This window comes from Sphaeramia orbicularis, chromosome 3 (assembly GCF_902148855.1).
Source record: "Sphaeramia orbicularis chromosome 3, fSphaOr1.1, whole genome shotgun sequence".
Taxonomy (NCBI): domain Eukaryota; kingdom Metazoa; phylum Chordata; class Actinopteri; order Kurtiformes; family Apogonidae; genus Sphaeramia; species Sphaeramia orbicularis.
The window spans coordinates 13087205-13137943 of record NC_043959.1 but is presented as its reverse complement, the minus strand read 5'-3'; the positions used below and the strand labels follow the sequence as shown (position 1 = coordinate 13137943).

At 36.4% G+C, this 50739-nt stretch overlaps 2 protein-coding genes across 3 annotated transcripts; one reads left to right on the top strand and one right to left on the bottom strand.

Annotated features, from left to right (window-relative positions):
• Positions 1–1999: 1999 nt before the first annotated feature.
• Positions 2000–25107, bottom strand: LOC115437274 (sodium/potassium/calcium exchanger 5-like). The gene is made up of 9 exons (XM_030160467.1): positions 24902–25107; positions 21721–21900; positions 16568–16651; positions 15253–15356; positions 13762–13862; positions 9944–10227; positions 9319–9525; positions 6185–6286; positions 2000–2539 (listed from the first exon to the last, which is right to left on the bottom strand). The coding sequence occupies exons 1-9, from the start codon at positions 25062–25064 to the stop codon at positions 2217–2219; spliced, it is 1548 nt and encodes a 515-aa protein (XP_030016327.1). The 5' UTR covers positions 25065–25107; the 3' UTR covers positions 2000–2216.
• Positions 25108–43623: 18516 nt separating this feature from the next.
• On the top strand, positions 43624–46761 carry rnf128a (ring finger protein 128a). Of its 2 annotated transcripts, XM_030131156.1 has the most exons (2): positions 43624–44935; positions 46362–46761. In XM_030131156.1, the coding sequence occupies exons 1-2, from the start codon at positions 44065–44067 to the stop codon at positions 46394–46396; spliced, it is 906 nt and encodes a 301-aa protein (XP_029987016.1). In that variant the 5' UTR covers positions 43624–44064; the 3' UTR covers positions 46397–46761. The 2 variants fall into 2 exon arrangements, with proteins under 2 accessions (XP_029987016.1, XP_029987015.1); XM_030131155.1 differs by lacking the exon at positions 46362–46761 and having other exon boundaries at positions 43626–45488.
• The last annotated feature ends 3978 nt before the right edge of the window (positions 46762–50739 follow it).

The following is a 50739-nucleotide window of genomic DNA, read 5'->3' as shown; positions in this document are numbered from 1 at the left end:
CTCAATTCAAGATTTTTGTGTGTGTGTGTAATTCAGAATTTTTTTTTAGCTTAATTCAAGATTTTTTTTTTGGCTTAATTCCAGATTTTTTTTTTTTTTGTTTAATTCAAGATTGTTTTTGCTCAATTCAACCCAAAAAATCTGCCAATGGAACAAGTGAAAATTATCTTGTTCAGATTTGTTGAAATCAGATTTTCCAGATCTATTGTCTATAAATCAGTTCTTAAATCTCACTGAAAAGTTCCTCTTTAGGTGATTCTGTCTGATTTTAAGTGTGTCAAGATAAAAATTCAAGATTTTTTTTTTTCTGGCTTAATTCACGATATTTTATTTTGCGTAATTCAAGATTTTTTTTGCTCAATTCAAGAGTTTTTTTTGATTCAAGATTTTTTTTTTGCATAATTCAAGATTTTTTTTTGCATAATACAAGATATTTTTGCTTATCATCCTCAGACCCAGCTATGGGTTTTCTGTCCATATTTGTGGACAAGAGTTTCACAACTATACAAAAAAAAAAAAAAAGAAAACTGTCCACCACAAGGGACATTCCATAAAAATTTTAAAAACTGTTGCATCATGATGTTTCTAGTATAGGCACTTGGTTAATAAAAAGCAAAAAAAGCTGGTACTTCGCTGACATTTCCTGGGTCTCAGGAGGTTTAAGATCAGTCGTTCCAGTTCAGTTTCCTTTTTTTTTTTTCAATGCACTGGCGTATTAAATATATTAATTCAGATCAAAGTAGAAATGGTTGCAAACAAAAGTATATAAATAGAAAACAAATGGAAAGTTTGGACTTGTACTATTTATGGTTGTTCTTCACACCTTCTTCCTTCTGGTCAATAAGGACCGGGTCATAAAACCTTATCAGTCACTTCAGATGTTGCGTATTTTCCTTCACTTATTGACCCACTTGAAAAGTAGAACAAGGCTACGCCAGTTCAGCCGACACTGAATTTATTGAGTTCAACTGGTCAGTTCCATGTTTATGTAAACGCTGTGGTGTTTCCTGTTACACAGGGCTCTCAAACCTGCGGCCCGGGGGCCAAATGCAGCCTGCCAGAGGTTCCAATCTGGCCCGTGGGATGAATTAGCAAAGTGCAAAAATTCCAGTCTTGAATTGAATTTAGAAAAAAATAAGTAGCTTGAATTAAGGGAAAAAATCTTGAATTAAGCAAAAAAATAACAATAAATTAAGTTAAAAAAAAAAATCTTGAATTGAGCCAAAAAAAAAAAACAACTTCAATTAAGTAAAAAAAAATCTTGAATTAATTGAAGATTTTTTTGGCTTAATTCAAGATTCTTTTACTTAATTGAAGATTTTTTTTTGTCTTAAGTAAATAAATCTAGAATTAAGCCAAAAAAATTTCAATTAAGTAAAAAAAATCTTGAATTAAGACAAAAAAATTCAATTTAAAAAAAAAAAAAAATCTTGAATTAAGCCCAAAAATCTCAAGTTTAGCAAAAAATCTTGAAATGAGCAAAAAATCTAGAATTAACAACTTCAAATTTTTGTCTTCGTTTTAGTGCAAAAAATAACATTAAATTATGAAAATATTTACATTTACAAACTATCCTGTAGCAATAAAATGTGAATAACCTGAACAAATATGAACAACCTGAAATGTCTAAAGAAAATTCAGCACAATTTCAACTATTTTCTGCCTGTTCCTCAGTGTTTAGTGTCTTTGTAGATCTGATCCATAATGCACATGGACAAATGATAAGATGAGGCAGAATATTGTTAAAATTGCACTGATTTTTCTAAAGATATTTAATTTTTTTTCCGATTATTCATGTCTTTTGTTTGGATAGTTTATAAAAGTAAGTATTTTCAGAATTTAATGGGGTTTTTTTTACACTAAAACAAAGCCATAAATGTGCAGTTGTCATTATTTCTAGGTTATTGTGTTATTATTTTACTGGTCCGGCCCACTGCAGATCATATTGGGCTGAATGTGGAACCTGAAAGAACATGAGTTTGAGAGCCCTGCTGTTACAGAATATATTCCATTTATGGACGATGAGTGAGAGCATGAATGCAGCTTTTACGTCCTGGTTCTGACCCCAGTACACATTTACACCTGTTAGTCACACATCTGTTAGAAAACAACTGGAAAGGAATCCCGTTTGTCCCTCCACTGGACATTTTGAGGTTTTACAGGTTGAACATTTGTGTGTTTTTGGGTTGGTGCGGTTGTCTTTGGAAGGTTCAAGCTCAGTCACTGCACAGTTTGATCGGATTATTTCCGATAATCCCCAGCTCGTACAGGATGGACAAAGTGGCAAAGACTACGTAGCAGATGAGCGACACCAGTCCCAGCTTCCAGTCCAGTTTCCAGCGGTTCGCGTGAACGGCGACGAACAGGAAGACGATGGAGAGGAGGAGCGTGGAGGAGATGAAGACCAGGCCGGTGCTGTTCACCTCCACGGGGTTCTGCGTGTCCACGAAGGCCGTCTTAATGAACCAGGGCAGACCCAGACACAGCATGTCGAACACATTAGAACCCACGATGTTCGACATGGCCATGTCTGCTTTACCTGAGGAGTGGAAAAGAAAAGGTGAGTGAAAAGACTCTAAATAAAACCTGCTCAGAGCCAGCTATGGGTTTTCTGTCCACATTTGTGGACTAGAGTTTCAGAACTTGATACAAAAAAAAAAAACTGTCCACCACAAAGGACATTCCATAAAAATTTTAAAAACAGCATCTGATAAAAATGTTGCATCATAATGTTTCCAGTATAGGCACTGATTCAACAAGAGTTCAGAAAACGCAAACCTCCGCCAAGCACCCCGAACAGTGTGCATGTGTGGATCGACTGTTTCTTTTAAATTCAACAGTTTCCAGGTTGTTCCATACAGCAGAAAAAGTTGAAGCTTGGTACCAGTCGTGTATGTCAAATTATATTCAATTCTAATCAATATTTGTTGAGTTCTAATGAAAAATGTGTGGTAAATGGGATTTTCAATGTTAAATTGAAATGTCCACAGAGTCCACATTCCACAGTGGATGTGGACAATTTTGTGCCAGATACAAGATATTGTTCTAAGCTACAGGTGGCTCAAATTGGAGGCTAATCGGAGTCGTTTTGAATTTTTTATAAATTTTGGAAAATTGCTCAATGATGACAGGAAAATTGTAGATTTTGTGACCTTGCTGTGACCTTGAACTTTGGCCTACTTAGCCCAAAATTTAATGGGTTGGTCCCAGGGCCTAGGCCTATCTGTGGGGTTGATTTGGTAAAGATGGTTGGAATAATTTTCCCCTAAAGTTGCTAACAAACACACAAAGCAAAGTGCTCACAGTACCTCCTGGTGGAGGGAATAAAAAACAAAAACAGCTGGTACTTTGCTGACGTTTCCTGGGTCTCAGGAGGTTCAAGGACAGAGTGGTGCAGTTTACAACGACACTAAACTGTTCACCTTAACTCAGGGGTCTCAAACATGCGGCCCCTCAAAGGTTCCAATCCGGCCCCTGGGATGAATTTTCAAAATGCGAAAATTCCACAGTCAAGGCTGTGGAACTCATTTTAGTTCAGGTTCAATATGATCTCAAGTAAAGGAATAATAATAACCTACAAAAAAGAATGACTCCACATTTTCTTCTCGGTTTGATGTGAAAAAACTAATCTTACATTATGCCAATAAATAATGACGACTTCAAATTTTTGTCTTTGTTTTCGTGTAAAAAAAATAACATTAAATGCTAAAAATATTTACATTTACAAACTATCCTGTAACAATAAAATGTGAATAACCTGAACAAATATGAACAACCTGAAATGTCTAAAGAAAATAAAGTGTAATTTTAACGTTATTCTGCCTGTTTCTAAAAGGTTTGTGTTTGTAGATCTGATCTGTGATGCACATGTTGAGGCATAATGTTAAAATTACACTTATTTTTCTCAAGACATTTCAGTTTTTTCTGTTAATTCACTTTTTTTTTGAAAGGATAGTTTGTTAATGTAAATATTTTCAGAATTTATAAGTTTTTTTTTTTTTTTTTTTTTGCACTAAAACAAAGGGAACATTTGTAGTTATCATTATTTATAGACTATTGTGTCCTGGTCCAGTCCACTGGAGGTGAATGTGGACCCTGAACTAGAAGAACTTTAACAGTCCTATTTTAATGGATCTGAGCCCCGTCCATTCACTCTGTCCAACAGTAGGGGGCAGTAATACACTAATGATAATTAACAGCAGACACTTCACAGAATAAAAGAACCAACAGTTTGTATCTATATCATGTTTAAACTCAGGTCTGACACCGACTCCATCAGATCTTTTATCTCAGTAAATATTTATTTTAAAATAGACCCAAAGTTCTTGCAAACCTGTTTCATAACATTCGTCTCCATCTGGTTTGAATGTTTAGCCCACAGGTGTCAAACATGCGGCCTGGGGGCCAAATCTGGCCCACCAAAGGGTCCAGTCCGGCCCTGGGGATGAAATTGTGAAATGCAAAAATTACACTGAAGATATGAACAATCCTTTCAGTTAGGGATGCACCGATACCAATACGAGTATCGGCATCGGCTCCGATACTCAGTGTGTGTACTGGCACTCGTACTCGTAAAAGATATCTGATACACTGCACTGATACCACTTACGGCTGTCTGACATTCCCAGTTCAGTACAGCAGGTACGAGGAGGAGGAATAATGTGTGTGGAGTGTGAAGAGTGTGGAGATTTAACCAAATAAATGACGGTGATAAAAGTAACACTGACTGACAGTAACGTTACAGACACAGACAGATACGGACGCAGCGTTCTGTCCGTCCTCTGCGTACATTCCATCTGTTTTCCAGGTGCTGGCGGATGCGTAGACAGAATGAGAATACCAGCGGGGGTACGGAGCAGTGCAGACCGCCGCCAGCAGAAGTGAAAACCAAACTTCTGGCTCATTTCTCTTTTCTCTTCCTGCTGAAGCTAAACTTTTAAACCTTACCAGAGAAAACGCTGCAATATTAGTATCACCCACTGTCGTTTCCATGTTTATTATTACTGACTTTCTTCTTCTTCTCAAAAAACTTTCCTCTTCTTCGTGGTATTTGTCCAGTATGGTTAATTCAGAGCTGGTGGATTAATTCAGAAACGCTCATTCCAACACATTAAATGTCAGCAGCAGCACTTTGTTCCAGTCAGACTAATGACAACGACAATAAAGCACATTTACAAAAGGAACTAACAACTGGAATGGGATTGTTAAGGACTAGTATCGGTACTTGATATCGGCAAGTACTCAAATGTAAGTACTCGTACTCGGTCTGGAAAAAAGTGGTATCAGTGCATCCCTACTTTTAGTTCAGTTTCCACATTCAGACCAATTCAATCTCAAGTGGGTCAAACCAGTCAAATACTTTCATAATAATCTATAAACACTCACAACTCCAATTTTTTTCTCTTAGTAAATGTAAATATTTTCATGTATTTACACTAAAACAAAGTATAATTTCACAAAAACCGTGAATAACCTGAACAAATATGAACACCCTGAAATGTTTTAAGAGAAGTAAGTACAATTTTAACAATATTCTGCCTGATATTAAATGTTTTTGTGCATTTGTAGATACACTGTGATCTGTAAGTTATAATGAACATGTGGAAATGATAAACTAAAGCAGAACAGTGTTAAAATTACATTTTTTTTTTTCAGTTTGTTCATATTATTCACATTGTTTGAAAGGATAGTTTGTAGATGTAAACATCTTCATAATGTAATTTTACTTTTTTCACTATAAAACATAGAGGAAAGTTTGGAGTTGTCATTAATTATATATTATTATGTTACTATTTGACTGGTTTGGCCCACTGCAGATCAAATTTAGCTGAATTAAAATGAGTTTGACAGTCCTGGTTCAGCCCCTCTGTCCTGTTTTGGTACCAGTTTCAGACAAACACCCTGATGACTTTTCATCTGTACATTTGACTTCAAGGTCCATATCCGAGCTTGTATGTTTGGACTTTTACTTCAGGAAAAAACTCTATACTTCTGAGTGAAGACGGTGAGCACTTTTCCACCTCTGGTTGGCAGCACATCTGTCCAGTTTTTACCCTCGGATTGTCATCAGTTGGTCGTCCATCTGTCCGTCCGTCTGTAAACTTTGCCATGCACTGATAAGTCAGGCCACTGGGGGCAGTAGTGCACCCGATAAGATGTTCTGACAGTGTGGTTTTAATGTTACCTTCTCTGGCCACCATGACACTGGCTATGGTGTCTGGGATACTGGTTCCAGCAGCCAACAGGGTCAGTCCCATCACGGTATCAGGGATGCCCAGAGTCTCACCTACACGAATACAAGACAAAATCAGATTTAAACTCCAGTTAATAATGTTTAATCTACTGGGTCTGTGTTGGACTCACTGGTCCAGCTTTAATCTTGAAGTGAAAAAAAATAACATTACACTGTGAAAATATTAACATTTACAAAACTATTCGTTCACAATAACATGCAAATAAATACATAAATAAAAACAAAGATGAACAACCCAAAATGTGGAATTTGAATAATATTCTGCCTGTTACGAAATGTTTTGTGCATTTATGGATCCACTGTGATCTGGAGTTGTGTTAATAATAATAATAATAATAATAATAATAATAAGAATAAGAATAAGAATAAGAATAAGAATAAGAATAATAAGAATAATAATGATAATAATAAGAGATGGAATATTGTAGAAATTGTTCAAATTTTAGTTCCAAACTCCAAAATTTAACAATATTCTGCCTGTTACCAAATGTTTATGGAACACTGTGTGTAAATGTACATGTATAAATAAAAAGTCAAGGCATAATATTGTTAAAATTGCACTAATTTTTCAAATGAAATTTCAGTTTTTTTCAGGTTTTTCACATCTTTTTGTAAAATGTGAATATTTTCATAAATTAATTAGGGTTTTTTGTACTTAAACAAAATGAAAAACTTGGATTTGTCATTATTTACAGGTTATTAAGTCATTATTTTACTGGTCTGGCCCGCTGCAGATCAAATTGGGCTAAATATGGAACTGAACCAAAATGAGTTTGACAGCCCTGATCTACTGGGTCTGTGGAGGACTCCCTGGTCCAGCTTTAATCTACTGGGTCTGTGCAGGACTCCCTGGTCCAGCTTTAATCTACTGGGTCTGTGGAGGACTCCCTGGTCCAGCTTTAATCTACTGGGTCTGTGGAGGACTCCCTGGTCCAGCTTTAATCTACTGGGTCTGTGCAGGATTCGCTGGTCCAGCTTTAATCTGCTGGTTCTGTGGAGGACTCCCTGGTCCAGCTTTAATCTACTGGGTCTGTGGAGGACTCCCTGGTCCAGCTTTAATCTGCTGGGTCTGTGCAGGATTCGCTGGTCCAGTTTGAATCTACTGGTTCTGTGGAGGACTCACTGGTCCAGCTTTAATCTACTGGGTCTGTGGAGGACTCACTGGTCCAGCTTTAATCTACTGGGTCTGTGGAGGACTCCCTGGTCCACTTGGCGTCTGCTGGTCCAGATCTCCGTCCCTACAGGGAACACTCAGTCACATTGTGTATGTTGCAGTTGTACCTGCCACCCTTTCAGGCTGAATTCCTCGTCCATGTGAGTGTGTCAGACAAATACAGGATAATCATCCCATTATGCTTCAGCAGACCCTCCACCATCACATGAGGACGTTGGCCTTTCTGGCTGATCTGAGCTCAGTTTCACAGTTTCCGTCTCCTCAGCAGACGTTACTGTAAATCTGCTCTGGGACCTGAGCTGGTGTACGTACGCCACAGTTCACATGACTGCGTCTGCTTCAGGGGGAAGTGGAGCTGTAATCCTGCAGAGGCTGGGCAGGCACATGGCCCACTGGGGCTACAGTAACCCCCACCCCCACCCCACCCCAAGCTTTCAAGGACAATGGCATCTGAGGAATGAGCCAGCAGACCAACATGTGATTCTACTCTGGAAATCCAACATTTTTCTCACCAGTTTGAAAAGCTTGTGATGTATAAAAGCTGTGTAGTAACCATAGTAACCAGTGGGTGACGGCATGAGCTGCACCTGCACACACAGGGGTAAATCTGAGGGGACGGGGGGGGGGTGTTAACTTAGGTGGCACATGTAGAATAAAATAGATTTGGACCAAACCAATCAGAGCAGTGTCACTGATATCTGATCCAGTTCTGTGGGCCTCCATCAGACTGATGAGGTCCAGTGACATTTCTACTGTAAACTAAGGCTAAAAATGCCTGAAAACTCCACAGAACTGAGGAAAACCAGTGTCAGGTGCTCCGCTGTTCCCAGCAGATGCACCACAGACCCCAGTTTAATATGGAGCTCCACTGTTCATACAAAAACTACTCATTACTAAACAAAGAAATCACCAAAAATCTAAAAATATCTACATCAGGGTTATATTATGTCAGATTTATTAGTTAAAACAGCTTTAATTATTATGAGTATAATTATTATTATTACTTACATATATATATACTTTTGTTGTTATGACTTTATGATAATTTTTATTCTGTGATTATTAAACTACAGGGTGGGGAAGCAAAATTTACAATATTTTGAGGCAGGGATTGAAAGACAGTGTATGACCAATTAGTTTATTGAAAGTCATGAGAATTTATTTGCCACAAGAAAATTGACATAATAGAAAATGTTTTTATTCTATGTGTCCTCCTTCTTTCTCAATAACTGCCTTCACACGCTTCCTGAAACTTGCGCAAGTGTTCCTCAAATATTGGGGTGACAACTTCTCCCATTCTTCTTTAATAGTATCTTCCAGACTTTCTGGTAATAGTTTTGCTCATAGTCATTCTCTTCTTTCCATTATAAACAGTCTTTATGGACACTCCAACTATTTTTGAAATCTCCTTTGGTGTGACGAGTGCATTCAGCAAATCACACACTCTTTGACGTTTGCTTTCCTGATCACTCACATGGGCAAAAGTTTCTGAAAAGGTATGGATAATAGTGGTAGGTATGATTATGACATCAATATATGTTTGGTTTCAAAACAATTGACGTAGTGCCTGCTGAGAAAAAACAACTAAATGTTCATTGTAAATTTTGCTTCCCCACCTGTAAAAAAAATATATATATATATATATATATATGTATATACATACATATATATATATATACATACATATATATATATATCTATATATATATCTATATCTATATCTATATATATATGTATATATATATATGTATATATATATATATATATATATATATATATATATATATATATATATATATATATATATATATATTTATGTTACAGCTGTCAAAATTGGTGCGTTAACTCAGATTAATCTAATCTAAAGTGTGTTGTCATGTGATGCTCTTACCGACCACAGTGACCATCCACACCAGTACGTAGGTGAACCCAGAGATCCAAACAGCTGACATGAGGAAGGTTATCATGAACCAGTGCTTCCAGAACCTTCTCCTACAGTCTGGGACGGTCAGGAACAGAACCAGGATGATGGGCAGAGACAGAACCCACAGGATCCGTTTGAAGTCATTTTCAGGGACGGTAAACACGCTTTTTTGTTCTGAAAGAGCACAAATATCAGGTTATTGAACAGATGCAGTTTTCAGCGGTGGACAGTGACATCCACTTAAGAACACATTTAAGGTGTTTGACCTTTTTCCATTTATGCCACTTTATATTTCTTTGTTACAAGCCAAATATTACCATTTTTTCTTTTTATTTCATAGCTTTACTCAGTTTTATGAACAGGATTATACACATTGGACACTGGAAAAAAGGTTTGGCTCAATCCATTAATAGTCAGGAATAAAAAAAAAAAGATGTGATTTTACATATATATACAGTATCTATCTATCTATCTATCTATCTATCTATCTATCTATCTATCTATCTATCTATCGATCTATCGATCTATCGATCTATCTATCTATCGATCTATCTATCTATCTATCTATCATTTCCCTCTGATCTGCACCGACCTTCTGGAATCTCGTTGAGGCCGTGGAGGCTCAGAGACAGGTGTGAGTATCCAGAGTCGTCCTGGAAAATGCCACTGTCCGTCCTGGAGCGACTGTGGACCCTTAGGCCGGTGTCGTCGTTCCAGCCCATCAGAGGCTGGACCTCGCTCTTCTCCCCAGAGGCTTTACCCAGACAGCTGCAGCAGGGACTTAGCTTCCTCAGCACAAACTCACTGATGCGCAGGTCGAAGCACAGAACCACGATGTAGACGGCGTAGACCAGCAGCAGACAGGCGGCGTCGTACCTGCAAAATGCGCGAGTTCATGATGCTAATCTGGGACAAAAGTGTTCAAGAAAGCGATTTGTATAAATAATTGACTTTTAACCCTTTAACCCCTGAGTCCTGACTGCAGGTAAAGGTTCTGCTGTGAATCTGCGTCTGTTTCAGGTTCATTAAAGCTGCTGTGAGTTTGTGTTTGTGTTCCTTTTCTTCAGTGGTTTTGTTTTACTGTGTGTTTTAGGGTCAAAACAGGTGGAAGAACAGAAAAAGACAAAGAGAGGAATAGAAGTTTGACAGGTTTGGACTAAATAAGGCTCTAGAATGGACATCAGTAAGAGATTTAGGATGTTGAACATAAACTGTGGACTGGAACTCACTGAACAACAACAAGGATTTGTATTTGAAAAGCATAAAGCCTCCTGTATTTTTTCTGTCTCCTGTTGGTTTGAAGTTGTCACCTGTTTAATTGATGGTTTCTGTGGAATGTGTTGATCCAAAAGCTGGAAGTGTTACATGAGATGGATAATATTTTATCTGGAACGGTGTCTGAGTTTCAGTCACTGCAATTAACGTTATGACACAAGCAATGGAATCTTCCATAAAAACTAACATGAAATGAAAGTGCAGCGTTTACAGTGTGATATGGTGCAGTAGAAACCACCTTTATTGCAGCGTACTGTCCATGTCGTAAACGGCAGTGACTCAGCTGTTTGGATAACATCTATTTTTGTCCTGTTGTTTTGCAGTCACTAGATGCAATAAAACAGGTCAGGGCGTGTCTTAAAAAATGTTTGGATTTTTTTTATGGGCCACCCTCCGAAAAATGTTCCAAATGATGAAAAAACATGTATTAGAACGATAGATAGAACGAAAGATAGATTGGTTTTGGATCCATTATTCATTCTCTCTGGTGGTTTTACAGTACGTCTGTATGCACAGCTGCCCTGGGGCAGGCTGACAGAGGCCCCTCCCACCACCACCCAACATTCATACTTTCAACGGCACATGACTAGGACCTCCGAGGGATTTGAACCGCCAACCCTTCAGTTATTGGATGACCTGTTCTACCTCCTGAGCCTCATGTTTAGGTGGGCTTCTGTTGTGCCGTGGTGGGCTCCTGTGGGCCTCTGTAACCACTTCCTGTTCACTGAGGACAGGGCTGAAACCCTCCGTCAGCTTCACAGCTCTGTCTGCACAACCACCGACAACCGGGACATTCAGAACCATCCTGCTCCAAACACTGTGCATCAGACCGCTCTGTTGGACCCATGTCAAACAAAGCTGTAGGTGTGTTGTAGACCGTGAACAGATGAAGGCTGTTACTGTTGTAGTGAGAAAGGAACAAACGTCCACTGTGCACGCAAGTATACGCAGAACCAACATAACATCCAACTGTGGCACCGTTAAATACAGTGGAAATAGACTCACATTTTATCTAAGGATGCACCGATACCACTTTTTTCCATACCGAGTACAAGTACAAGTACTTACATTTGAGTAGCTGCTGATACAGAGTACTGATACTAGTCCTTAATAATCCCATTCCAGTTCTTAGTTCCTTTTTTAAATGTGCTTTATTGTCGTTGTCATTAGTCTGACTGGAACAAAGTGCTGCTACTGACACTTAATGTGTTGGAATGAGCGTTTCTGAATTAATCCACCAGGGGGCGCTGCTCTGAATTAACCATACTGGACAAATACCACGAAGAAGAGGAAAGTTTAATGAGAGGAAGACGAAGAAAGTCAGTAATAACAAACATGGAGACGACAGAGGTAACACTAATGTGATACTAATGCTGCAGCGTTTTCACTGGTAAGGTTTAACAGCTTAGCTTCAGCAGGAAGAGAAAAGAGAAATGAGCCAGAAGTTTGGGTTTCACTTCCGCTGGTGGCGGTCCGCACCGCTCTGTACACCCATAGTATTATCAGTAGGATGGAAACAGTGGTGGCTGCTCGTCTTTCAGACAGAGGAAGCTCATTGTCGGCTTACATTAAAAAAAAATTGTCAAGTTATTTAAACATACATTTGGCCCTCTGTTCCTTTTTAATACAATGCTCAGTGACCTTATCGTACCAAGTAGGCATCTTTTCCAGGGACTGGACCAGTGTCCTCTGAATGTCCAGCGGAGCTGGGCTGCTTAGATTGCCTTGGCCCATTGTGTTGTGGGTGTAAGACTTCAGCCTTTTTAAACTACAGATGCTCCTTTCACTCTGACCTAGCCGACAGTTTGATTGATTTAACTATCTACAAAACGATATTAAACTCGAACAAGAAATGATTAAATTATGTGACTGAAACAAGAAAACACTGAAATTATGTTAAATTGAAACAAGGAAGTACAATGAGTGTGTTTTATTTACAGTGCAAGAAATGAACGAGTAATTTCGTAGTAGTTTCTCTCTCTCTTTCACAGCAGAATGTGTGACGGTATTAAACTGAACTGTGTCAGTGAAGGAGGAGATCTGAAAATAGCTGTCAATCAAACAGGATTCAGCCTTTCGACTGATCCTCCAATCAGCACATGGGATTCTGGTGTCCCGCCCGGCCGAGCTCCGCCCACAGCTCCATTCTCCCCCAGAGATGCCCGGCATCCGGGGGCGGGGCAACATGGTGACATTTATCCAATTACCGTCCAGTTTTGAGGCAATGAAAAAAACTGTTCCACTCAGTCCCATTGAAGCCCAGAGATGCCAACAGTCTACGGACAAATGCACCGAGCAGAGATGGAGGAGAAAACAGCGACACGGATGAGATGTGAACAACATCGAGTCCGATGATTTGTGATAAAGCTGATTCTGAACGAACTCGTATGTGAGATGAACGTGTTCTAACACATTTGTAGTCAATGAAATGTCAACACAACCGAACAGATTTGACCATTTAATTTGAGTAATTTTAGGGGAAGCTGAGCTTCCCTTGCCATCTGTGAGAAATCACCTCTGGATGGAAACCGGCCCAGTCCTGGGTAGTTGTTCTAAATGTGTCAGTAGTTTTTCTCTAACTCCCACAGTGGCTCTTTGAACAGATCCTCTACCTCCACAGTTCTGCTGGTATTCTCCATCTGGGTACGCATCCATCAGTACCTGGAAAACGGATGGAATGTAAGCAGAGGACGGACAGGACACTGCGTCCGTATCCGTCTGTGTCTTTAACGTTACTTCCAGTCAGTGTTACTTTTATCACCGTCATTTATTTGGTTAAATCTCCACACTCTTCACACTCCACACACATTACTCCTCCTCCTCGTACCTGCTGCACTGAACTGGGAATGTCACACGCCCGTAAGTGGCATTTGTATCGGATTACTTTTATGAGTACAAGTACACACACTGAGTATTGGAGCTGATGCCCGATAATAGTATTGGAATCGGTGCATCCCTAGTTTTATCAAAAGGAACAGAGTTAGAGCCTGGCCCATCGAAAACAATAAATGTAATTTTTTTGGTACTTTTAAGACACGCCCTAAAACAGGTGTACTTTGGTTTTCTTAGTCTTACAAATGTATATTTCAGTCCTGCAGACCACGGGGTCATGTCAGCACAGACCCACACACTCACCAGTAAACCTTATTATCAGAGATGATGGCGATGACAGCAGACACACTGATACCGTACGCCAGGCAGTCTCTGAACAGAGGCCAACAGCTGAGACGGCCTGCCTACAAAGACACACACACACACACACACACACAGAGTTTAAAACAACACTTACACATATACATGTATTCTGTCACACTTTTAGAACAGACTCCGGTGGTAATAGATGATGTGTTTGTAGGGATGTAACGATATGAAAATTTCATATCACGGTTATCATCATTATCACGGTATTATTGAAATTGTGTTCAAAATGTTCAGAAAGTACTAATACACACAATGAAATAATTTAACCAAGTTGTATTTTAAATAAATAAATAAAATAATTGGTACAATGTACCTTCTGTTGCAGAAACATTCAAATATTAACCCTTAGTGGTCTGAGCCTATTTTGGCCATTTTTCAGTCCTTTTGATTTTGCCTTTATATACTATATAAACAAATGTTTACTATACCCATGTGTGGGATCTTTTTTTTTCAGCACAACTTCATCTACAGGGTGGGGAAGCAAAATTTACAATATTTTGAGGCAGGGATTGAAAGACAGTGTATGACCAATTAGTTTATTGAAAGTCATGAGAATTTATTTGCCACAAGAAAATTTCCATAATAGAAAATGTTTTTATTCTATGTGTCCTCCTTCTTCTCAATAACTGCCTTCACACGCTTCCTGAAACTTGTGCAAGTGTTCCTCAAATATTGGGGTGACAACTTCTCCCATTCTTCTTTAATAGTATCTTCCAGACTTTCTGGTAATAGTTTTGCTCATAGTCATTCTCTTCTTTCCATTATAACAGTCTTTATGGACACTCCAACTATTTTTGAAATCTCCTTTGGTGTGACGAGTGCATTCAGCAAATCACACACTCTTTGACGTTTGCTTTCCTGATTACTCATATGGGCAAAAGTTTCTGAAAAGGTATGGATAATAGTGTTAGGTATGATTATGACATCAATATATGTTTGGTTTCAAAACAATTGACGTAGTGCCTGCTGAGAAAAAACAACTAAATGTTCATTGTAAATTTTGCTTCCCCACCCTGTATATCATCTGTCTATTATTTTTTCTTTTTAACCTACTATAAAAAACATAAAAGGACAAAAAACACAAAAAAATATAAAATCTGATTTGAAAAATTCATATACTTTATGGCATAAATAACAGACAGATGCTTAACAAACCTTTTCAAAGACTTTAAAAGTGAATATTGGTTCCAAATATTAGGTATAGAAAATTAAAATTGTAATAAATTCAAACTATACTCAAATATTTGACATAAAAGCAGATCTTTACATAGGCGTTTTTTCCCCTAAAAGTGCGGTAATCAAACATGGTTATCATGATAATTAGAATTTAAATGGTAATACTAACAATTGGCAATTTTACCACGGTTTATCATTATACCAGTAATCGTTACATCCCTCTGTGTGTGTGTGTGTGTGTTTATGTACCATTGAGGCCAACAGTCCACATGCAGCACAGATTCCTAGGAGGTTGTAGACGGCTGAACCCACGATGGTACTGACACCGATGTCTCCCTTTGTCACAAACACACCTGAAATAGAAACACACTGCACTGACCCAACACTAGAGGTGTGCACTGGAGAGAATCTGACCATACGATACCATACAAATCACAATACTAGGTTCACCATACGATATATCACGATACATCATGATACTGTTAAAAAGACTATTTTTTGTTTGATTCTTTTTTTAAAAATGATTATTTCCTTGAAGAATTGAATTACACTAGAAATATGCATGAATACTAAACACATTTTTATTTGATCACAACAGGATTGAATGCGATATTATGGGAGCATATTGCATTCACGCAAAAAAATAAAATTCGGCTCTGTTTCTCTGAATTAACGAGGTAATTATCTTGTAAAAACAGAGCCAAATTTTATTTTTCAGAGAACAGTATCTTGTTAATTTGGAAAAAAAGAGCCAATTTTAAAAAACAAACAAACTTATTTTATACTGTTTCATGAAAAAAAAAAATCCAGCTCTGTTTTACGAGATAATTGTTTTTATTTGGTAGTGGTTTATTGTTCTTATTTATCTATTTATTTATTTTTGTTGTTTTTAATTGTATGGCTTTTAAATCTATTCATGTATTTTATTCTTTTATTTGAGTTTTATTTATTCTTCTGTACAGCACTTTTTTCTATTTTGTACAGTTTTCTATGTCTTTAAATCTATTCTGTATTTTATTCTTCTGTTTTGGTTTTATTTATTCTTTTGTACAGCACTTTGGTCCTCTGCAGTTGTTTTAAAGTGTTTTACAAATAAAGTTGGATTGGATTGGATAATTATCTCGTTAATTCAGAAAAACAGAGCTGAATTTTATTTTTTTGTGTGAATGCAATACGCTTTCGTACTATATCAGAAAATGTTCCTGTGTTCAAAGTTAAATTCTGTTTTACAGACATTACCGTTTCAGATCCTGTTCAAATGTTCATATTCTATTAGTTCACAACTAACATCAGAACAGTATTTTAGTTCAATTCCAACAAAGGAACGAACATTATTTAATAAAAGAGTATTAAATAATAATAATAAATAAGATATAAACAATAAAGAAAAACCAAAAATGAACCTCCACAATATCTGGAATTGAATAAATACCTAAAAATATCGATACAGTACTTTTTAATATGGATGAAATATTGTGATATATTGCAGAACTGATATTTTCTAACACTGTGTCCAACACACTCTCTCTCTCTCTCTCCCTCCGTTGCTGTTATGCATAATTACCCAGAAAGGCTGTGACTAATTCAGGTGCAGAACTCCCAGCCGCCATGAATGTCGCCCCGGCCACATCCTGAGACAGTCCCAAACCTGAGACACACACACACACACACACACACACACACACGTAAAACCACAACCATTAAGCAGTAACTGGGACGTACACTGGTTTATTCCAACTGGATCATATTTAAACCTATAGAAAAGTCAGAGATGAGGTGGATTTCCTCTGGTTCAGGGTCTAGTTTGCAGGTTCTGAGGTGATAGGAAGGTTCTAGAAGTAATGTTACATTCATTTCACATGGCCTAGGTTACCTCTACCATATTTGTTTATTAACCCTTTATCAGGCAAGTGACTATTTTTGGTTATTTCCGCATACATCACAAGACAGGGACAGAAACAGTTTCAGGTAGGACAGTGAGTCCACAATCTGAGGTCCAATGTGGTCTCCAGGGTCTGTAAGGTCCAATGTGGTCTCCAGGGTCTGTAAGGTCTAATGTGGTCTCCAGGGTCTGTAAGGTCTAATGTGGTCTCCAGGGTCTATAAGGTCCAATGTGGTCTCCAGGGTCTGTAAGGTCTAATGTGGTCTCCAGGGTCTGTAAGGTCTAATGTGGTCTCCAGGGTCTGTAAGGTCTAATGTGGTCTCCAGGGTCTGTAAGGTCTAATGTGGTATCCAGGGTCTGTAAGGTCTAATGTGGTCTCCAGGGTCTATAAGGTCCAATGTGAATTCAGTTTAATTAAAGCTGTGGGAGACTTTCGTGACCAATTTTTCCTCAGATCTGTCAAACCTCAGTCATATCCTCAGTTTCATGAATCTGTTAGTCTGTCTGTCATTACTAGGGATGTCCGATATCGGCTTTTTTGCCAAAAACCGATATGCCGATATTGTCCAACGCTTAATTTCCGATTCCGATATCTACCGATACCACTGCCGATATATGTGGGATATTAAACTAATTTTAGGTAACATCACATATCTCCTGTCATGGAATTAACACATCATGCCTAATTTTATTGTGATTCCCCATTGGATGCATTCTCAAATGCAACAAGGCTTTCAAAATGTAAACACTGTGCAAAGAATACATACTTCAACTTAAGTTGTGGAAAAAATACCATATTTATTTATTTCTCTCCCTCCCTCCATGAGTCTATTACAGTGTGGCAACTCTACTGTACAGTTTTGAAAACTGCACATTACTTTCAGCTACAAACAATGCTTCTTTTACGCGTCGGTAAATGCCGGTGAAATCAAGGCATTATTTGATCGGTTTTAATGATAGGCAAAAAAAATGATAACGATATTCACTGATATTAAATTTTTATGACAATATCGGTGGGCCGATAATATCGGACATGCCTAGTCATTCCTCACCTGAATCTCTTGCATCACAGTGAACTGTTTCTTAGTGCCATCCACCAGAAACAGTCCATGTGTTTACAAACAGAGCCGGGAGGGAACTCAAGCATCTTCGGAGTTTTGTCGCGACGTGCATTGTGGGAAACGCTGGTTTGCGCAGCTGCCTGACAGCAGCAGCTGCCTGACAGCAGCAGCTGCTAAAGACACGATGTGGAAACGACAGGAGCTCCCTTCCCTCTATGCATATTCCTCCAGCCGTTTCCGCATTTCAGCCGTTTCCGCGTGTTTGTTTCATCCATATCATATCATATGGTTGTGCTGCAGCTGTCAGGCAGCTGTGTGAACCTCTGTTTCCCACAACGCAGGTTGCAACAAAATTCCTCAGATGCCCGAGCTCCCTCCCAGCTCTGAATGTAAACACATGGTTTGTTTCTGGTGGATGGCACTAAGAAACTGTTCACTGTGAGGAAAGAGATTCAGGTGAGTAATGACAGACAGACTTACGGGTTCATGATACTAAGAATATGACTGAGGTTGGACAGATCTGATGAAAAATTGAGCACCTTTAAGTAAAAAACTCCTGTTCTGTCCTCTAATAGAGGGTCTGCATGTGACGTCACCGCTAGCGGAAGTCACCGCGGTTCCGTCCACTGAGTGGCAGAAAGAGGGAGATGAGTAGCAGCTTTGGTCTGAATACTGCGAAAACTTTAGAACAATCTAAAAAATGGGGCAGAGCTGTTGTGCCACTGATCGCACAAATAGGTTTAAAAAGCACTCGGAGCTATCGTTTTAGCGGCGACCTAAAGCCAAAGACAGAAGAAGCAGATGGATCGCTGCAATTCGTAGAAATAACTGGAATCCAGACAACGAAACCTGGATTCATGTCAGGTAACGTTAATTTATGCTGTGTTCTTGTGTAAAATCATACCTTAAATTACATATCGTTTTGGCTAACGTTACTTCTTAGTAAAGCTCTTAATGTTAGCATCTGTCATTTAGTTCTATATTTCATAACTGAAACGTTTTTGTCTTCAGTTGTGTGATTCTGAACCTTGTGCTCTACATAATTTGTAAACTAGCTTAAACTGAGGCTAACCTAGTTTTCCAAATAAGGGGGTACTCTGGCACAAAGCTGTTGTAGCTGTGTTGTATCAAGTATTTGATGTGAACTCTACTTAAATCTCCACAGTACCAGTAGATCATCCACTCACTTGGGTCAATACTAAGGGTTCAACTCCAGTAAATCAGTAGTGAACTGTGAGCACTACTGCTGGGCCTTTACCTTGGAAATCACCATCAAGAAAATACGTCTGCACTGACAGAAAACCTCCAAAACAATAGTATGTTGAATTAAAGCACTCACCAGCTGTAATCCTCTAATTAACGATGACGAGGATGTCAACAACTCGTTGGCTTTTGTGTGCTTTCAGCCTTTGCATTGGGGATTTTCCTGGTGTTGAAATCAGGTTCATATAAATGTAAGGATACGTGATTTCCGTCCACATATCAATGTTGGTAGACCACTTGTTGTTTGGTAGCTTGTATGGATCCATGTCCAGTCCAGTTGTCTTTAATTTCATGTTATATTCCACATTTTTCCCAGTCTCGCTGTAGTTACTGCTATGCTCCGCCATGTTGAGCCGGTTTGTTTTTGCCACTCAGTCTGACTTAGAGGGGCGTGGCCCAGGGGGGAAGTGACGAATGTGCATTCCCTCTATAACACACTAAGGTTGAAATCTTGAATTTCAGATTATTTCTATGAGTGAACTATAAAGGGTTAAAAAATAAGTTAAATAAATACAAAATCTGGCAACATTTACTGTTCTAACAGTCAAAAGCCTGTTCATGTTTACAGTATTTGGACAGGACTGGACTAGAATCACACATCAGAACAAAACACTGTTCAGTGGAAACACTTTGTCCAAACTGTTGAAGTATGGATTTTACTTTGCAGATAACAGTCATGGATACCCAGCTGCAGATCATGTGTTCACTGTTTCTATATGGACACAGTCATGAAGCCTGAGGCAGAACCGCCCTGGGCCCAACAGACAGATCTGACACAGATCTGAATGAACTCATGCTACTGGTGCTGTTGGGTTCTGTAGTCCACAACACTGTATGAGCCACACCAAGGTTCTAATGGTTTTGGATTTTTCATTCTAGTTAATTTTATTTAGTTTGGACTTTTTTTTCTCTAATTAAGTTCGTTTTAATTCATTTTTAGAGCAGGTTTGCTAGTTTTATTAGTTTTCATTTTTTCTAAATGCTTAGTTTTAGTTTAGTTTTAGTATTAATTTTAGTTTTTTCGTGTCTTTTCTCTTCTTCTCCGTTGTATTCAAATAAATCCCAGACAGGACTCTGCTGCTTTCTCCCAACTTTAGTCTCCATGTTTCCAGGTAGAGTGGGGACCAGAAGACGACTGGAAACCACAAGTGACGGACCGTCAAGTGTCGTATGGTGCCGCTAGCTAAAATTGCTAGAGTGAAATAAATCACTTTCATATCAATCCGACATTGACAAAGAAGAAAACGAAGGGAATTTTATCCATAATTTTTATCCATTTTAGTTTGTTTTGTAAGCACACAATACAGTTTCAGTTAGTTATTGTTTTTTGTTTTTTTCAATTCTAGTTTTTGTCATTTCATTAGTTTTCATTAACGATAATAACCTTGATCCACGCCCTGTCGTCCACACTCATACAGTTTATTATTAAAATGAACAGTGTTTTTACGGTGTTTTTTGTCCAATTTTCGCCGAAGTGAAGTGTTTTTAAATAGAACTGCACAAGTCCAACTAGGGATGCAACGATTACCGGTATAACGATATATCGTGGCAAAATTGCAGACTGTTAGTATTACCGTTTAAATTCTAATTATCATGATAACTGTGTTTGATTACTGTACTTTTCTGGAGAAAACACCTATGTAAAGATCTGCTTTTATGTCAAATATTTGAGTATAGTTTTAATTTATTACAATTTAGATTTTATATACCTAATATTCAGAACCAATATTCACTTTTAAAGTCTTTGAAAAGGTTCGTTAAGCATCTGTGTGTTATTTATGCAATAAAGTATATACATTTTTCAAATCGGATTTTATATATTTTTTGTGTTTTTTGTCCTTTTATATTTTTATAGTAGGTTAAAGTGAAAAAAATAATAGACAGATGATATAAATGAAGTTGTGCTGAAATAAAAGATCCCAAACATGGGTATAGTAAACATTTGTTTATATAGTATATAAAGGCAAAATCAAAAGGACTGAAAAACGGCCAAAATAGGCTCAGACCACTAAGGGTTAATATTTGAATGTTTCTGCAACAGAAGGTACATTGTAACAATTATTTTATTTTATTATTTTTTAAAAAATACAACTTGGTTAAATTACTTCAGTGTGTGTATTAGTACTTTTTGAACATTTTGAGCACAATTTCAATAATACCACAATAATAATGATAACTGTGATAATTTTGGTCACAATAACCGTGATATGAAATTTTCATATGGTCACATCCCTTGATATGACGTTACGTAAATACAATCTGATTGACTGATTGATTAAAGTTTTGCAGATGTGTCTTCTATCATGACACAGTCTGAAAACTGAACACATGAACCTACGGTCTTTAACAGGTCTGATGACGACACATCAGCTTCAGATGTCCTCCAGGTCATCCTCAAGTCCAGGTCAACATCTACACTTAACTGTTTCAGGGCACAGACAGACTGAGGAGGACCAGCCTTGTTAAAGAGATCACTATTCACACTAGTGTTTGGAATTACACATGACTTACGTTCACTGATGACTTCTAAGGATGGCAGAAAGTAATCGTCGCAAACGATAGCGACAGCCAGCAGCATGTAGAAGATGAGCATGAAATAAATGACCAGGCCTCCATCCTTCCGCTCCTGAACCGTGAAGAAACCTTCAGGAAACTCAGAGGACTGAGGTGAGATGCACTCAGTGTCATTATCTGAAACAACAGGAGGGAATCCAGCTCAGTAACACACACACACACACACACACACACACACACACACACACACACACACACACACACACACACATATGCTTATGCACACACACACTCACACACACACATATGCATATGCACACACTCACACACACTCACACACATATGCATATGCACACACTCACACACACTCACACACATATGCATATGCACACACACACATATGCATATGCACACACTCACACACACACACACACACGCATATGGATACACACACACATATGCACACACACACACATATGCATATGCACACGCACACACACTCACACACATATGCATATGGACACACACACACATATGAATATGCACACACACACACATGCACACACACATATGCATATGCACTCACACACATACATATGCACACACACACACATATGCATATGCACATATGCATATGCACACACACACACACACACATATGCATATGCACATTCACACACACATGCATGCGCACGTACACACAACACATACATATGCATGCGCATGTACACACACACACACACATATGCACACACGCACATGCACACACACACACACACACACAAACACAGTATGCATGCACACACATGCACACACACACGTCTGCACACACGTATGCACACACACATGCCCACACACACACACACACGCACACACACATGCATACACACAAACACACACACAAACTAAAGACAAGTTACACAGTTGTCATGGCAATTACACGCGAGGATGTGTAGAAAACACATTTAATGAATGCACATTGTCAATGTATACTGAAGCTGTGACGTCATCGTGGGAGGTGCACGCCTGCTTTAACCCAGAGTGGTGGAGAAAACAGAGTGACGACACTTCCATAGACTCCCACTGCAAAAAATAGTGATAGAATATGGACCTTATGGAGGCGGGGCCAATAGTTCCAAACATTGAATATGCGTCTGAACATGTTCATTTGTACTTGTGCTGATCTATCAACTCCAGCTCTAAGTTGATCAGATATGGTCATCTTTCCACTGGTCCAGTGTATTTCCTGTATCAGTGACATTTCTGTTGTAAATTCTGTTTTTTTTGGTCTGTGTTAGCGTTTGGATCCATTTCCTTCTGATCCAACTGTTGTGTTGGATTTTTAGCTGTAGTCCTATAGTTCCATAGTTGGACTGGTCCAGCTGTTCACATGGAACCACTAGAACTACAATGATGGAGGTTCTAAGGGAAGGTACCGTTAGTCCAAATGTGGTTCTGTGGGTTGGACTGGAGTTGTTCTGTTGAACCTGGTGGTGTTGGGTTCAGTTTGTCAGCTGAGGTCATGTGATCATTAGTGTCATTTACTGCAGGTACAAATATGGGCCCACTTTGACACGTATTTTATTCCATTTGTCATTTATTAATGTTTCATAATGGTTTCATGTGATGCCTGTCAGTGGTTTTATTTGTCCTGTGTTGGTTTGTTAAACCTATGACTAAATGTAAACCTGCTGACAGAACTAAAGACAGTCCTTTCAGTGGTTTCAACCCCTCGACTGAAAAACAAAACTAACACTAACACACATACAGTAGTGAAAAAAACAGTTGTAAATATCCTTGTGTGTGTTTTATTTGTATATTCACCTGCATTAACCCACTCACTGCCGTCTGTCCCATAGAAGAACATGACAGCACCATTTGTTTGGAACTATTGAGGCTTACATGAACCACGTGATCACTGTAGCGACAACATCAAAGTGTCGCAACTCTCTCTCTCTATGACTCTGCTTTAACCAATAAAAACCCAGTGCTAATTTTTTTGTCTATATTAAACCTTTCTTAAGTGTTTTATCACCATTTATGATAACCTCATCCTCTGTATTTTGCAGTTTTTCAGTGTAAATCATGTATTTTCTTATATTTAATTCACTGATCATGTAGATGTTCAAATATATCAGAAACAGAGAAAACTCAAGAAAAAGTGACTTTTTTAGTAAAGATTCCATTAACTTAACATAAAAACAAGCGTTTCCATCCACTGTTATTCTTTTTTTTTTTTTTTACTTTAGTATTTTTTTGTGCAAATTTTTTTTTTTACGTTATGTATTATTTTGTAAATATTTTATTTGTTTTTGTGCATTTTATTGATTATTTAGCATAACCCCAGTGTGTCCATCCACTGTCATTGATCCAACTCCATGGGTTTGACTGGGGAATCAATGTTGTAGAAGATGACGGTGTTTCCACGGTGACTACAGAGCCTCTGAATGTCCAACTGTGGTCATATCTGATGACCATGAAAAGATGAAGAACTGTATTTTACACCAATTATTGACATGTACTGAAAGGACTAGTGGATCAGCAGGAATTAAACAGTTTAGATCAGTAGTTTTGGTCACTGGTGGACGTTTGGGTCTGTAAGGGTTAATATCTTCTTTATGGCAGTTTGATGAATTTTATCACATTCATTTTATTTGTTTATTCTGTTTTTTTAATTTATTTTATGTATTTTTTGTCATCTTTTTCACTCTTCAGTCCAAGTTTTTTCATCTTTGTTTTAATTAATTCACGTGTTTCTTTCTACTGTTATTATCTTTGTTGCTGTATTTCTATATTTTTCATTTCCTTTCCATTTTTCTTCATGCTTTTTTTTTTTCAAGTAAAAGCATTATTCAGACTGGCATTAAAACCAAGAAAATACATGAATTACAATAAAATAAAGTCAAAATAAAAGATAAAAGAACAGCATTTTCATTAATAAATGGATAAAAACATGAAAATATTGAAATAAAAGTGAATACATTTTCAATAGAATTAAACAACATAAGATTAAAAAACTGATTATTGTCAAAAATGGAGTTAAGAAAGAGAAATAAGGTCAAATAAATGGAAATGTTATTTTCTATTTGTTTCTCTTTTTAATTTTCCTTCTATTTCATTCATTTAATTTCTAATTTTTCTTGTTAGTACATAAACACACACTTGTCCGTGGACTTACCCACAGCTCGACGCACCCTGGTCAAATGGGGTTCCTGAGCAGTTTGGGCTGTAAACGACACCAAGTGAACGGTGCAATATAAAAACACAACAAATCCCACAAAATAAGGTATAAAATCTGTTCTCTTCTTTTTTTGGAGAGGCGCAATCTTAATCATTGTCATTATGGTAAAAAGGATCCAATCAGGAGTTGTTCCGCTCACTCATATGTCCTTCAACCCTGCGTCTAACACTACACTAGGACTACAAGAGACGGATTAACGGGGAGAAAGCAGCTAAGAATGGGGTGGGGGGGGGTGGGGGGGTGTCATGAGTCACGAGTCATTCCAGTCGAGTTGAAAAGACTCCAGCCTAAAGCACATCATGATTAGAATAAAAAAACACACACACACACCTACACACACACACACACACACACACACACACACACACACACACACACACACACACACACACACCTACACACACACACACACACACACGCACACACACACACCTACACACACATACTTCACACACACCTCTTCTCATTCGGAAAATGGATCTAATTGACTCAAATCTACATGAGTATTTACTTATATTTTTATTCTCATTTTCATTATTAACCCCAAAATCTACAGCACTGTTACAAAAAAAAAAAAACCTAAAAAAACAGTAATATTCTGGCAGCTGGGGCACTGAAAAAATAATGTTAAATAATGGAAAATAACCATCTCATAAAAATATGGTAATTTTCCATAATTAAAATACAGTTTTTTGCCTTCGCTTTACATGAGATTTTGCATATTTTTTGACTTCTTAATGTTTATTAAAGACTATTTTCATGTATTAAAATAATCAAATTACCTATAAATATATATATAAATAAATTTCAATGAGACTAAGTTGTACAATCCACTGGTAAAAACTGTATTTGGACAGTTTATCAGTGCTTATACATTCACAAAAACACATTTATTCAACATTTTTGTTGTGAAACCTCCCATAATTACACAATTTGTCAATTAACAAACAAGTCTAGTTAAACTTATAGAACACATATTTCTTTTACAGTTAATTGTCAGTAATTTTATCTCATTTTATTATTATTTTTTTTTTTTAAAGTATTAAACTTTAAATTAACAGTTTAATCTCATGAATAGAAAAGAAATATTTGTGAAATTATGATACATTTGCAAATGTATTTTAACTGTATGTTTTTATTAATTAATTAATTTTAGCCCCTCCCAAAAATGTCTCTTGTTTTGAATGTCTGGGGTCGCCTGAAATTTCTAAGAGTTTATAAAAAAATTTTAAAATTAAAACTTACTAATAAAAATGTACATCATGTAGTCTAAATGTTGTCTTAAATTAACGTTTATTTGCAACATAGTATAGCAAACTATTAGATGACCAAAACAAATTAATTTTAGCCAAAAAAAAGTCTGTTTTGAATGTCTGGGGTTGCCTGAAATTTGTGATGTTAAAATGGGGTCATGAGCCAAAAAAGGTTGGGAAACACTGCAATAAATTGTCAAAGCTGGATGGCACTTTTGCAATAACTATGACATAACTCTAGGAAACACCACTAAAGTTTCTCTTCAGTATAATAATTTGAGACTGGTTTGGAGTCGCTGGGTCATATGACTAGGAAGCTATTGAAGAAAAAAAAAAAATTCATAAAAAATATGAATAATATTCATAAAAAAATATTAATATAGACTGGACAGCAATATTAAGTGGTGTTTCCTAAAGTTATGTCATAAATATTGCAAAACTGCCATTCAGCTTTGACATATTATTGGTTCTATGACATTTAAATGAGTGTAGTCTGAGTAAAGTTTTCTCCAGCGTTTAGAGCAGCAATTTATTGATAGTCTCTAAGGCCATGGCTTTTGAATGTCTGTCAAATATCCAAGCCACTGCTAACTTCACCTCAGTGGCTAACGATAGCAGTCCTGCTCAGCTGGTTTTACCGGACTGTGCCAGACCTGAGTTTGGTAAACAGTCCAGAGCCTTTAACTCTTTAAAACGCCTTTAAAACATAAAAACATAAAAAAACATAAAAAACTCTGAATATTTCCAGACTTAGTCGTGGCTTAAACCTGAGGACATTGTTGATGCATAGGACTCAAAGGCCCTGCGACAGATGCTGCTCCATTAAGGTAGGAAATTAATTAAATAATACAGGCAACTAGACTATGGGCCAGATCTAATAAGATTCCAATTTGCATGTGCAATCTAGAATTTTGCGTGTGGGGATTGAACCGCGGTTCGCAGGTGATTTACTCAGACTGCTTGCACAAATGTCAACAGGTGCAAAGTCTTGATGACCACCCTATTTAAATGATGCTTTTGTGTGTGGAACTGGAGACAATACACTGTAAAAACTGCTGTGGGATAAACCAGCACTAATGGGAACAGTGACTGGAATGATCCAGATGAAGGAAATGTAACGTTGGAGGAGTTTAGTCATAGAAGGTATTGCATGACTTTTTCATTCATTTCTTTTTCCTTTTAGAGGTAGAGGCTGTTGGATTGACTGTCAGTGCACATAATTCAGTCCCACGTTAGCCCTAATGTCAGTGCGTATTTTTAATCACTATCTTTAGATCAGGGGTCTCAAACATGCCAAATACGGCCAATCCGTATCCAAAGGTTCCAATCTGGCTCGTGGGATGAATTGGCAAAGTGCAAAGTTCCACAGTAAAGGCTGTAGAATTTATTTTAGTTCAGGTTCTACATACAGACCAATATGATCTACAGTCAAATAACAGCATAATAACCTACAGAGTGTAATGACTCCATATTTTCTTCTTGGTTTGATGTGGAAAAAAAAAAAAATTACATTATGCCTATAAATAATGACCACTTCAAATTTTAGTCTTTTTTTTGTGTGCAAAAAATAACATTAAATTATGAAAATATTTTCATTTACAACCTATCCTGTAACAATAAAACATGAATAACCTGAACACATATGAACCTGAAATGTCTAAAGAAAATTAAGCACAATTGTAACAATTTTCTGCCTGTTTCTCAGTGTTTAGTGTCTTTGTAGATCTGACCCATAATGCACATGGAGAAATGACAAGTTGAGGCAGAATATTGTTAAAATTGCACTGATTTTTCTTAAGAAATTTCAGTTTTTTCAGGTTATTCACATCTTTTTTGTTTGGATAATTTATAAAAGTAAGTATTTTCATAATTTAATGGGGGTTTTTTGCACTAAAACAAAGACAGCAATTTGCAGTTGTCATTATTTATAGGTTATTCTGTTATTATTTTACTGGTTCGGCCCACTGGAGATCAAATTGGGCTGAATGTGGAACCTGAAAGAAAATGAATTTTAGAGCCCTGTTTTAGATCCAGTGGAAAAGAGCCCCGTAAAGTGAGTGGGTATGTGTGGGGGGGGGGCGCATACGTCTCAATTACTTTTTCTTCTGCCATTCCAAAAATGTTCACAGGAGGGTGAAAAATCCGTTCTCTGCATTTCGTTTCATCATTTCAACCACTTCCATGTGTGCACAATTACGGATCCAAACTGTTTGCACCTCCTTTTGAGACGTGTTGAATATAGACTCACTTTCTATCAGTAACATTGCTTTCAGGTTTGATAAATCACTTTGCATGTGTTAAATTAATATATTTACGTTTTCTCCTCTCAGCACACGTACAACTGCATGTAAACGCCCAATATTTCATATTATGGTAAATGTTCTAACTGGATGCAGACATGCTACTTTGCACCTTTGAAAGATGCATCCCTTAGTGCTCACTGTTAGTCAATCAGTTTGCACAGTTTTATGCGTGTGCAATGAGTTTGCACACGTTTTTATACATGCAAACCTTTAGTAGATCTGGCCCTATGAGTATTAATCTGTGTAAAGAAGAAATGAATTATTCTGCTGTGCCATCCCAGTTTGACACCAGCAATTATATATATATATATATATATATATATATATATATATATATATATATATATATATATATATATATATATATATATATATATATATTTATACCATTTTTACCATTTATACCATTTTTATACCATGTTTAATGCAAATGATCTAAATTATTACAAAAATCAATACATGGAATTTGCAAATATGTGAAAAAAAAATGAAACAAACAACATTTTAATTGTAAACTATAATACACTTTATTTACAAATAGAACCTAGTGGTACTCCCCACCAATATATGGTACAGTGAAATCGACTGAAATTGACAATAGTTACTTAAGGTATGTAAGACTGAAAATGTAAAATTATGACAAATTATGGAATTATGGATCATTTGCATTAAACATGGTATAAAAATAACATTATAGCTGCAGGATTCCATTCTAGGCCGGCCTAGAATAGAATTCCATTCTGGGCCGGCCCGATTCTGAATCGGGCCAGATTCCGTTTTGGGCCTCGACATATATATATACATACACACATATATATATGTGTGCGTGTGTGTGTGTGTGTGTATATATATATATATATATATATATATATATATATATATATATATATATATATATATATATATATATACATATATATGTCTGTATGTATGTATAACGGAAACTCCTGTACAGGTGGTTTCCCTCTCTATGTGTACATAATGTGTGTACTCTATTCCTGCATTGTTGTCTGTATGTGATGGATGAGGATCTCAGGATGTGTGGTTTTTTTATTGTAGTTTTTTTGTCTGTTACGTTTCATCCTTATTTTTTATTTCTTTTTCTCATTAATGATGTTAATTGCCTGTTTTGGACAAAAGATGGCAATAAAGTAAAAAAAAAAATAGTAAAACAACTCACCATCACTATTAATTTCTGAGGTTTATAAATGATGGCTCAACTTTTCATGCAGGACATGTTATCAGAACTTTGCAGGACTGGACTCGTCACTTCCACATGAGACTCAACTTGTCTTTGATGCTCAAATGGTGTACTTAAAGCTGACTTGTTGCTTGCACATGTATGACTTACTCCCATCTGTGAATGGAACTAATTGGGTCTGTCTGGATGCTCTGTGTACAGCAGATACCACTGACTCAAATGGACGTAGATTTTGGTTGAACATTTTCAAGGGGTGCATTCAGTTTTGGTCTTGGTTCCTCTGAACACTTTATTTGCTGCATTCAAGTGAATTCATAAGCATCAAAATCAGGTGAGCAGAATTCTGGCACCAGGTAAAAATTCAGAAAATAATGGAGTGTCACAGTGTGAAGTTACAGGTTTTAAATATTTACTCAGTTGTCATTTATCCACATACATATAAGCCTCATTTACACCTCTGTCCTCCTTTGGGTCTTTGATGAAATAGACCTGTTTAACCCTTAAAGACCCAAACGTCCACCTTTAACCCTTAAAGACCCAAACGTCCACCTTTAACCCTTAAAGACCCAAACATCCACCTTTAACCTAAACCATGTACCAATCTAAACTGTTTAATACCTGTTGATCCATTAATCCTATCAATCCATGTCAATAATTGGTGTCAAATACAGTTCTTCATCTTTTCATGGTCATCAGATATGACCCATTTGGATGTTAAGAGGCTTCGTAGTTACCATGGAAACACCGTCATCTTCTACAACATTGATTCACCATTAAAACCCATGGAGTTGGGGGATGGACACACTGGGTTTATGTTCAGTTAAGGACAGATTGGACTGAAAAAGACACTTGTTTTCTCTGTTTTGACAGAATAACCTTTGAATTTACTGAGTTTTCATGAACATCTGCATGATTTTCAGTGAAAAATGCAAAATACAGAAGATAGTATTAGAATAAATGGTGACCTTAAGAAAGGTTAAATAGAGAAAAATTCATGTAGGAACTGACACAACAGTAGCACTGGGTCTTTAAGGGTTAAACACCAAACAGAACTTAATTTAAGTTATATTTTAGAAACCCTTGGGCTTTAATAGCTCGAGCATGTTTCAGCCACATTCCTGCTCAGGTACGTCTCTTCTGCGTTGTCAATTACATCTATGCCTGTGGTGACCCCTACAGGAAGACCTGTGACAGGACCAGGTGGACCGAGAGGTGGGACTTGGACCAGGTTTTCCCCAGATGCGCTGACCAACAGCAGCATGATCACATGACCGCAGTGGACAGTTTACACACATGGAGCTGCAGGAAGAATGGTGATGGGATATTTTCATTCTTTAATTTGTCTGTTTAAGATGTTCCTGTATGTGCTGTACATACAATTTATATATTATATTATATTATATTATATTATATTATATTATATTATATTATATTCACACAAGAAAATAGAAAAACAGTAACTATAAAAAACAGTGAAAAATTGCAATTGCACATTCGAAAGTACTAGTAAACTAGAAGCACTCGGAGAGCGCAGACCTCCGCCAAGGCTGATCAGTGGCCCCCCCCCCCCGTGGGCCCCCCGACGCCAAGGAGGTTATGTTTTTGCCAGGGTTTGTTTGTTTGTCTGTCTGTTTGTCTGTCCGTTAGTGTGCAACATAACTCAAAAAGTTATGGACAGATTTTGATGAAATTTTCAGGGTTTGTTGGAAATGGGCCCCCCCGTGGGCCCCCCCACCCCTGATCACCACCAAAATTTAATCATTTCTTCCTTATCCCATTTCCAACAAACCCTGAAAATTTCATCAAAATCTGTCCATAACTTTTTGAGTTATGTTGCACACTAACAGACAGACAAACAAACAAACAAACCCTGGCAAAAACATAACCTCCTTGGCGGAGGTAATCAAGTGACAAAATAGTAAATAATAATAAGTAACTTATGTTATAATATTATAGTATACACAATGTATAGTTTAATAATCACAGAATAAAAGACATAATAAAGTAACAGTAATAACAGTAATAGTAGTCATAACAATTGTATACAAGGAATTTAAGTATGTAGGTAATATAATATTATTATCAGCCTTATTATCAATACTACTACTACTAATAATAATGATAATAACTAAAAACACTTAACTGTTTTTTCTAAAATTTTCCAGTACAATTTCCGAGGGTTCAGATGCTTCTCATGTTGTGATGTTTGTTGTGAAGCTCATGTCAGATTAAACTAAACACTGAGTAAATGGCGCCTCCATGTGGTGTAATAATAATAATGCATCTGTGCAGGTCATTGTACACTTATGACACATTGTTGTTGTTTTTTTTTTTAATACTGAATAACTTTTTTGACTATCTACATTCCATGTCCAGCATCTAATTCTGAGTGAAACTTGATAAAATGTTCATCAAACACGTCAAACATATATTTTTTTACTGGAGTTTGATGACAGTGTGATACCATCCAGTCCATGTTTGAGCTGGAAGAAATATTCACTGAAATGTTCATCTGTCACTTAAATAAAAGTACTAATGTATTATGCGAAAATATTCCACTACAAATCAAAATCCTGCATTCATTACCTAAGTGAACTATTATTCCTCATAAGCACTAACGGTATGAAAAGTAATGTTTTTACAGTCATTTATTATATGTGATCATTTTTCAGTCTTGTGTCGTCTCCAAGTGCATGTTCCAGTTATCTGCTAAATCAGGACTGTCAAACTCATTTTAGTTCAGTTCCACATTCAGCCCAATGTGAGCTAAAGTGGGCCGGACCAGTAAAATAATAACTGTGAAAAAAGGACGATTCTATTCTGATCAGGTTTACATCTACAAAGTTTTCTTAAAAATCTGAATAGCATGAACAACTTGAATTGTCTTGAGAAAAATAAGTGCAATTTTAACAATATTCTGCCTCAGTTTATCAGTTTATCATTTACACATGTGCATAACAATCGCACAAAACATTTAGTAACAGGCAGAATATTGGTCAAATTGCATTTACTTCATTTCTGTTTGTCCATGTTTGTTCAGGTTATTCACATTTTTTGTAAAAGTATAGTTTGGTAATGTAAATATTTTCACGTAATTTTAGTTTTTTACACCAAAGAAACAAAGAGAAAATTTGGGGTTGTCATTATTTATTGGCTATTATGATATTTTACTGGTTCTGACCCATTTGAAATCTAATTGGACTGTATGTGTCTGTATGTGGAACCTGAATTAAAATGATTTTGACACCACTGATTGGTAATATCGTCAGTGTAATTTTTGCATTTCACAAATTCATCCCGTGGGTCAGATTGGAACTTTTGGCGGGCTGGATTTGGCCCCCGGGCCGCATGTTTGACACGTGTGTACTAAATGTTTAAGGCTCAGCTTATTTGAAATACTTCAGTGTTGGTAGATGAATCCACAGACATGAGTCATTTGTCCTGTGAGGACCATGTGGACATAAAAGGACAGGTTTTTATGTCCTCGAATGAAAGGTTGAAGTAACTGTAACAGTATGATACTTGATATTTATTCTGTTGGACGGTGGTTTTTATCCATCCCGTTTCATAAACACAACTTGAATTATTAATACAGGGTGACACAAAAAACGGGAACTTTTTAACAATCCAATAAAACCAAGAGTGATGGAAGAAAAATATTTTATTCATAGTAACTGAAACCTTAAACCATGCCATTTAAGAAACAATGATGGAATTTTCATTTTTTAAAAAATTACTTCCTGTAGATGGCGTCCTCCTGTACGAATGCATTCTTGAAATCTGCTGTTGAGATTCCTCATTGACCGCTGCAACATCTCAGCTGAGATACTGTGAATTTCATCCTGAATTCTCTGTTTTAACTCATCCAGAGTTCTTGGTCGAGTCGTTTACACTTTACTCTTAAGATAGCCCCACAAGAAAAAATCACAAACGGACAAATTTGGCGATCTAGGGGGCCAGGGAACGTTACCGCATCTTGAGATCACACGGTTACCGAACAATTCTCGCACAGCCACCAATGGTTACTAAAATGGGGGTGTGTTTACTTGCTCAAGGTCACTGTCTCGCAATGCTGCCACTTGCTCATGTCTGCCAATACGCACTTCAAAAATTCCCGTTTTTTTGGGTCACCCTGTAATTTAAAAAAAAATGAAAATTCCATCATTGTTTCTTAAATGGCATGTTTTAAGGTTTCAATTACTATGACTAAAATATTTTTCTTCCATCACTCTTGGTTTTATTGAATTGTTAAAAAGTTCCTGTTTTTTTTGTGTCACCCTGTACATGGAACTATCAGCATCTCATTCACAATGTAAAGCCATGTAGGAGCAGTATTTAGACCACAGGTGTCAAACATACGGCCCGGGGGCCAAAACTGGCCCGCCAAAAGTTCCAATCCCACCCACGGGATGAATTTGCAAAGTGCAAGTTAGGGCATCAAACTCAAAAATAATATGATAAAAACCTATAAATAATGACAACACCATTTTTTTCCTCTTTGATTTAGTGCAAAAAAACTTTAAATTATGAAAATGTTTACACTAACAAACTATCCTTTAACAATAAAATGTGAATAATCTGAACAAATATGAACAACCTGGAATGTCTGAAGAAAATTAAGCACAATTTTGACAATATTTTGCCTGTTATTAAATGTTTTTTGCCTCTATAGATCTGATCTGTGATGCATATGTATAAATGATAAGTCGAGGCATAATATTGATCAAATTCCACTTATATTTATTAACAAATTTCTTTTTTTTTCCAGGTTATTCACATCCATTTTGTTTGGATAGTTTTTAAATGTAAACATTGGCATAATTGAATGTTATTTTTAGCACTAAAACAATTTGGAGTTGTCATTATTTATTGGCTATCCTGCTATTATTTTACTGGTCCAGCCCACTTCAGATTAAATTGGGCTGAATGTGGCCCCTGAAAGAAAATGAGTTTGACACCCCTGATTTAGAATGATGGAGGAAGCTCAAAGTAATCCAAAACAGGTGAAAGGTTGAATGAACAGCATGTGTCCTGGTTCCAAATGAGGCTGAGGGGGGGATAACGGATCCATGTGGTGGGTTAAGGGTTCTACAAGACAGTCAATTTAAGGAACTGGAATAATTCTCTCTTTGGAAAAAAAAAGACAACAGTAAAATACTCTACTGTTATTTTATAAAAAAAAAAATTGAAAGAAATCACATTATGAACTAGAAGCACTCGGAGAAGCACCTCCGCCAAGGCTGATCAGTGGCCCCCCCCCATGGGCCCCTCCACCCCCGATCACCACCAAAATTTAATCATTTCTTCCTTATCCCATTTCCAACAAACCCTGAAAATTTCATCCAAATCTGTCCATAGCTTTTTGAGTTATGTTGCACACTAACGGACAGACAAACAAACAAACAAACAAACAAACAAACAGACAAACCCTGGCAAAAACATAACCTCCTTGGCGGAGGTAAATATAGGCATGTGCATTAAAGCTACTTTTGTATTTTTATATGTTATCTCAGTGTCCACAGTTTAGACAGACAACACCAAGAAAAACAGGAATCAGCACATATATGTATGTATGTATGTATGTATGTATGTATGTATGTATGTATGTATGTATGTATGTATGTTTTAGGGATGTAAGGATATGAAAGTTTCATATCACGATTATTGTGACCAAAATTATCACGGTTATCATTATTATCGTGGTATTATTGAAATTGTGTTCAAAATGTTCACAAAGTACTAATGCACACACTGAAATAATTTAACCAAGTTGTATTTTAAAAAAAAACAGTAAATAAATAAATAATTGGCACAATGTACCTGCTGTTGCAGAAACATTCAAATATTAACCCTTAGTGGTCTGAGCCTATTTTGGCCGTTTTTCAGTCCTTTTGTTTTGGCCTTTATATACTATGTACACAAATGTTTACTATACCCATGTTTGGGATCTGTTTTTTCAGCACTTCATCTATATCATCTGTCTATTATTTTTTTCACTTTAACCTACTATATCAACATAAAAGGCCAGAAAACACAAAAACATATATAGAATCTGATTCGAAAAATGCACATACTTTATTGCATAAATAACACACAGATGCTTAATGAACCTTTTCAAAGACTTTAAAAGTGAATATTGGTTCCAAATATTAGGTATATAAAATTTTAATTGTAATAAATTAAAACTATACTCAAATATTTAACATAAAAGCAGATCTTTAAATAGGGTTTTTTTCCCCTAAAAGTACGGTAATCAAACACGGTTATCATGATAATTAGAATTTAAACGGTAATACTAACCGTCTGCAATTTTACCCTGGTTTATCGTTATACCGGTAATTGTTGCATCCCTAGTATGTATGTGTATATAAACACTCTATTTTGACATAAAATTAGAACAGCAATTTATAATTTAATTCCATTTAATTTAACTCTAATCCATATAATTTGTATTTAATAGCTGCACTTTGCATATGAAATATTTGTTATTTTAATTAGAATATACCAGTTTGCCCTCCTTTGTCATATAACTTCCTTCACAAACAAATGTTGAACCCGTTCACATCCACCAGGTCACTCCTGACCTATTTTAGAGGGAGGGTTAAAGTTACGTACACGTGTGAACCGACACACTTTAGCTTGTTTATTCGTGTCGTTAAACACAGAAACTACGGAACGTTTCCTCTTAAATGAAGGCTAATACATACATGTTGATCTTACACTACTATTGATTTAAGGTTGATTGATCGAAGTGATTATTATTTTTACCAAAGCTTTTAACTCCTTTATTTTTTTTATTGAACAGTCAACAGATTAGACCTAAATATGGCACTTCTGTAACACTGGTCTACGAGTCAAATACTTCCAGAATAAAAGGAGTGAAATTTGACCACATGTGAGTCTCTGATCCAGACTAATCCAGTCCTAAATGTTGGTTGGTTGTAGTTTCACAGATACAGTCTGGGCTACAAATGTGAAATTCAAGAATTAACCAGAGAATGGGTTTAAGTCCAAAGGAATATTAGTGTCAGATCTACTTCAAACACTGTCTGTACATGACAGTACATGGACTGGACAGGTTCTGTCAGTGGAACATTTAGACATCTGGTGGATAAATGGGCACAAACCAACATATATGTGGAAGAACACACCATCATATAAATTAAAAACATGAGCTAAACAGCCCTTTGGTCATTTGTTTTCTGATTCATCTTATTAAAGTATGTCAGAATTAACACATTTAACCCTTAAAGACCCAAACAGCCACCGGTGACACAAACCATCTACTGATCTAAACTGTTTACACACCATCATATACCTGGAAAACAGCAGCAAACCAGCACTTTGGTCATTTCTTAAACAATTAATCTGATTAAAATACATAAAATTTAACACATTTAATGCCTGATGCAGATTATTTCTAAAAAAAAAAAGAAATAACTCGTAGACCAGTGTCAGTATTTATTTTCATAAGTGAAAGAGTATACTGTATGAGATACGACTGAAGTTCTTCATGTGTGTAAATAATATCTAATATTTTTGGCTTAAATATTGCATAGATAAAGCTATGACATGATCAGCATGTGCTCAGTTGTAAATAGTGTATAGAACTTTCTTGATTGTGTTTATCTGGATTTTGCACTACTTTGCTCTTGTGTGCTTGTACTTTGCTGCTGTAAATCTGAAATTTCCCCTCGTGGGACTAATCAATGGATATGGTAAATCAAGGGTGTCAAACTCATGTTAGTTCAGTTCCACATTCAGCTAAATTTGATCTGAAGTGGGCCGAATCAGTAAAATAGTAACATAATAATAAATATATAATGTCAACTCCAAACTTTTGTCTTTGTTTTAGTGTAAAAAAACCCATTAAATTACGAAAATGCTTACTTTTATACACTATTCAAAAAAAAAAAAAAAAAAACTTGTAAAAACTGAAATTTAAATAAAAAAAACGTAAGAAAATTTAGTGCAATTTTAACAATATTATTCCTCAACTTATCATTTCTACATGTGCATTCTGGATCAGATCTACAAAGACACTAAACACTGAGGAACGGGCATAAAAATTGTTAAAATTGTGCTTAATTTTCTTTAGACATTTCAGGTTCATATTTGTTCAGGTTGTTCACATTTTATTGTTTCAGGATAGTTTGTAAATGTAAATATTTTCATAGTTTAGTGTTATTCTTTGCACTAAAACAAAGGAAAAAAATTTAAGTTAATTCTAGATTTTTTTTGGGCTTAATTCAAGATTTTTTTTTACTTAATTGAAGATTTTTTTTTTTAGCTTAATTCAAGATTGTTTTTTAACGTAATTGAAGATTTTTTGGCTTAATTGAAGATTTTTTTTCTTAATTGAAGATTTTTTTTGGCTTAATTCAAGATTTTTTGCTAAATTTTAGATTTTTTTTTGGCGTAATTGAAGATTTTTTTTTTTACTTAATTGAAAAATTTTTTTTGGCTTAATTCAAGATTTTTTCCTCAATTCAAGCTAATTTTTTTTTTGCTTATTTCAATTCAAGACTGTGGAAGTTTTGCACTTGGCAAAAGCATCCCAGGGGCTGAACTGGACCCTTTGGCGGGCCACATTTGGCCCCTGGGCCACTTGTTTGACACCCCTGTTTTAGAGCAAAAAAAGTAAAATTACATTATGAACAGGTTTACATCTACAAGCTATACTTTCAAAAGATGTGAATAACATGAGCAAACTGAAAAAATATGTGTTATTTTAACAATATTCTGCCTCACTTTATAATTTACACATGTACATTATAACTTACAGATCACAGTGGCTCTACAAACACACAAAACATTTAGTACCAGACAGAATATTGTTAAAATTACACTTATCTTCAGAAATTTCAGGTTCATATTTGTTCAGGTGATTCACTTTTTTTGTGAAATTATACTTTGCTTTAGTGTAAATACATGGAAATATTTACATTTACAAAGAGAAACATTTGGAGTTGTCACTATTTATATGTTATTATGATCGTATTTTACTGGTCCTGTCCACTTGAGATTGAATTGGTCTGAATGTGGAACCTGAACTAAAAGGATTGTTAATATCTTAGTCCAATTTTTGCATTTCACAAATTCATCCTAAGGGCCGGACTGGACCCTTTGGCACCTTCGTCATAGATTCTCCTGATGTTCCCGGTGCTTGAGTGTTTAAAAACCAAATCAGACCTCTGAACCACCAGTAGGTGACAGTATTGGACGAAAAAGCCTTTAGGGACGTTTATGAAATTAAAGATATGCTTTTTCAGGTTTAACTAATGTTACTGAGTAAAACAACATTTAACAATGTACCTTGAATTTGTAGAGTATTAATCCTTTAAGCACCAAAGTCACAATATTGCGACAAACAAAAAAACTGAATCAAACAGACCGCTTTTTTGGAGGGAGGTTTGCAACGGCCTGAAGGAGGTTTTTGAAATGAACATCCCACAGAACTTCCCAGTAGCAGTTCTGGGAGTAATGCCTGAAGCTCTGGATAGAAAGGCAGATAAATACCTTTTGAATATATTATTCACCGCTGCCTTAAAGTCTGTAACCATCAGTTGGATGAAACCAGAACCTCCCTCATATAATACATGGATTCAAAAAGTTTGGGATATTTCCCAGATGGAGCAGATCACATACTTGCTCAGGCTTCAGAAAACCATATTTACTAAAAGATGGAAACCTATGTTACCTTTACGGCTGCAATAATATTTATTGGTGATGCAGTACTCCATGTTGTTTATCAAGGTGTTGTCATTCTGCCTCTGATGAAGATTTACATCTACAGCCTTATTTTTGGAAGTGAACATTGTCTGTTTGTTACCTTTGCCAGGAGGTATTGTGATCGCTTTGCTTTGTGTGTTTGCGTGTGTGTGTGTGTGTGCGTGTTTGTTTGTTTGCAAGATAACTCAAAAAGTTATGGACGGATTTTCATGAAATTGTCAGGAAATGTTGATACTGGCACAAGGAAGAAATTATAAAATTTTGGTGGTGATGTGTGTGTGGGTGGGTGGGTGTGGGGGGGCACTAATCTGCCTTGGTGGAGGTCTACGCTCTCCGAGTGCTTTTCTTGTTATAATTGTTATTGTTTTCTTTAATTTTCATCCTATGTTGCCTGTGGAGGTTTGTGAGAATACATTTGCAGCTGTGAAGGGGGAAAAGAAACTAAGTGAACTGTACTTGAATGTATACATTGTAGTAGGGCTGCTCGATTATAGGAAAAAAAAAAAATCACGATTATTTTAGCAATAATTGAAATCACGATTATTAAAAACGATTATTTGTTAACCTTAAAGTTGTTTATTTTTTTCCTGCAAAACAATGTAAAATATACTCTTTAAACATAAATAAAGCTTTTAACCACTAAAACAAAGTATGTTCACTTTTGTACGAAACAAAAAAAATCTTTGAATGCAAATAAGTGTACTGTAAATTCAAGTATGTTTCCTTTTGTAAACAAATAGTGCACTGGAATTAAACTGCTATAGACTTGCCATAGAACTGTAGCAATAAAAAAAAAAAAAACTCACGTAAAGTGCAAATTATAAATTCAAGTATGTTCAATGTAGTATGAAACAGTAAATTCAGTGGCGTGTCGTGAGGTTTCAGTTCAGGCCTTCTGTATACATCAGCCATCAAGAATACGCAATACGTTCAACTTTAGATGGTTAAAAAGGTTTGTTGTGTTAGCGGTCGGTGCGGACACAACTACAAAACACTTTTTGCACGTGATGTGTTTTTGCTCTTCGTCTTCTTCATCAAACCCAAAGTGATTCCATACAATTGAATTTGACTTGCCTTTTTTGTTTACCAAGCACTTCTGCTGTGATTCTCTTGCCGTTTTTCCAGGTCGCTAGGTACAACTTTCCTCTTGGGGTGGACCTGCCGGCTAGCAGGCAGCTGTAGCTTAGAGGGGGCGGGGCAGAGCAGCTCATGGGAGCTTGCGTGCACGTGAATTAAAACAACTCAAAATTAATAATCGTTTTTTCTCGATTACATAATTTTTGTAATCGTTGTGTGTAATAATCGAAATCGTAATCGAATTTCGATTAATTGCACAGCCCTACATTGTATTGTACTGAAAAAAGAGAAAATCTACTAAAAACTAAGTAAAAAAAAAACAAAAAACAGACCACTTTTTGAAATCTTGACATCAAAATTGAATTAAAAAACACCTAAAAATCTCCAGTTCCTAAAGGGTTAATAATGAGTTTCACAGTATTGTTTACTTCTGCCCTTTCTGAGTAAATACTTCAGGTTGAGGAAATTTCAGGTCCCGGGAACAATTGTTCGTGTTATCACAAAGTGCGAGTCCAGGCACCACAGAGAACACATTCCAGGCTCTTTTTTATTTGCAGAATATCGGCCCGACTGAGATAAATTATTTAACAGCACATTGTGCGGTGACGTGAGCGCTGCAGCTCGGTGTGTTTGTGTTTGGTTTACAGAAGTGAGGTTGAAATAGCTGTTTGGCAGGAATGCCCTCCTTCTCATTGTCACTGGAAGCCTCTGTGTGTGTCTGTGTCACCGTGGATGTGTGCTTTCACTTGTAAGACGATACAATGGAAACTTGACAATAGCCTGTTCCATCTCAGTTGTCACTGGTATGCTACCTCTGTGGATTCAAGCCCTTCATGTGCCTCTGGGGTAGACGGAATCAAACCCATGTTCCTGTGGTTCCCCTTGGATTAAACATACAGTACAGAGTAGCAGATAGGGCTGTGTACTGGCAAGAATCTGGCGTTGCGGTACAAATCACAATACTAGGATCATGATACGATATATCACGATATATCGCAATACTGTTAAAAAGGCAAATTTTTTGTTTGTAAGAAAAAAAGAAAAAGGAATTAAAAATACAATATAACTGCATTAATAAACTAAAGCGAAAACAATAAAAATGCAAATCACATTACAAATCATCAAATACAAATCAAATGATATGCAGCCTTACATTTTTTCATGAATTAAAATCCTTTTCAGATGCTTTTTAAACAATGATAAAGAAGATGTTGATTGAAGTTCAAGTCGTAGATTATTTCACAGATTCGGTCCACCATATTTTAGAGCAGGGGTGTCAAACTCATTTTTAGTTCAATTCCACATTCAGGCCAGTATGATCTCAAATGGGCCAGACCAGTAAAATAATAACAGTGACAAATGTGCAATTTCATTATGAAAATGTTTACATCCAAAGTTTCCTGAATAACACAAACATCCTGAAATGTCTTGAGTGCAGTTTTAACAGTATTATGCCTTAGTTTATAATTTACACATGTGCATTGCAACTTAAATTACAATTACAAATACACAAAACATTTAGTAACAGGCAGAATATTGGTAAAATTACACTTACTTTTCTTTAGACATTTCTGTTTGTTCATATTTGTTCAAGTTATTCACATTTTGTGTAAAAGCATAGTTTGTAAATGTGAATATTTTCATGTAGTTTTACTTTTTTTATATACACAAAAATAAAGAAAAAATGTGCAGTTTTCATTATTTGTAGGATATTATGGTAGTATTTTACTGGTCTGACCCATTTTTTGTAAAAGCATAGTTTGTAAATATGAATATTTTCATGTAATTTAACTTTTTTATACACAAAAATAAAGAGAGAATGTGCAGTTTTCATTATTTGTAGGATATTATGGTAGTATTCTACTGGTCTGACCCATTTTTCGATCATATTGTTCTGAATGTGGAATCTGAACTACAACGATTAACATCTTCAACATAATTTGTGTATTTTACAAATTCATCCCATGGGCAGATTGGACCCTTTGGCGGGCCGGTTTTGGCCCACGGGACGCATGTTTGACACCTGTGTTTTAGAGAATACTGACAGACAGAAGTTCGGCAGTATGGAAGATAAAATTTGCTTGAATATCGTGTAGGATAATTGTGAATAACAGAGGACAGCATAAAGAAATTCTGAAAAACTTTGGGAAAAGTAAGAGTTAAGGCACAGGTGTCAAACATGCGGCCCAGGGGCCAAAACCGGCCCACCAAACAGTCCAATCCGGCCCCTGGGATGAATTTGTCAAATGCAAAAATTACACTGAACATATTAACAATCAAGGATGTTCAAATCATTTTAGGTCAGTTCAATCTAAAGTGGATCAGACCAGTAAAATACTATCATATAACCTATAAATAATGAAAACTGCTGAAAACTTTGTTTTTGTTTAAAAAAAAAAAAGGTAAAATTACACCAAAATGTTTACATTTACAGACGAGCCTCTTACAAAAAATGTGAATAACCTGAACAAATATGAACAACCTGAAGTGTCTGACAAGAAGTATGTGGAATTGTACCAATATTCTGCCTGTTATTAAATGTTGTGTGCATTTTTAGTCCCACTGTGATCTGTAAGTTGGGATACATATGTATAAATGATAAACTAAGATGTAATACTCTTAAAATTGCACTTATTTTTCAAAATAATTTTCAGGTTGTTCATATTTGTTCATGTTATGTTCAATTACAGTTTGTAGATGTAAACATTTTCATCATGGAATGTTACTTTTTTCACTCAAAAACATAGAGAAAACTTTGGAGTTGATATTATTTATCAGTTCTTATCCTATTATTTATGTTATTTTCCTGTTCCGGCCCACTTAAGATCATGTTAGGGTGCATGTAGCCCCTGAACTAAAATGAGTTTGACACCTCTGAGTTAAGTGAACATATTTGTACATGAAGACAAGTATGACAAATTTTCTTACTCCCCTAGTAGCAGAGTGCACTGAGTGTGTGTTAGAGTGAATAAGTGTGGGTTAGTCGTACTAGTGCAGCTCAGTGTGTTTATCATGAGTGTCATCTGTGTCACAGAAATAGGGGAAGGAAACAGGCCAGGCTCGACAAACTGGTTTGGTTGCTTTGCTCATCATTACACAAGTGAAGGAAGCAGCTTTTGTTAGTTTCACTGTAACGCTCTGTTTTTTACAGACCTGCGCCAGTGGAATTATTACCCTTATCATTCACTTATCGACTTATCACCTCGTTGCATTATTAGTCCTCGGTGTTCCAAACTGCAGCGCTCTGTGTGTGTGTTCTGTGTACTTCAACTTGTTGAATACTCGCACCCTGCCCTCTGCGAGGAGCGCTCAGTGTTCAAGGTTCAGGAAGATAACGAGAGGTGAGTGGCTGACGCAGAGCTCGTGTTGTGTTACCAAAGACTCGTATCATATTACGTTGACAGAAGGTTGGGTGAAACTGTAGCTGCAGTTCAGATCGACTGTGGCTCTAGAAACCAGGAACTTGGACTTAACAAAAGGACTTTGAAGACGCTAAAGCCGCTGCTTCCTGTTGTTTTGAAACAGAACATTACCATGGATAAGACGACGCAACGCTGTCTGCTGCTGTTTTTGTGTCTGTCCGTGTTTGTTCAGCGCTCGGCAGCGTTAGTTTTTTGGACCGCCGTGGTGGAAGTAGTCTACATAAACAACAACAATGAGACTGTGAACAAATACTGCGAGTGTGGGATCTACGGTCGTAATTCTCCCCTGGAGGGGGTGATGGGTGTTGTTACACTTCCCAGAGGAGACCCCAGAGGCTGCGGCCCAGATCCTGTCTACAACCGCAACGGTAGCTCGCCACCGTGGATAGCCCTGATTAAAAGAGGCAACTGCACTTTCAGCGAGAAGATCAACGCTGCCAAGCATCAAGGAGCGTCCGGCGTGGTGGTGTACAACTATGACAGCACCGGCAACACCACCTCTCACATGTCCCACCCAGAGGCTCCTAATATAGTGGCCATCATGGTGGGCAACGTCCTGGGCATGGATGTGGTTAGGCTGGTGCAGAACGGAATGGAGGTGCAGATGGTTATCAAAATTGGCAGCCCTCACGGACCCTGGATGGATTCCTACTGGTTGTACTTTCTGTCCATCGCCTTCTTCATCGTGACGGCGGCTTCCATCGCCTACTTTGTGTTCATCTCTGCGAACCGCTTGTACAACCTGCGTGCACACAAACGCACGGAGAGGAAGCTGAAATCCGAGGCCAAGAAGGCGATCCAGCGCCTGGAAGTGCGCACGCTCAAAAGAGGCGACGAGGAAACCACGTCGGACTCTCTGATGTGTGCTGTGTGCATCGACTCGTACAAAGCGGGCGATGTGGTCACGGTGCTCACCTGCGACCACATCTTCCACAAAGCCTGCATCGAGCCCTGGCTTCTGGAGAGGAGGACCTGCCCTATGTGTAAGTGTGATATCTTGAAGGCCTTGGGGGTTGAGGAGGAAGATAAGGAGAATATTGCCGCCGAGTCATCGCCAGAGGTCACTGTTATCACGGTGGCGGGAGGGGAAGCTTTGTACGAAGTCCCGCTGACTGACCCTGCGAGCCCCGACCCGGAGAGACATCAGCATCGCTATGACAACAGGGCCTTTGAGGGAGACTCGGAGGGTGTGAGGGGATGAACAACAGCAACGGAAACAAAACACACAGACAGAGTTCCTCCCGTTTGAAATAGACATTTAATTCAGGGTGCAGTGAATCAGCGCGATGAAATCAAACCCTAATAGTCTTACAGGCATGACAAACAATATGTTTAATGATGTATATAATTCTAGAAGGGCCCTTGTGTATATACCTGTGACGCTGTCGTATTTTTCTTTGTGTCTTTCTTGCTCTAGGACAGGGGTGTCAAACTCATTTTAGTTCAGGGGCCAATTCCCCCCCAGTATGATCTGAAGTGGGCCGGACCAGTCAATTAATAACATAATAATATATAAATAATGCCGGCTCCAAACATTTCAATATGTTTTATAGTGAAAAAAGTCAAATTACATTATGGAAACGTTTACATCTATAAACTGTCCTTTTAAAAATGTGAATAACATGAACAACATGAAAAAACTTTATTAAGAATTTATTAAGAAAAATAAGTGCAATTTTAACTCTATTCTGCCTCTGCATTACAACTTACAGATCACAATGGATCTGCAAAATACACAAAATATTTTAGTAAATGGCAGAATATTAGTAAAACTGCATTTACTTCTCTTAAGACAATTCTAATTTTTCATATTTTTTTGTGAAAGGCTAGTTTGTAAATTTAAACATTTTCATGGAATTTCACTTTTTTTTTTTTTAACACTAAAACAAAGAGGAACAATTTGGAATTGTCAATATTTGTTTGTTTTTATGATAGTATTTTACTAATCTGACTCACTTGAGACAAAAGTAGGGCTTTATATGGCCCCTAAAGTAAAAGGATTGACTGTTTATATCTTGAGTATCATTTTTGCATTTTTACCAATTCATCCTACGAACCAGACTGGACCCTTTGGCGGGCTGGTTTTGGCCCCTGGGCTGTATGTTTGACACCTGTGCTCTAAGAGTTTAACTATCGGGTGTGTTCATGAAGATAGAGAGAGAAAATGGTGGTTGCTGTGGAGTGAGGCCAGTGTCAAATGTCTGTTTTGCATTGAACTACTGAACACACACGCAATACTGACAGGAAGTGCAGGGCATGTCCCAAAAAAAAAAAAAAAAAGCCACTCCGCTTTACATTGAAAGTCGCAAAACCTTTGATTATTTTTTGGGGGAAATTGAAGCCAAATTTAATGGCAGATAATCAACTTTGAGACTTTCCTGTAATACTGTCTTTCTGTTTCATTGTCAGGTTGTCAGGCTGGATTTGCAATCACACCCTTATGAACACACCCCTTGGCTGGAAATGCAGCATGACACATCACACTAGTGAATAATATGACCCCGAGGGGCAGGGACTCTTGTAAAAACATGAAGCAGCGTTATGAAATAACATTTGTTTGTGGCTGTTGATGGGTTTTTTAAGGTCCGCTCTGTTGCTACGTTTAATTAATAGTGAAGTCTCACGGTAACACGACCAAGTAACACCTGTGGAAATGACCTGTAGACGAGCAGAGACATGATCCTTCTGTATGGAAGTAAATCTCTGTCATCAGATTTTGAATGAAAAAAGCCATTGAATTTCTAGCACTGAGTTTTTTTTTTTGCACTGAAATTAAGTATCTGGATTTTTTGCATTGGAATTTTTGCACCTGAATGTTTGCATCTAAATTTATTGCATCTGAATTTTTTCAATTGAAAAATTATTTATGAACATAGTTGAATTCAGAGACAAACAATTCAGAAAGTTATTTTCAGTGCAAAAACAAATTCAGATACTTAATTTCAGTGCAAAAAAAAAAAATCCAGGCACTTAATTTTAGTGCCAAAAAAAAAAAAAAAAATCCAGATACTTAATTTCAGTGCAAAAAAATATTCAGATAATTTCAGTGCAAAAACAAATTCAGATACTTAATTTCAGTACAAAGAAAATTCAGATACTGAATTTCAGTGCAAAAAAAAAATCCAGTGCTACAAATTCAATGTCTTTTGTTATTCAAAATCTGATGAGATATATTTACTTCTATACTTCTGTCAGCTGTTTCTGTCATGACACACACCAGGGTATTGGAAAGTCTCTTTTGAATATAGCGGTAACATATAATCTGTGTGGTCCTTACTCTTTTTTTTTTCCTAATTAAACAAATAGTTCTCTGAGCAGGTCTTCCGGGTTTGTTTTCTAAATTATTGGTACTTTATCGCATCCCTAAGGTCTACCTCTAAACTTGCACAAATCTGATCAATCCTTGCAGTTCTAAAGGATCACGTGTGTGTGTGTGTCCCTCTGTGAATGACAACATTATAGAATAGTTTCATTATATATTTGCTGGTGGGGATGTGATGATTACTGTGCTTATATTTTTCTATATTGAATCATTTTCACTACTGTTTTTAAAGATTCAAGGAGTCTTAAACTGTTCTGTAAAAAATGAAGACACTTGCTGTATTAAATCACATTGATGCTTATTAGAATGCAATAAATTCCTCAAAATGAGGCCAACTTAAGGAGCAGCTGAGCGTGGTGTTTCCACACGTGTGTGTATATGTGGAGTGTGAATGTGTATTAGAGATGTAATGATTACCAGTATAATGATAAACCGCGGAAAAATTACCAACGGTTAGTATTACCGTTTAAATTCTAATTGTCATGATAACCATGTTTGATTACCGCACTTTTCTGGAGAAAACACCTATGTAAAGATCTGCTTTTATGTCAAATATCTGAGTATAGTTTTAATTTATTACAATTTCAATTTTCTATACCTAATATTTGGAACCAATATTCACTTTTAAAGTCTTTGAAATGGTTCATTAAGCATCTAAGTGTTATTTATGCTATCAGTTATATACATTTTTCAAATCGGATTGTATATATATTTTTTGTGTTTTCTGGCCTTTTGTGTTTTTATAATAGGTTAAAGTGAAAAAAAAATAATAGGCAGATGATATAAATGACGTGCTGAAAACAAACAAACAAACATGGGTATAGTCGACATTTGTTTATATAGTATATAAAAACAAAATCAAAAGGACTGAAAAACGGACAAAATAGGCTCAGACCACTAAGGGTTAATATTTGAATGTTTCTGCAACAGAAAGTGCATTGTGCCAATTATTTTTTTTAATTTTATTTTTATTTATTTATTCATTCATTCATTCATTCATTCATTCATTCAAAATACAACTTGGTTAAATTATTTCAGTGTGTGTATTCGTACTTTTTGAACATTTTGAGCACAATTTCAATAATACCGCGATAATAATGATAACCGGGCAGCTGTGGCTCAGTTGGTAGAGTGGGTCGTTCAATGACCAAAGGGTCAGCGGTTCGAATCCTGGCTCCGACTGTCCACATGTTGAAGTGTCCTTGGGCAAGACACTGAACCCTAAAAATTGCTCCCAGTGGGCAGGCAGCGCCTTGCATGGCAGCAGCTGCCTGCTGGTGTATGAGTGTGTGTGTGAATGGATGAATGTGAGGAATTGTAAAGCACTTTGGGCACCATGAAGGTGTAGAAAATGCGCTATGTAAGTTCAGTCCATTTACCATTTAACCGGGATCATTTTGATCACAATAACCGTGATATGAAATTTTCATATGGTTACATCCCTAGTGTGTAAGTGTGTTCTACGGGATAAGGAAACTGTCAAAAATATTCATGTGCATAAGACAGAAATGTGTGCATTTTAGCCTATAGTTGTGCAAAAATAAATATTTGTAAACTCTTCAGTGAGTTCAACTGTACATAAAATGTATTGTGTGTATTTTATCAGAATAGGAATGAAAAAGTCACCACTTCACAGGCATTCCACTGGGCTATGAGTCAGATTATTACAGTACAAAAGTAGTTCAACTTTACCAAATTTGAGTCACTAATAAAGAAAAATTAAATCAAAAGTGCTGGCTGGTTGTAAGTTTCACAGATACAGTCTTGGATCAAAATGAGAATTAATGATAGGATAGGTTTAAGTCTAAAGCAGGGGTGTCAAACATGTGGCCCGGGGGCCAAATGTGGCCCGCCAAAGGGTCCAGTTCGACCCCTGGGATGTTTTTGCCAAGTGCAAAAATTCCACTGTCTTGAATTGAATTAAGCAAAAAAAAAAAAAAAAAAAAAAAAAAAAAAAATTAGCTGGAATTAAGGGAAAAAAATCTTCAATAAAATAAAAAATAAATCTTCAAGTAAGCTAAAAAAAATATCTTCAATTAAGTAAAAAAAATCTTCAATTAAGCAAAAAAAATCTTAAATTAAGCCAAAAAATAATCTAGAATTAACAACTTAATTATTCTTTCTTTGTTTTAGTGCAAAACATAACATTAAATTATAAAAATATTTTGATTTCCAAACTATCCTGTAACACTAAAATGTGAATAATCTGAAGAAATGTGCACAACCTGAAATGTCTATAGAAAATTCAGCACGATTTGAACTATTTTCTGCCTGTTCCTCAGTGTTTAGTGTCTTGGTAGATCTGATCCATAATGCACATGGACAAATGAGAAGTTGAGGTAGAATATTGTTAAAATTGCACTAAATTTTCTTACGTTTTTTAAATTTAGATTTCAGTTTTTTCATGTTTTTTTTTTTGGATAGTTTATAAAAGTAAGTATTTTCATAATTTAAGGGTTTTTTTTACACTAAAACACAGACAAAAATTTGGAGTTGTCATTATTTATAGGTTATTCTGTTATTATTTTTCTGGTCCGGCCCACTTCAGATCAAATTTAGCTGAATATGGCCCCTGAACTGAAATGAGTTTGACACCCCTGGTCTAAAGGAATATTAGTGTCAGATCAAGCAGATCTACTGTCTGCACATGACAGTACATGAACTGGACAGGTTCTGTCAGTGGAACATTTACACATCTGGTGGATAAATGGACACAAACCAACATATACGTGGAAGAACACACCATCATATAGATTAAAAACATGAGCTAAACAGCACTTTGGTCATTTGTTTTCTGATTCATCTTATTAAAGTATGTCAGAATTAATACATTTAACCCTTACAGACTCAAACAGCCACCGGAGATTAAAAAGACTAAACAGAGAAACAAATATAATAATAGAAGAAACTAACATATATCCATTTATTTGACTTTATTTCTCTCTTTCTTAACTCCATTTTTTTTTCACAAGAATCAGTTATTTTCAATCTAATCTTATTCAACTTTATAAAAAAATTATTCACTTTTACTTCAGTATTTTCATGTTTTTATCCATTTATTAATGAAAATCCTGCCCTTTTGTTTCTTATTTTGACTTTGTTTTATTATAATTCAAGTATTTTCTTGGTTTTAACTCCAGTCTGACTGATGCCTTTACCAAAAAAAATAAGAAAAGAAGCTAAAAAAAAAAAAAAAAACAGGAGGAAAAATGGAAAGGAAATTAAAAGTATAGAAATAATGCAACAAAGATAACAGTAGAACCAAACATGTGAATTAATTAAACAAAGATGAAAAAACTTGGACTGAAGAATGAAAAGATGACAAAAAATACTTAAAATAAATAAAAATAGAATAAACAAATAAAATGAATGTGATAAAATTCATCAAACTGCCATAAAGAAGATATTAACCCTTATAGACCCAAACCTCCACCAGCGACCAAAACTACTGATCTAAAAAGTTAA

What these genes read in the sequence shown, in the direction of transcription:
- LOC115437274 (XM_030160467.1), bottom strand. Translation starts at nt 25,064, where the DNA reads ATGACAATGATTAAGATTGCGCCTCTCCAAAAAAAGAAGAGAACAGAT. An exon ending in CCTCAACGAGATTCCAGAAG is followed by an intron (nt 9,526 to 9,943) that starts GTCGGTGCAGAT and finishes GTGCTCTTTCAG; the next exon opens with AACAAAAAAGCGTGTTTACC. An exon ending in TGTCATGGTGGCCAGAGAAG is followed by an intron (nt 2,540 to 6,184) that starts GTAACATTAAAA and finishes TCCACTCCTCAG; the next exon opens with GTAAAGCAGACATGGCCATG.
- rnf128a (XM_030131155.1), top strand. Translation starts at nt 44,065, where the DNA reads ATGGATAAGACGACGCAACGCTGTCTGCTGCTGTTTTTGTGTCTGTCC.